The 72,089-nt window shown below is 34.2% G+C and overlaps 5 protein-coding genes across 12 annotated transcripts; 2 read left to right on the forward strand and 3 right to left on the reverse strand.

Annotated features, from left to right (window-relative positions):
- The first annotated feature begins 12,162 nt into the window (after nucleotides 1-12,162).
- On the forward strand, nucleotides 12,163-15,441 carry LOC131023912 (zinc finger protein GAI-ASSOCIATED FACTOR 1-like). The gene is made up of 4 exons (XM_057953556.1): nucleotides 12,163-12,894; nucleotides 12,993-13,389; nucleotides 13,468-13,718; nucleotides 14,096-15,441. Exons 1-4 carry the CDS (start codon nucleotides 12,795-12,797, stop codon nucleotides 14,857-14,859), a joined length of 1,512 nt encoding a protein of 503 aa, XP_057809539.1. The 5' UTR covers nucleotides 12,163-12,794; the 3' UTR covers nucleotides 14,860-15,441.
- Nucleotides 15,442-17,166: 1,725 nt separating this feature from the next.
- LOC131023913 (vicilin-like seed storage protein At4g36700) lies at nucleotides 17,167-20,704 on the reverse strand. Its single transcript, XM_057953558.1, has 5 exons — nucleotides 20,243-20,704; nucleotides 18,733-18,896; nucleotides 18,575-18,655; nucleotides 18,168-18,497; nucleotides 17,167-18,086 (listed from the first exon to the last, which is right to left on the reverse strand). The coding sequence occupies exons 1-5, from the start codon at nucleotides 20,643-20,645 to the stop codon at nucleotides 17,292-17,294; spliced, it is 1,773 nt and encodes a 590-aa protein (XP_057809541.1). The 5' UTR covers nucleotides 20,646-20,704; the 3' UTR covers nucleotides 17,167-17,291.
- Nucleotides 20,705-40,878: 20,174 nt separating this feature from the next.
- On the forward strand, nucleotides 40,879-42,848 carry LOC131023914 (scarecrow-like protein 15). Its single transcript, XM_057953559.1, has one exon. It carries the CDS (start codon nucleotides 41,257-41,259, stop codon nucleotides 42,598-42,600), a length of 1,344 nt encoding a protein of 447 aa, XP_057809542.1. The 5' UTR covers nucleotides 40,879-41,256; the 3' UTR covers nucleotides 42,601-42,848.
- Nucleotides 42,849-43,966: 1,118 nt separating this feature from the next.
- On the reverse strand, nucleotides 43,967-51,571 carry LOC131023915 (G-box-binding factor 1). Of its 8 annotated transcripts, none has more exons than XM_057953567.1 (13): nucleotides 51,048-51,527; nucleotides 48,885-49,017; nucleotides 48,647-48,770; nucleotides 48,170-48,226; nucleotides 47,966-48,052; nucleotides 47,767-47,856; nucleotides 47,446-47,618; nucleotides 47,288-47,339; nucleotides 47,100-47,148; nucleotides 46,812-47,026; nucleotides 45,758-45,835; nucleotides 44,544-44,669; nucleotides 43,967-44,352 (listed from the first exon to the last, which is right to left on the reverse strand). In XM_057953567.1, the coding sequence occupies exons 3-13, from the start codon at nucleotides 48,704-48,706 to the stop codon at nucleotides 44,254-44,256; spliced, it is 1,086 nt and encodes a 361-aa protein (XP_057809550.1). In that variant the 5' UTR covers nucleotides 48,707-48,770; nucleotides 48,885-49,017; nucleotides 51,048-51,527; the 3' UTR covers nucleotides 43,967-44,253. The 8 variants fall into 8 exon arrangements, with proteins under 8 accessions (XP_057809550.1, XP_057809549.1, XP_057809544.1 ...); XM_057953566.1 differs by lacking the exon at nucleotides 48,885-49,017 and adding an exon at nucleotides 50,562-50,682; XM_057953561.1 differs by having other exon boundaries at nucleotides 45,758-45,838; nucleotides 48,968-49,017; nucleotides 51,048-51,525.
- A 9,601-nt stretch (nucleotides 51,572-61,172) lies between these two features.
- On the reverse strand, nucleotides 61,173-62,221 carry LOC131023917 (homeobox-leucine zipper protein ATHB-40-like). The gene is made up of 3 exons (XM_057953568.1): nucleotides 62,050-62,221; nucleotides 61,649-61,968; nucleotides 61,173-61,459 (listed from the first exon to the last, which is right to left on the reverse strand). Exons 1-3 carry the CDS (start codon nucleotides 62,123-62,125, stop codon nucleotides 61,244-61,246), a joined length of 612 nt encoding a protein of 203 aa, XP_057809551.1. The 5' UTR covers nucleotides 62,126-62,221; the 3' UTR covers nucleotides 61,173-61,243.
- Nucleotides 62,222-72,089: the final 9,868 nt, after the last annotated feature.

The raw sequence follows: 72,089 nt of genomic DNA on the forward strand, positions 1-72,089 counted from the left end.
GATCTTGGAGCGCCACCTGAGGACGTCGAGGCCGCCGTAGTAGGGCGTGTAGAAGAGGTTGGCCTGCAGCTACCGCCGCACTCGGCACCTGTGATTTTGCGAAGCGAGAGTGGAGAACGGGATCCAACGCAAATTTGTGGGTGTTGTGCCACCCTCGGCCCAGCTTCTTCACCGCCTCCCCCAGACCCCTGATGTGTGTATTTTAGTTGTTCATATTTTTGGATTATTTGTGCTTTAATAGAATTTAATATACACAATTAGGTGATTTTTGGTGCAGGAATTAAAGAGATTGATGTTGATGGAGTTGAATCAAGAGAAGTAGAAAAGAAGCAATTTTGATGGATTATTTATGAAGAACCGAAAAGATGCTAGGAATTTATTATCATAATATTTCTACTTTATTTGTTTATAATTAACTTTGTAAGCCCATTAGAGTTGGTGGGCCATTAGGAATTCTAAAATTCCTTTTCGTAATCTCTCGTGTGGGACTTTGGAATGGGTATATATACCTTTGACCTTGGCTTGGGAAAAATTAAGAAGTCAGGCGGCTTGGAATAGGACTGATTAGTGATAAAACTACCGTGTGTTCGTAGTAGAAATAAATTGATGGATTAAATAGTACTAGCATATCTAGGATAATTGGTATAAACTGGATTCCTTCATCTTAATGCTATTAGAATATTAAATCTAGGTCTGACGTCTCCAGCTAGGTTATATTTTAATAAGAGAATAGGCAGGTCTGACGTCTGCAGCTGTTTATCGACACAGTAAGTAGGAATTGGGGTATGTCAGTGCGTATCACAATATCCTATAACTGGTTGGTTGATAAGGATTAATTCATCTTTACGTCGATGATTAGAGAATTGAATTAGTGTGGATTTATTCGAGCCGAGTTACCTTTTATTGATAATTTTCTAGAGTATTTTATTTGATTTAATTTGCTTTTTAGTTGATAATTATTTTCTCAAATTTAAGGCGTGGTGGCTACACCAAATTAGGTCTTTAGGGAATTGGACGATTTTACCTGCTCTCTGTGGTTCGACCCTGCTTATCATTATACTCACTTAATTCTTGATAGTATTGCAGGAATTATTTGGTGGAATACGACGTCCACCAACCCTCGTTGCTCAAGAACTTGCAGAAATTAGCCCACCCGAACCTGGTCATGCTCTCGCACTTGCCTACCAGTTCCTTTTTGAACCTTAGTGGCAGCTTGTACACATAAATCTCCCTTCCTTCACAGTTTGAACTTGATAGTGATGACATCCATGATCTCTGTAGCTTTACCAGCTTCTCGATTTCCTTGTAAGCGGGATTCTTCCAACTCTCCTCCTTCGAGTGGGGCGCTCGTCGGAGGAGAAGTGGCGCCGACAAGATTTCCCCTTTCGACAGATGAATGTTGTCGGAAAATTGAGGGAATTCAGCCGGAGAAGATAACCAGAAAATTAAAAAAAAATCGTTTAACGGTGTTAAACCGCCTTTTGGTTCGTGAGTTTAGTTGCACCTTTTTCTCGGGAATTCAGGGAGGTCAACGCGCCTTGACCGAGTATGGGGAGCTCTAGGGGGGGTCGAGTTCAGGGACCAATCTGCACCTTTACCCTTTTATTAATAAGTATAAAGATTTTTAATTATAAATACATTGCCATGAATTCATCGTGATTGATTCTCGATAGACCATATCTTAACATGTATTTAGAAACATTAATAAATACAAATATTCGAACTTACTTTAATACCTATAAAATATTATAAGTGTACGGACAACAAAAAACATACATTAATAGAAAATAAAAGAGTTATATTTAGAAATCAACAATAATTTTAAACAAATTCAATTATGCATAATTTCCTTATAACTTTTTATTCAATAAAATTTGAATTATTTAATACTCCTATTAAATTGAATTTTCATTCGTTTAATGATTAAATAAATATTGAAAATTAAAATTAAGAATATAGAAATATCTAGTAATATATTTCTAATTTTTTTATGTAAATAATTTACATGTAACCTTTTTTGTTTTACTTTAAACTTAGCTGATTTTCAACTTATTTTGAAAAACTAACTTCTATATAATTAATCATTATCAATTTTTTTTTGTTGACTTATTAACTTATAATTCTTTTAATATTTATTGATTTAAACAAATAATTATTTAATTGATAAGATTCACTTTTCTATGGTTTTTAATGTTATTAAGATATCAAATTTATAGAAAATTGAATGTTTGATAGTTGTTTTGTGGTTAAATTGCTTTATTTTCTGAAATGTGATACTTGCTCACACTTTGATGAAATCTACATAAATATGAAAGCTGAATTATGAAGAATGATCTTAATGAAAATTGTAGATCATCTCGATACGAGTTCTTGTATGCAAACAAATCGTAAATCGAAATAAGAAAGTCGCACGCAATAATAAGTAGTGGTCGCGGAGCACAAGGAGGATTTTACACTGCACCTCGGCAATTTGTGGAGGTGGTCGCCGAGAAGTCCGTTTTTTTGCTTGTTTTTTTTTTATCTGTATTTTGAGTTTTATCCTGTGTTTTTCCCCTCCGTCTATATATATGTTCTTTTGGTGGCCTACTAGATAGCCTTTTCATATAGGAATATGATACTTGTTTTAGTTTTAAAATAAAATAAAAAAAATATTCTTTCCGTCCCAACTTTTAGTATCCATTCGAGAGTGACACGAGTTTTAATAAAGTAGTTAGTAGAATAAAGGCCCCACCTTTAAGGTGAGAGTTAAAGTAATTAAAGTGGAGGAAGAGTCTCACCTACTTTTATTAAAATAGAAATATATATCAAAAAGTGGGACGGACTACAATGGAAATATGAATACTAAAAATTTGGACCAAAGGAATAACATTTTTACATATTAATTCATTTATCGATTTTAACCGATTAATCGAATTTCAACCTAATCACTGATAACCGAATTGAATAAAAAATTACAATTATCGACTTATCAGTTAATCGAAATTTCGGTTCAATTACATTTACATTTGATAAAATGGGTTTCAATTTTGAAGTACATCTACATCTACACTTGGTAAACCAAGTTCGATTTTGAAGTACATCAACCGAATCCGTTTTAGAAACGTCAAGAACCTGTTGTATATCTTAGATATACTCTTCGAAAGAAGAGACGTTTATAAAAAATCAAATGTCAAAAAGCCATAATCATAAAATTCTAGTACTATTAATTTTTAGGATCCTAAATATTTTCTTATATACGTGTATACAAAAATAATTCTAGCATTGATTTCATGCGGACTCGCGGTTGCCAACACGACTATGATGTGTACTGAAAAGTGAATATTGATATTGTTTGAAAACGAAATCAACTTATCGGGTTTGGGGGATTATTATGTATCAGAAGTGTGGTGTATTTTTAAAAAGGGTTAATTGCCGAAAAAGTCATATACTTTCTCGATTTTTGGTTTTTTCCATGATAAAAAAAATCTGAACAGAAATTCATGAATTGGAAAATTAATTGTAATTTTCTTCTGCGTCCATTTTCCGGCGATCTCTGATGGAACTCCGATCCAACGTGGCCGCCACATAACCCCTAATTTTCCACCTCACCTAAACCCCTAATTTTCCACCTCACCTCAGCCCAAAACCCTCATAGAAGCCTTAACCCACGGAAAAAAAAACCTCGCTTACCAAATCAGCTCTGGCTGCCCAAGGTAGCCAAAGCTTACCAAAGCAGCCAGAGCTGCCTTGGTCAGCTCTGGCTACTTTAGTCAGCTCTGGCTACCATTTTTTGAGCATTCCATTTCTAGATTTTTGAGAAGGCATGGTCAAGTTAAGAACTAGATTTTTGCTCTGCATTAAGAACTACATTTCAAGCAGATTTTTGATTGCATTCCATTTCCAGATTTTGAAGGCATGGTCACGAAGGACGGCTGGTATTCCACATCCACATTGTGCAGGCGATTGCAAAGCTCCTGAATTCGAGCTTCCAGTTAGGTTTTGGGACATTTTGCTCGACGAACCCTATGCTTAGACAAACCCTAAATCGACGAACCCTAAGCTTCCACGAACCCTAAACTTCAGATTTTGTAATTCAATTGTCAAAAAATCATAAAACGGCGTCGTTTGATTAAAATTAAAACGGCGTCGTCTCGTTCATTTCCCGGCGATGACACGCTGGAAATCCGATTGCTACCTCGGATTCAATTTCGGGAAAAAATGGACGCGGGGGAAAATTGCAATTAATTTTTCAATTCATGAATTTCTGTTCAGATTTTTTTTGTCATGGGAAAAAACCAAAAATCGAAAAAGTATATGGTTTTTTCGGCAATTAACCCTTTTAAAAAACAAACAAATCTTCATTAAAATTTAACATTAACATAACAAAATGAGTACTAACTTCCCGGAATAACATAGTACTCCCTCCATCCCGCCGAGCTTGAGGCATTTCTTTTGAGCACGAGAATTAAGAAATTATAGATTAGTGTTTTAAGTGTGTAGTATAAAAGTGATAAAGTAGGAGGGTGAATGTAATAAGGGGTGCAACTAGTTTTGTAAATTAGTGCTTTAAATTGCCTAATTTTTGCAAAAAAAGAAAATGACTCAAGCTCGGCGGGACAACCCAAAAAGAAATACGACTCAAGCTTGGTGGGACGGACGGAGTATAAAAGATTGTTCTAAAAAATTATTTATTTATTTATCAGTATTTTATTTTGTAGCAGCCATGAAAATACGTACAAATTTTGGCTAAATAATTTTGAGACACGATTGACCGTCAAAGCTGTGAGGTTTGGTTTAAAATAAAGTACTTATCTTGTACAACTTGGCCTAATAATGGGTTGAGATTTGTGAGGCGGCCGATGCCAAAATTTTACATCTATTATGAGATCATCATATTTTTAATTTAATGGAATACGACCCTTGTATAACTCACATATTACCTAACAGTAATTTAATGGAATACGATGCCAAAATTTTACATCTATTATGAGATCATCTATTATGCAGGTTACGATGACACTTGGTGTTGGAGTGCAATCAAGGATGGAGTCTTTTCAACGAAGTCAGCCTACCGCATTCTTAACCAACCAAGAAGCACCGAGCCACATTCAAGTCCAAATAAAGAAACTTTCCAGGAAGTGTGGGATACCCCGGCTCCTCAGAAGGCAAGAGTTACAAATTGGAGAATTCTTTGGAATAGGCTGCCAACTTGTGAAAACTTGACGAGACGGAATATCTCTATCGGAGATGTGGAGAAGTGGTGTAATGGTTGTTGCAACCAACAGGAAACGACAAAGCATGTACTAATCAGCTGCCCAAAAGTCGAAGAGGTCTGGAACGGAGTACAAAGCTGGCTGGGCGTTCAAGCTCCAAGACCACAAGGTATTATAGAACATTTCAAAGCTTTTTCTAATCTGAGAAACAAGAAAAGTTCGAAGTTTATGAAGGCCTTATGGATGTGCACAACTTGGATCTTATGGAAGAACCGTAACGAGAGTAGATTTGATGGGAAGACCTGGGAGCCACTTTGTGTGATTAGGGAGATCAAAGCAAGGATGTGGAGTTGGAATACAATTTTTAAATATTTGCCCGAGGTGAATTGTTTTTCATCTTGGATGTGTGAGTCTCTTTCTTCGGTTGTTGTGTAATCCTTATGGTACTTCTGGTACCATGCTTTTCTAATAATAATCTTTTTTTGATAAAAAAAACAGTAAATTTGCAAATCCTTTCACCTAAAAAGGCAAAAAGAAGAACCTTGAAAGCTCGTGAGTTGAGTTGTTAAATATTTCGGGGCATTCTCATTTATAGTATAGCATATAAACCCTTCAATAAGATTATAACATTGCAAAGACGTAACATGTGCAAGTAGAAGTTTCATTCTATCTCTAAAAGTGTACCCTAAAATCTACTAAATTACTAAATATATAATAAATACTGTAATTATTTTGGAAGATTTGTTTTAATAATATATAAACCTTCCGACAACGCCTGTATTATTTATAGAGAAAGGCAAATATAATTGGGTTAATTGCCGAAAAATCTATATACTTTTCCATTTTTTAATTTTTTCTCATGACTTTAAAATTCTACCTGACAATCCATAAATTGAATAATCAACTAGAATTTACCCCCGGCGACATTTTCCAATCAATTAATTTTTTCCGCGGATTCTAAGTGTACCTATTTTATCCAGGTGTCACTCTGTAAGATATTACATGTAAATTTAGTTACATTTTTAAATTAATATCTTATGAATATATTTGTAATTAAATTAGAAACCTTAATTTCTATTTTTACGGCCCTAATTGTGCGAATGCTCTGTAGCTCTCTCCCTCGATTTGGCGACTCTCACTATTCTACGACGATTGGAAACAATAAATAAAAGTATCCTTACAATTCTATGATGACAACAATAGAATCTCCTCTTCGGATTTATCTCGGTGTGGGACATGAGAATAAGGGTTGGAATCCCATGTTTACAAACTTTATTTAGTTCTTGTGCTCCTAAATTCGAGCTTGAGCTCCAAGAACAATCCATATTCGATTGGAATTGAAGCCAAAACTCTAGTTCTTCAGTTTCGTCTCCAAAGAGCAGCCTTTGAATTTAAGGAAGAAGAAATCGGGGTTATACCCCAATTAAATCTAATTTTCTTCTATTTCAATTGTAATTCAGAAATGACGGTATTTTATTTAAATAAAAATGACGTTGTTTGTGTTACCGAACGACATAGCCACGCTGGCTTCCCGACTCACCGGCTAGGACTTAATTTGTGGCAGAAAATATCGATGGGGAAAATTCCAATTGATTATTCAATTCATGGATTAGCAGGTAGAATTTTAAAGTCGTGGGAAAAAAAAATCAAAAAGTGGAATGTATATGGATTTTCCGGCAAGTAATCCAATATAATTAATGAGGGTGATGATTAGTGTCAACTTTAAATTTATTATAATATTACTCCCTCCGTCCCGGCTTTTGGTATCCAGTTGAGAACGGCACGAGTTTTAATAAAGTGATTGATGTGTTATGAGTGGAATAAGGGTCTCACATTTTATGTGAGAGTTAAAATAATTAAACTGGAGTAAGGGCCCCACCTACTTTTACCAAAAATAGAAATGGATACTAAAATGTGGAACGACCAAAAAAAGAAAATTGGATACTAAAAACTGGGACGGAGGGAGTATGTAGTATTTTCTATGTAATTTATGAATTAAAAAATAAATTTTCTACACAAAATAATATTTTGCTACTTGAGATTCAAATCCTAAAGCAAAGTCCTGAATTTATCATAAATCTTTATAATTTAAGAGTTAAAAATAATTTGTTTGGGGTGAGAATCATTGTTAGGGACCACAAGGCAGCGACGAAGCCTACATGGCCATTGACAAATGTTATGATGGCAAAGATCCTGGTTATTGTTAGGGGTGGTAAAACGGGTCCGATTAATCGGTTATAACTGTAACCGAACTAAATTTTCGATTAATTGGTTAACAAATAATCGATCTTCACCGGTTCAGTTCGATTTGTGGTTATCGAATTCTCTAAAATTCGGTTAATCTATTTAACCAGTAAACGATCAGTTAAAATCAATTAACCAAATTAATAATTAAAATATTATATTTTATTTTAAAAATTAAAATTATATATAAAAAATTATACTCTCTCCGTCCCACTTCAAATGTCCCACTTTTCATAATGGGGTGTCCCACTCCAAATGTCTCATACCTTTATAGGTGTTTGATATTTTATAGGTGTTTGATAAATAAGATATAAATACTAAGATAACTAATATTATTGTTTGATACAAAAGATACAACTATAGATAAAAGAGTAAATTACAATTTTAACCTTATATTTAAATAAATAAACTAAACAAATAAAAAATATAAAAATAATTATCCCAACCCCAACACCAGTACCCCCAACCCACGCCCCTTTCTTCTTATCTAGGTAGAGAGATAAGTTATCCCACCACTTTGGTGTAATTAGTAATCTCATAGTAACAGTGAAAAACATGCGGGTCTGACCTTTATTGCGGGCTTGGACTACTATATAAAATGCCTATCAAACGGAAGGAAAAGGTAAAAAATACAATTTATCTAATCTAATAGCCCCTATCAAATCAAAATAATACCCCTAACTACTTAAAGAATATCTCACATGTCATTAGGATTAGGAAAAAACAAACGACCCTCCTTCGAAGAAGCCATCGTCCTCGCCGCCAACAAGGAGTCCATAAAAATCTCGATAGGTGTTAAGTCCCCGCTCAATACAAACAATAAGGAGTCCATTTTAATTAAAATTTGGGTAAATATCATATTAAACCTTGAACTATTTCCATGTTATCAAAAATACCCTGAAAGTTTTAAAATGCTCTCTAAACCCTCAAAGTATTAAAGTTTTATCAAATATATCTCGCATTTATTTTCCGGTCACCAGAAATATGACGTGGCTTGCCGGATGACACCGTGTAATTTAAATTTTATCCCTAACTACTTCAAGAATATTACACACGTCATTAAAAAAAAAAACGACCCTCCTCCGAAGAAGCCATTATCCTCGCCACCAATAAGGAGTCCATAAAAATCTTGATAAGTGTTAAGTCCCGCTCAATACAAACAACAAGGAGACCATAACAAGGAGCCCTAGTTATTGAGATTTTTATGGTCTCCTTGTTGTTTGTATTGAGCGCGACTTATTTTTATGGACTCCTTATTGGTGGCGAGGATAATGGCTTCTTCGGAGGAGGGTCGTTTTTTTTTTTAATGACGTGTGTAATATTCTTGAAGTAGTTAGGGATAAAATTTAAATTACACGGTGTCATCCGGCAAGCCACGTCATATTTCTGGTGACCGGAAAATAAATGCGAGATATATTTGATAAAACTTTAATACTTTGAGGGTTTAGAGAGCATTTTAAAACTTTCAGGGTATTTTTGATAACATGGAAATAGTTCAAGGTTTAATATGATATTTACCCAAATTTTAATTAAAATGGACTCCTTATTGTTTGTATTGAGCGGGACTTAACACCTATCGAGATTTTTATGGACTCCTTGTTGGCGGCGAGGACGATGACTTCTTCGAAGGAGGGTCGTTTGTTTTTTCCTAATCCTAATGACATGTGAGATATTTTTTAAGTAGTTAGGGGTATTATTTTGATTTGATAGGGGCTATTAGATTAGATAAATTGTATTTTTTACCTTTTCCTTCCGTTTGATAGGCATTTTATATAGTAGTCCAAGCCCGCAATAAAGGTCAGACCCGCATGTTTTTCACTGTTACTATGAGATTACTAATTACACCAAAGTGGTGGGATAACTTATCTCTCTACCTAGATAAGAAGAAAGGGGCGTGGGTTGGGGGTACTGGTGTTGGGGTTGGGATAATTATTTTTATATTTTTTATTTGTTTAGTTTATTTATTTAAATATAAGGTTAAAATTGTAATTTACTCTTTTATCTATAGTTGTATCTTTTGTATCAAACAATAATATTAGTTATCTTAGTATTTATATCTTATTTATCAAACACCTATAAAATATCAAACACCTATAAAGGTATGAGACATTTGGAGTGGGACACCCCATTATGAAAAGTGGGACATTTGAAGTGGGACGGAGAGAGTATAATTTTTTATATATAATTTTAATTTTTAAAATAAAATATAATATTTTAATTATTAATTCGGTTAATTGATTTTAACTTATCGTTTACTGGTTAAATAGATTAACCGAATTTTAGAGAATTCGATAACCACAAATCGAACTGAACCGGTGAAGATCGATTATTTGTTAACCAATTAATCAAAATTTTAGTTCGGTTACAGTTATAACCGATTAATCGGACCCGTTTTACCACCCCTAACAATAACCAGGATCTTTGCCATCATAACATTTGTCAATGGCCATGTAGGCTTCGTCGCTGCCTTGTGGTCCCTAACAATGATTCTCACCCCAAACAAATTATTTTTAACTCTTAAATTATAAAGATTTATGATAAATTCAGGACTTTGCTTTAGGATTTGAATCTCAAGTAGCAAAATATTATTTTGTGTAGAAAATTTATTTTTTAATTCATAAATTACATAGAAAATACTACATACTCCCTCCGTCCCAGTTTTTAGTATCCAATTTTCTTTTTTTGGTCGTTCCACATTTTAGTATCCATTTCTATTTTTGGTAAAAGTAGGTGGGGCCCTTACTCCAGTTTAATTATTTTAACTCTCACATAAAATGTGAGACCCTTATTCCACTCATAACACATCAATCACTTTATTAAAACTCGTGCCGTTCTCAACTGGATACCAAAAGCCGGGACGGAGGGAGTAATATTATAATAAATTTAAAGTTGACACTAATCATCACCCTCATTAATTATATTGGATTACTTGCCGGAAAATCCATATACATTCCACTTTTTGATTTTTTTTTCCCACGACTTTAAAATTCTACCTGCTAATCCATGAATTGAATAATCAATTGGAATTTTCCCCATCGATATTTTCTGCCACAAATTAAGTCCTAGCCGGTGAGTCGGGAAGCCAGCGTGACTATGTCGTTCGGTAACACAAACAACGTCATTTTTATTTAAATAAAATACCGTCATTTCTGAATTACAATTGAAATAGAAGAAAATTAGATTTAATTGGGGTATAACCCCGATTTCTTCTTCCTTAAATTCAAAGGCTGCTCTTTGGAGACGAAACTGAAGAACTAGAGTTTTGGCTTCAATTCCAATCGAATATGGATTGTTCTTGGAGCTCAAGCTCGAATTTAGGAGCACAAGAACTAAATAAAGTTTGTAAACATGGGATTCCAACCCTTATTCTCATGTCCCACACCATATATTTAGCATTTCTGAATAAAGTTTCTCTAAATATTTAGCATTCTCTGTTGAACCTCTCTCTCTCTCCATATATATATATATATATATATATATATATATATATATATATATAACTTCAAAAAAGAAAAGAGTTAAAAACAATTTATATATTTATATAGTAATAAATATTTAAATTCATTTGAAATATACTCTAATGGGTGGCCAAAAATAAAAACACCTCTTAAAATATAAAATAGAAACTATTTTCAGTCTTTAGATTATCAAGATTTATGGTTAATTTATCACCTTGTTGGATGAATTAATGATCAAGAGTTAAAATGTTATAAATAGCAAAAAAAATTATTTTTTGTAATTCATATATTTATACACTAAATTTATACGTATTTTACATAAAATTAATACTCCCACCGTCCATGAAAGAACTTCCTACAAGAGAGTGACACAAGTTTTAAGAAAAAATATTGTTTAGTGTATTGAGAGTGAAAAAAATGTAGTTGAGTGTATTGAGAGTGGAGAAAATGTGTTATAATTAATATTGAGAGTTGTGAAAAGTAAAAAGTAAGAGTAATTATAAGTGGTGGGGTATAGTTCAAAAATAGATAGGAAGTTTTTTTGTGAACGTCCCAAAAAGAAAATATAGGAAGTTCTTTCGTGGACGAAGAGAGTATAATTTAGCTAATTCTTAGTATTTAATAAGCTAAAATATGTTTATACCCTAGTCCTCGCTTTCTTCATAACTAGAACTAGTATGACCATTCGTGCGATGCACGACAAACATCGAAATCAACCACATGTTTTAAATAAAAAATACAAATATTAGATAAATTATAATTAAATACAAAATATATTTTAAAAATAAATTAAAGATAAACCTCATCAATTACAAATTTTAACTTTGTATAATGTGTAATGATAATCATAGTTATTAAATAATTTCAAAATCTTTTATAATAAAAATTAACATTACACATTATTATTATAGAGTATTACACGACATATTAAATGAATAAATATTCTCATGGCCTAACATCAATAAAATTTTAGCGAAGAGAGAGAAAATAAAATATCTTAAAATTTTCATAACTTATTCGTTTTAAATTCATTTTTGATATATTTTTTTTATCATATTAAAAAACTTGTCACAAAATTAAATTTAAGATGCATATTGAATATTTTTTTTCATAAATAAAATTTTGTGATGTTTAGAAAGTAATTAAAATTATAAAAAAAGAGAAAATATTGAAAAAATTGGTGGAATAAGTGAGAGAAAAAATAGAAGGAAAAAAATGGAGGACAAAACTCCTCTTTTATAGATTATATAGATTATATATGTATATTTGATTACATTTATAAATTTCAGAAATAATGAAGCATCACATGGTACCGACGAAATTCCTAAATGCAAGTAATAACTTTGGTGAAGACCCCAAAAAAGCAGAGAAGGAAGACTTTCGCCCACTGACTCACTCTGCCGCTCTCTCTCTCTCTCTCAACCGCCGACTCAAAAAAGACACCGTCCAACTCGCCGGTAGCTCTGAACCGCTGAGTTTATCAGAAAACGCTCTACAAATCAAACTGTTTGTACAACCTTCCCCCATCCACTGCTTTATTTGAACACAGTAACCGCCAATCTATGTAATTTATCAATTCCAGCCTCAATAATTTTGGTCAAATCTCAATACCCAATTGATTTTCTCCGTTTTTATCCACAATCCGTTTCGGCTAACTCATAGATTTTACTACTTTAGCACTCTTCTTCATCTTCTGCTCGTTGCAGATGATTTCTCGGCCGCCATTTATCCGAGTTTGCAAGATTATCGCCGCCGGCTTTGTTAGGGCACATAATTTTCTGGGTTTCTGAAATCTATTCAGTTGGACCTAATATGCATGACTTGACCCAATAGATACACAAATTGAGAGCTCAAAAATCTCCAGAAAATTAGCAATCCAGAAAAAAAAGAAGATAAAAGAATGAATGACTCCACAGCGTCCGGTGATGATTCTTCAGGTAATCAAGCTGCCACGCCAAAAGCGATACCGAAAAAGAAGCGGAATCTGCCCGGCATGCCCGGTAAGGATTTCAACAATTGATATGTTTTTCATTACTGTATAGCTGAATTATGCAATTCAATCATGTGACTTTGATTTGGATGTGTTTGATTGGATTAGATCCTGATGCTGAGGTGATCGCTTTATCGCCGAAGACGTTAATGGCAACAAACAGATTTGTTTGTGAAATATGCAAAAAGGGATTTCAGCGGGACCAGAATCTGCAGCTGCATCGAAGGGGTCACAATCTGCCGTGGAAGCTGAGGCAGAGATCGAGCAAGGATGTGAAGAAACGCGTCTACGTTTGCCCCGAGCCGAGCTGCGTCCACCATGAGCCGTCGCGGGCGCTGGGGGATCTCACCGGAATCAAGAAGCATTTCTGCAGGAAGCACGGCGAGAAGAAGTGGAAATGCGACAAATGCTCCAAGAAATACGCGGTGCAGTCGGATTGGAAGGCTCATTCCAAGATTTGTGGAACCAAGGAGTACAAATGCGATTGTGGAACTTTGTTCAACAGGTTTGGAAATCGATTGAATCTTTATTGTGGCAGTTTCGAAAGCCTTGCTTACAATTTTGTGGTGTGAATCATATGCAGGAAAGATAGTTTTATCACGCACAGGGCATTTTGTGATGCCTTAGCAGAGGAAACTTCGAAGCCGCAGCCGGCAACAGCACCTCCTAGTGCTGATGATGGTCCAAGAATTGCAGCTGTTGTTTCACCGCCATCTCCACCTACCTCCGCCTCATCACCGCTACCACTGGCGCCATTACCATCGGAAGCTCCAACACCTGAGGATTCTTCTGCAACTGATGTGGTATCTTTGGTCTTACCAGATAACAATCCTGGTACTTTGCAAAAAACTAACTTGTCCTTTTCTGTCGGACACAAACAAAAAATATTTGTTCTTTTGCTGCCTTTTAATCTTGGATTCTCTTTTGTCTGTTGCTGGTTTTTGTTTCTCTCTGCATATGGTTTTGGATCAGCCATTTTTATATTACAAGGACAAGAAATTAATGGACAGATCAGTTGGGAGACTAGGACTTAAAAAATTAAGATACTTAAAAAAGCAATCTTTATGTAAAGCAACAGCATTAAGATCCAAGAAGGGGAAATATTATTAGTCCTCTTTTTGCTTTATGTATAGAACTATTAATAGTTATAGATTCTCCTGCTGCTTCAGTTATTTTTGTTGATTTTCGATTTTCTTGTTAATTTGTTTTAGTTACGGAAATGCTGGAAAGCACGAAACCTGATTCGACCAGTGCCCAAATGTTGGAGGAGGCTCCTGTGATGACAAACTTGACAGCTAGCTGCAGCAGCAGCAGTGGCTCCAGCAGTAATGGAAGCTCTAGCAGCAATGTCTTTGCCAGTCTGTTTGCATCATCCACATCTTCTGGAAGCTTTCAATCTCAAACAGCTGGCTTCTCCAATCTATTCCGGAGTATTGCTTGTCCCGACCCTACGCCTGCTATTGCCCCGTCTGCATCTTCCGAACCAATAGCTCTCTGCCTCGCAGTGAATCAAGGGTCGTCAATTTTTGGAACGGCAGGCCAAGAGCGTAGGCAGTATCCACCAGCACCACAGCCAGTTCTCTCAGCAACGGCGTTGCTACAGAAGGCTGCTCAGATGGGTGCTGCAGCATCAAATGCATCGTTACTGAGGGGTCTTGGGATTGTCTCTTCCTCCTCGTCTCCTAGTGTTTCTCGCGAATGGAGTCAACAGCACATTGAGTCAGACGGGTCATCATTAGCTGCTGGCCTTGGTCTCGGTCTAGCCTGTGATAGCGGATCTGGTCTGAAGGAATTGATGTTGGGAACTCCTTCCATTTTTGGCCCTAAGCATACTACCCTCGACCTTCTTGGCTTGGGGATGGCCGCCAGTGGTGGCTCCACTGGCGGACTATCAGTTCTGATGAACGGTGGTCTTGATGTTGCTGCAGCTACGCCCTTTGATGGTAGAGAATTTGGTGGCCAAGATATAAGATGAAACTCAACAATGCTGTTGAATTGTAGTGAAAAATACTCGAGTTTAAGTTTTAGATGGGATAAGCCATTTTGCATTTCATGGGCCTTAAGGCCTTTATGAAAGAATTATTTATGTTTTTCTTTTTTCCAGAAACGGAGAGCTCCGTTACTGCTGCCTGCAGCCGTGTAGTGGAGGCAACCACCAGACCCGTCCCATCCGGTGATCATAAGGTACGAGCTCGTATACCCACCTAAGGAATTCCATGGGAATGTTCAATTCAATATATGAAGCAAATTGTGTATAGGTTTGTTGTATTAAAATCATATGCTACATACAAAGCTTTGTGTACATGGTCCCATTTGGATTACTTTGAGGAGACTAGTCACCATGGTTTAGATAAACATATATGTCATTATAGTGCTTGTGTCTGTGGGTTCCTTTTTTATCAAAAGTTGTTTAGCTTTAAAAAAATTCTTGTTTATTAAGCATCGGAAAGTTGAATTTAGGTAGATGTACGGTACTGATGTTAAATGTGATGGGGTGGTTGTCTGGCAATGCCACCCAATAAATTAGCTCTTATCCAAAAAATGAATTATTGAATTGTTTATCCTTGTCTTGTAAGTGCGTAGCAACAAAGTTTAGAAGATGAAACAATCTGAGCGTTGACATCTTGCTCAGTAACAAGTGAATAATAGTGACTAGTTGACTCCTAGGGCACACTCTTCCTTAGCTAAGGAGAGAGGTTTATGATTCAATTCTCATCGACTTCTTTTTCCCAATTCAAGAAAACGACTTATTAATTTCTTTAGTTTTGTGCTATGTACAATTGGATGATTTCTAGCGATGACTTAAAATAATCTTAATAAAGTGATAAGCCTAAGAGAGAAGAAAATTAGGATTATAATCGTGTGACATAACGAAAATGACATCAATTGAAAATCATAAGACTGAGCAGTGTATTAGTAATGGTCAAGTGTGAGGCCGGCCAGCTGCCGACCATAAAATACGAATTTGCAGTCTATTAGATGCATGTCTAAATTGTGGACAAAAGATCTCATTCGTGACTAATAGTGTGTTTACTTTGATGAAAAAGGAGAGAGAAAATATATTTAACTCATTTTTAATTATTTTCACATGTTTACTATGGTGGAAAATTTACTTCAGACAGGGTGCAATATTTTCTTGGGCTTCACTCATTTTCTCACCAATGTTGGATAATATTATCCTAGGGCAGGAGTGAAAATATTTTCCTAACATTTTTTCATCTTTTCACATATAGTAAACATATGATAACAAAATGAGGAAAAAGATACTATTTTTTAATCTTTTCTTATTCATTTTTTTTCAATGAAAATTTTACCACCAAAGTAAACACACCCTAAAGCGGCTAAAAGTTTACCAGTAAAGAAAAGAATAGTGAAACATAGCTTTAGAATGAACCCGTTATTTTAATTCAGTTTTTCAAAACTTGTAGGTATCTTAATTTATATCAATTTTTTGGTGTTTTTTTTAGAATATGCTAATCAGGAGATGTTCAAGAGCCACTAAATAAAATAAGAATGAAAAATTATTTTCAGCATTTTGATCATTAAGCACATTTACGCAAAAGTTATAGTTCTAGTTAGAATCATACCCTATCCTAACCTATATTGAATTACAAGTCGATATAATCAATTTTTCAACATTTTCACAATCATGCCACAAGTAGATATTTATGACACATGAAATCTCACCCGACACCCATTATAGTTTTGGGTTCATGTGAAATATAATATCAAATTATGTATTTAAGAGCATGTTTTTTGACGTCAGAATCCTGCACGTTAAGTGATACTAGTGCCCAAAATTTATCTTGGTACATGATTATGAAAATATAAGGTGGTTAGTTATCAATTTATAATTTACTGAACACTTGGACATTTGGTTTCGGCACGATTATTAAGGAGAGTATTATTAGTGTTAAGTGTGTAGATAAAATAGAAGAGAGAAGGTGATAAAGTATGATAGAGAAAGTGATAAAGGGATAAAGTAGGAGGGTTATTTATAGAAATGAGACAAGATCAATGGGACAAATAAAAAAGGAATACGGGACAAGATCAATGGATCAATGGGACGGAGAGAGTATTTGCCAATCTAATAGCATATCCTAAAGAAGTTCGAGCATTCAATATACAAAATAAGTAAACAATGAGCCCGGGAAAAAGAAAGCGAAAGATGTTTAGTTGTGATATGCTATCAATTTTTGTTGTATCGGATCAGATTAGATAAGTAAGCAGTTTAAGCATACACAATCGATACGACCCAAAAGAAAAGAAAAAACCACTCCACTTTTTAATGTTTAAAGCAAGATGTGATTGATTTATTTGAGCACAAAATACAAGGATAAAACACACTAATACTAGTCTTCTAGATACGGAAATGAGATGCTCAAAGACAGATCACACGAAACTCTTTTAGTTGCTCTTGAGAATTCTTCTTACTCCTTGCACGTAGTGATGATGATTCTGCCGTAGTTGCTCTCCTCCACGTCGCCACTCGCTTTCTTCCTCTTCTTCTTCTTCTTCTTCCCCCCAATGGTGTCGCCGCCCCGTCTCTTCCTCGTCTCCTCCATGGTGCCTTCTGGCCTCTCCCCTTTCACGTTGCCATTCGGTTTCTTCCTCCTCTTCTTCTTCTTCTTCTTCTCCCCTGTGGTGTCTCCACCCGGCCTCTTCCTCGTCTCCTCCATGGCGCCTTCTGCCTTCTTCTCTTTCACGTTGTCTACCAGCCTCTTCCTCGTGTCCTCCTCCATGATGCGTGCCAGCCTCTTCCTCTCCCTTGTCTCCTCCTCCTTCCTCCATAATTTGCATCTCCTCCTCAGCGCAAGATATGCAGGAGGAGATGACGGAGTCTTCTCGCGGAGCCAGAAGCTCATCTAACGTCGTCCTTTTCACGTTGAATGATACTTGTAATACTTCTTTGCTAAGGAGTTGAAGCACGGAGGTTTCCCCCGCTATGAAGCGAGCGTTATTAGTCTTTGTCATCCTAGTGAACCCCATGAAAACAAAACTCCCATTGTTGAAAGCCATTTGAACCGTGGGGTGGAAGCTCGGCACAATGAACACATCCCCTTGTTCCACCTCCAACCTCATCTCTCTCCCTCCTCTTTCCTTCGAAATACTCGGACTCGACACTCTCACCATTCCTCGCCCTTCTAGCACTACTAGAACCTCTGTATCCATCGTGTTCCAGTGCGGCTCCATCATCGATCCCTGCAATATATCGTCACCTTGTATTGTCATCAAACTCGCTATCAAGATAAAGAAAACAATCAATCTTACTACTACACTTACTGCATTCAAGTTCACCACGAACAAACCAATGTTGGAACCCTCTAATGCTGCCAACTGCTTATTCGTTACTCTTGTGCTCCATCCATTGCAATTCTCCACATCTTTCTTCTCTTCGAAAATATTGAATAATCTTGCATGCTCCTTCTCCTTCTCCTTCTCCTTTTCCTTTTCCTTTTCCTTTTCCTTTTCCTTCTCCTCCTTATCCTTCTTTTTCTTCTTATTCAGCTCAAATACATTGCAATCTAAGTCTCCTCCACAAATATTATCTACTTGTGTGATGAGTGGTGGTTTCGTCCCACCCAACAGCTCATCTATTACCAACTCCGATACCTTGGTCAAACAGCTCATAAATTAGGACCGGATATTACTAATAAAGTGAAGAACTCTCCAAAAATGAAGATTAGTACCTTGAAAGTTGCCTGCAGAATTGTCTTGTCAAAGCCAAGAACCAGGTCCTGAATGCTAGAGTAAGGTTGTGTTGCTGGCTCCTACATGATCATCAGTCAAACATTATTCAATTTTGTTATGATACGACGGAAAATGAATGAGAGGAGTGTAATCTTACACGCAAGTCGTCGTTAGAATTAGCAAAAATGGCATGGATCTTAAGCCCTTGATCCTCACTTCGCATATACAACACACTTCCCTGCGCCAGCCGGTATACGTCTCCTCGATTTATATTCATGTGCTTTAGCTCATCTTCTTCCGTCCAGCTCACCCTCCCACTCCCTAACACACAATCAAACTATATTCTCTATCGCAATGCATACACAAAATTCTTCATCTACGACTTCAATTAATTGCCTCTTAATTACAACCAAATTAAGTTACCATTTTCTTCAAGCATTGCTAGCCATTAATTAATGAAGGGCTTGTAACATTTTAGGTATGGGTTTTGGATGACACAATTTCCGATGCTACACATAGTCCGGAATTGTAATATCAAAAATGTACTTTAACCCTTTTAAAAAAAAATCTTTGTATACTTAATATTAGGAGTTCGAAATATGTAGGACATATTCCTTTTGTATGTATCGGGTAAGAGATGATGCAAAATTCGCTTAATTTATCTTTTACAAGAGTGAGTCACCTGAATACGAATCAACAATACCCCCACTTCACTCCCCCGATTCAAAAAAAAAAAAAGTTCTTCAAAAATAGATTTGTATATCTAACCATAATATATTTTCGTTTAGCCACCGAAAAAATTAATAATATAATCCAAATTGATTTTTTATAAATTAATTAGGTTGACATGATGGACCGACAATATTGCATTTAATATGGAATTTAATTGAAAGTTACTTTTTAGGGTGCTCTTGGAAGATAAATTCTTTCTTTGTCTTCTTCTGAATTTCGGCACAATGTGCGTGTGTGTGTGTGCGCGCGCATATTTTTTTTGGTAATCTATATAATATATAAAAGAGGAGTTTTCTCACTCCATTTTTTTCTTTCATTTTTTCTCTATATCTTCTCCCATCAATTTTTTTTATTATTTTTTTCTCTTTTCTTTTTATAATTTTAATTCTTTTCTAAACATTGTCAAATTTAATTTATAAAAAAAATTATAATTTTAATTCTTTTCTAAACATTGTCAAATTTAATTTATAAAAAAAATATTCAATGTGTATCTTAAGTTTAAGTTCGTCAGAAGATCTTTAATATGGTATAAAAATTATCAAAAATTAATCTAAAACGAATAAGTTATTAAAATTTTAAAATATTTTCATTATCAAATAATTTAATAACTATAATTATCATTACACTTTATACATAATTGAAAATTACGTTTTTAAATTCAAAATTTTATTGAGTAATTAGTATTTTATTTTTAAACCATATTTTGCATTTATTATATTTTGTTTCTGTTTATTATTTATATTTATTTATTTAAACATATCATTTAATTTCGATTTCGCCGTGCATCGCACGGATGGTCGTACTAGTTATTAGTATTTGGGAGATTGAATAAATCCATTTTCATGGCAAAGTCATTATTAGAATTATGCAGTTTATGGCAAAAGCTCGAAGCATATATATAATGGAAATTAAAAGAAAAAAGAGAATTAAATTACCTGCGTGCACATAGAAAAGCATGTGAGCATTCAAAAGGAGCGGGAGCAAGAGAGAATTGGGCTCCAAGGTGAAGAAGTGAAGTAGATAGGAGCCGTTGATGGCGTCGCTAATCCGGACGGCGGAGATCTCTCCGTACTCGTTGGAGATCACGGGCCACCTCTCTTCTTTCTTCACAAGAGGGCCCGAAGCCCGCACACCTTCTGCATGCACTCTCACACAAAAACAAATTGTTAACAAAATTAGATAACATTGCACAACTACGCCTTTTCTCTTCCACATTTTTCCTAATTTACAATTACTCAATTCAAACACACAATGCCTCCCTTCAAAGAAAGGGCCACTAAATAGGCAGAGGGGAGGGGGAGAGCTACGTGGCTTTTGCATGGACACGTGGAACCTCATTTTTTTCTAATTACATTCTGGATATTTTGTATTCCAAAAATATAATAGTACATCATTAACATATCAAAATTAATTTAAGTCTATTTATCGCCAATTCATATACACGATCGATACTTATTATATTTATATACTTTTTTCCACATACATCTACTTATTAATGCTTACGTATAATATATATCTGATCACTATTAGATTCAATTCAAATGTAGACGAAATCGAGTATTACTATAATACTTAATATTATATTTATTTGTAACATTCTTCATTTCCCTGCAACATCTTCAAACTGCCCCTTGGAGTGTAGGAGACGATGTTTCTCAGAAATTTCATGTCGTGGACTTACTGTAGGAACGTTTTCATCTTTCATCAAGGATATACGATATACATGACACAATTTCCTTTATTTTATATTTTCTGAAATTTCATTTGTCCTTATCATAAGTGCCTCATCCACATCTAGTGACGTATCACAATACCAAGTATCGTCTACCGATATAATTAAATTTTTGTTTTCTTAATTTACCTGCAACTTTCCAGGTGAAGTTATCAGTACAAAATGTTTGTCCTACTCATTAAGAACAAACGTGTTACGTCTTTACCAATTTCGTTGTAGAAAAAGTTTCTACTTTTTTTTTTTACTTTAGAAAATATTTCTATTGAATAACACTCTACTGATATATTTTAATAAATACTCCCTTCGTGCCATTAGTCTTGGGCACGGGGATTGAGAAATGAGTAGAAAGTAAATAAAGTGGATTAATGAAAATTATTTAAATATTAGATATAGAAAGAGAATATATTGCCAAAAAAAATAAGACATTTGTAATGTGACATCTCATTATAAAAAATGAGATATTTGTAATGGGACAGAAAGAGTATTAATTATTCTTTCTGAAAAAAGAAAAAAAAAAGAATTTTGCGAACTAATTTTATTGACATATTCTTTAGAGGCAGCACCCTAATGTAGCCAAAATCTTTTAGTCATAGAAAATTTTAGCCATACAAATAAAAATATGAAAATAATAGCATTTCTGACTAAAATACCCTTTTAATGTGTAACGGTGTAAAATTGCACACATTTTAGAAGCGAAAAAGTTTTACACTATTACATACTTCTTTGTAATCACACATTTTTACGTTATTACACACTTTTCTGAAAAAGTGTGTAACAATGTAAAATACATTATTACACGATTTTTGAAAAAGTGTGTGAATGTATTTTACATTGTTACAAATTTTTTCGCAATTACACATTTTTATATTATTATACATTTTTACGAAAAAAGTATGTAACTGTATTAAGGATATAATTGTACATTTATATTAAAAAAGGCTAATTTTTCCATATTTTTATTTGGATTGACACTTTTTCCTTTTCTTAGACAAGAAGAGCTAATTGAGCCCATTAACTCTGTTGTTTATCTAAGAGGGTGTTTGGCTGAGCTTATAAGCTCCTCAAAACAACTTATAAGCTGTTCAGGAGCTTATAAGCTCCTTCAAAGTGTTTGGAAAAATAAGCTCTTAAACAGCTTATAAGCTCCAAATTTAAGCTCCAAGAGCTTATAAGCTCCCAAAAAAATAAGTTCCTCTACCCCAACTTATTTTTTTATAATCTCATATGTAATAATTATTTTATAAATATTTTTCAACTATAATTTATTATTTTCATCATATATCATTTAAGTTCATTTCTCTTCGATTTTCTCTCTCTAAAAAAAAATTCTCTCTCTCTAGAAAAAAAATTCTCTCTCTAACTTATAAGCTCAATTATCCAAACACTTTGACAACTTATAAGCTCTTAGAAAATTACATCTTATAAGCTCTTGAAACATCTTATAAGCTCCAAGAGCTTATAAGCTCTTTAAAATAAGCTTAGCCAAACACCCTCTAAATCTGTTACAATGCTTACATATGTTCTTTGCGCTAGCTGATAGAATTCCTAAGGCTTAGATGTCGCAAAAGCCCATATAGAAATATTTCTGATAGCATTTAAAAGCTGGTGGCCCAAATAAAAGCAAAGTAGCAAATCGAAAACAACCAAACATTTGTTTTTCTGTTGATGACAATTTTTATAATTATCAACTTTGGTTCGTTTTCAATTTATAGTTCCAGGTTTTTACGATTCATTCCCTTTTCTGTTAGAAATATTCTACTATTCTATATAAGAAGTATAATTATCTCATTTTAATGTGTGGGAATGTTCCATATGGTTTTTTTCAGTTATCTGGTGCGCTAGATACTGGGTCATATGGAGTCGGGTTCCGTTGGTTGTGTCGTGGCAATGCCTTTGCCAGCGACAGGAGTCTTCAGGCAAGACCCTTGGTTTGGTCTTTGTTTCTGCCGTTTCCTTTGTTGATGATGGTGGAGCTGCCTTTCGGTTTGTTTTGCTGCTGCTTTTGTTCTTGTCCTGGCCGATCTGTTTGGCCTTTCGGGTCTCGGTTTTTTGGAGTTTTTTTGTTAGGGAAACGAGCCGGGTCTGCTTCAGGACGATGGTTAGGCCGGAGTTCTGGAAGCGGTCCCTTTTCCGCTCTTTTCCCTTTGCTGGTTCTGTTTTAGACGAGTACTCTTTTTCCCTCTATAAGGTTTTTCCCTTTGGGTTTTCCTTATAGAGGTTTTAACGAGGCTCGGCCATTAGTCTGCTTTCTTGTGCTTTCAAGGGTTTTAGGTTTTTTCTTTTTTCTTTCCTTAATAAAATCGCAATTTAATAATAATTATCTCATTTTAAATAAAAAAGACATCCACAATTTATTATAACTAACATATCAAAAAACTAACGATCATATACATAGCTCTCAAACTGTATACATCAAAATTCTCTTTTATGAAAGGATGAAAAAATTGGACTAACCAAGTTATCAACCCAACTAATATAGTATGTATTTATATACACTTTGTAACACAAAATTAGGTAAGTTACAAAGACACTCATTATGTGATAAATTTAAATATGATAATGTTCAAGGTTTCGTCCAAAGTTTTTGTAATAATATAAAATGCCACAATTAATGTTTTCTTTGGCCTAGCTAGGTAGATTGGAACTGGGTCCACTTGTGAAAATATGAAGGAATCAAGCGTCATATCATCTAGTGGTCACAAAGAAAAAGTTCTTGAATCAAAATATACCACAAAATTAAGGATAGTAGTCTTTATGTAATAATTATAATCGGACCACCATTCATTCGTCTATGGGTGTGTGTGTCCTTTTTACTTCAATCTTATGGATTATATCTTAATCTTACTAATAAAGAGTTGGTAAATATATGAGCGGCGATGGGTTATATATATACTTATATTTCAACTTGATAATATTTTAATTGGGCTTTTCTTATATAAATTAGTTGATTGTGTTACATGCACCACAACATTGATACTCCAATGCGAATATGAAGTGAAGATATGTGAATTAATGTAGGATATTATCCGTTGAGTAAGATGATGTCTCAACTTCAAATATTTATACTTATACGTGTACAAATGATTGTCCACATCTATTGTAAGATACATATTTTGTTAGGGATCCACATACATTTTTTTAGTGTCATGGCTGATTCACCTCCACTGTTTTTCCAATCCCTTTAATTTGTATTCTAAACAAATACGTTTTGCCTTTGCTTTTGAGAGTTGGCTTACAAATCCTTTTTACGAATTGTATTAGTCAGAATCTCAACCCCAATCACCCCTAAACTTTTGTATGCTACAAGTCTCCTCTTCTTCTTATTTATTTATTTATTTCTCGTGTGTGTCCCGTGTATTAACGAAACTTAGCTACTAAGTTCTTCACTTTACTATTACTTTTAGTCTCCTTAATTTAATAATTTAAAGTTATATTGCATGCCAATATCATCATCATATATATATTTATGTGAATAAAATCGCGGGCAAATCAATTTGATTAAGACCTTTAATTTATAATATAATTCATGAGTTAGTCGCCAAATTTATTACACGCGTACGATGAATGGATTAATAATTTAGAGGTGTAAAGTAGGACGTGCAAATCTCCAAGAAATATAAAATATGTGACAAATATATAGCTTTATTCATTTATGTTCCAAAGAATTATATTTACGAAAATAATTTAGGATTAAAAAAGTTTTAGGAGGTGGGAATTGCATTACGTCAGTTGATTAAAAAGCGAGTTGATTTTTGCAAAATATTCGAAAAGAAAGATGCGAAGTGGCACTAAGGCTGAATGAAACATCGCTTTTTGCAAAATTGATTTCGCCATCACAACTTTGGCAATGTCAAAATCATCAGCCCACCATTTTAACTGCACTTTTTCTCTTAATTTGTTTTCACTTTTACCTTTCTTCAGCAGCTCCAACTTTTCCATAATTGTAAAAAAAGTTGTCAATTATGTGAGGAATTGTTATCACCAATATGGACTCATAAATGGGCATATGATGAAACTTTGTAAAAACGATAAAAGTAATACTCATAAAAATACATCGGCAATGCAATCACACTGAAATTTTCGAAACGTGTCGTGGGCATTAATTTGCTCAAAAAGAGGTACTAGATATAGCGAAAACTTTATAAAGTAATTTCAAACTAGTTTTAAATCATTACATCCTTCTTGCAACATGACTAGCTAACTAATAATGTCAAATGCAAGAATAATTAAGAGTTGATGACCCCCCCCCAACCTAGCCATCTCAGTAGTACATTTGATCAGAATCTCGATTGGTAGAAAAATTATATTAGATCAATAGTTTGATAATTAGCTCACTACTTTTTAAAGTTTGTATGTAAAATCATAATTTGATGAAAGTTCAATAATTATCATGTTATCATTTAAATGTGGCACCAATCATCTATCATATCTCAACCCTCAAATTTACATATATTTTTTTCTTTATTTTTTCTAAAGTCTTTAATCCCACATCAACTTTTTATAAAACTTCATCAAATACAAACTTATATAAAAAGGTATTTCTATTATTCCAACCAAAAATTAACATTTAATTGGTGAAAATGATTGAAATTAATATTATTTCAAATATTGTAGCACTAATATAATTTAGTCAAATGAAATTAATTAAAGAAATACTTTATACTCCATTCGTCCACAAAAAATAGTCTCTTTTAGCTATTTTGGGATGTCCACAAAAATTAGTTCCTTTTTATTTTTAGAAACTATCTATCACATGGTGGGCCATATTCTCAACTCACAATACAATTAATTATCATTATTAACACTACTTTTTAAGAGGGGGCCTTTCTCTACTCATAATACAATAACTATTTTTATTAAAATCTGTGTCGTTCACCTTTATGACTATTTTTGGTGGATGAAGGGAGTATAAAGATTGTTTCATATACTACGATAGTAAAAACAAGGTAAAAATAAGTATAAATAATAACGTTAAATGATTCCCTTCAAAATTAATAAAAATAATCTAAACTAATTATAAATAATGATATAAAACGTTTTTGTGGAATTTCGACGGATTACACAATAATAATTTTATAAATGAAGGAGAGCTTTGATTTTCGGATAGATACAATATTTCGAGATTTGCGGGCTCGGAAGGAAGCCAATTTTTAAGGGAATTTGTTTGTAAGAAACCCAAATTAAGTTTTTGAAACCATGAAAGAAAAATTAAGTGTTAAAACATATAGTTGTATTCGCGAATAGACGTTTGATAAAATTAAATGCATTTAGGAGCTTAATTTATTTGAGGTGATCATTAGGGGTGATGAATGGATCCGGTACGGGATAACCGTACTCAAAATTTGAGAACCTGTACATGAAATAGATCATTTATGTTACCCGTACCTGAATCCGGATGGTGTTCGGTTACTAGTTAAATGGGATGATTATACGGATCTGTTAAACGAGTAATCAATATATCATTTAATTTTTTTAGCTATGTTAGAGGGAAGGCTGGGCACACTACAAAAAAACGCGAAAATAGCGGCCAAAATTAGCGACGGCGAAGCCGCCGCCGGCAATTACCGACGGCACGGCGGCGGCAAAAACGGCGACCCGCCTTTTGCCTATTACCGGTGCATTACCGACGGCAAAACAACCGCCGCTAATTAGCGGCGGTTGTGCCGTCGGTAATTTAAATATATGTTAATTTAAATACAAATTATTTATTACCGACGGCGTTGCCGTCGCTATTTACCGGCGGCAAGAGGCCGCCGCTAATCACCACCGCCGGTGACATCCGGCGATAGCACAACCGCCGTCCGGCCAAAATTACCGACGGCTTTTTTCCGCCTCTAATTACCGACGGCAAACGCCGTCGGTAATTTTTTTATTTTTTATTTATTTTTTTTTTAATTTTTTTTTTCATTTATCATCTAATAAATTGGTCAAATATAATAATACAAAAATATTAAAATTAAATATATATTGAAATACAAGTGAAAATTTAAACATTGATTATTACTAAGAATTCAAGATTCCTAGTAAGAAACTTATAATTATAACGTAAGAATGTTAATTTGATTAGTGATCCACTTGATTAGTGATCCACTCATCAATCATCACTAATCTATTATTATTACTAAGCATTCAAGATTATTAGTAAGAAACTTATAATTATAACTTAATAATGTTAATTTGATTAGTGATTCACACATCACTCATCACTAATGTAAGATATTACTTAAGAATTCAAGATTCTTAGTAAGAATCTTATAATTATAACTTAAGAGTGTTAATTTGATTAGTGATTCACTCATCAATCATCACTACTCTAATATTATTGTTAAGCATTCAAAATTGTTAGTGAGAAACTTATAATTATAACTTAATAATGTTAATTTGATTAGTGATTTACTCATCACTCATCACTAATCTAAGATTATTACTAAGAATCTAAGAAACTTATAATTACAACTTAATAATGTTAATTTCATTAGTGATTTACTCATCAATCAACACTAATCTAATATTATTACTAAGAATTCAAGATTCTTGGTAAAAATCTTATAATTATAACTTAAGAATGTTAATTTGATCAGTGATTCACTCATCAATCATCACTAATCTAATATTATTACTAAGAATTCAAGATTCTTAGTAAGAAACTTATAATTATAACTTAAGAATGTTAATTTGATTAGTGATTCACTCATCAATAATCACTAATCTAATATTATTACTAAGAATTCAAGATTGTTAGGAAGAATCTTATAATTATAACTTAATAATGTTAATTTCATTAGTGATTACTCATCACTCATCACTAATCTAATATTATTACTAAGAATTCAAGATTGTTAGGAAGAATCTTATAATTATAACTTAAGAATGTTAATTTGATTAGTGATTCACTCATCAATCATCACTCATCACTCATCACTAATCTAAGATTATTACTAAGAATTGAAGATTCTTAGTAAGAAACTTATAATTATAACTTAAGAATGTTAATTTGATTAGTGATTCACTCATCAATCATCACTAATCTAATATTATTACTAAGAATTCAAGATTGTTAGGAAGAATCTTATAATTATAACTTAAGAATGTTAATTTGATTAGTGATTCACTCATCAATCATCACTCATCACTCATCACTAATCTAAGATTATTACTAAGAATTCAAGATTCTTAGTAAGAAACTTATAATTATAACTTAAGAATGTTAATTTGATTAGTGATTCACTCATCAATCATCACTAATCTAATATTATTACTAAGAATTCAAGGTTCTTAGTAAAAATCTTGTAATTATAACTTAAGAATGTTAATTTGATTAGTGATTCACTCATCAATCATCACTAATCTAATATTATTACTAAGAATTCAAGATTCTTAGTAAAAATCTTGTAATTATAACTTAAGAATGTTAATTTGATTAGTGATTCACTCATCAATCATCACTAATCTAATATTATTACTAAGAATTCAAGATTCTTAGTAAGAAACTTATAATTATAACTTAAGAATGTTAATTTGATTAGTGATTCACTCATCAATAATCACTAATCTAATATTATTACTAAGCAATATTAAGGATTATTAGTAAGAAACTTATAATTATAACTTAATAATGTTAATTTGATTAGTGATTCACTCATCAATCATCACTAATCTAATATTATTACTAAGAATTCAAGATTGTTTGGAAGAATCTTATAATTATAACTTAAGAATGTTAATTTGATTAGTGATTCACTCATCAATCATCACTCATCACTCATCACTAATCTAAGATTATTACTAAGAATTCAAGATTTTTAGTAAGAAACTTATAATTATAACTTAAGAATGTTAATTTGATTAGTGATTCACTCATCAATCATCACTAATCTAATATTATTACTAAGAATTCAAGATTCTTATTAAAAATCTTGTAATTATAACTTAAGAATGTTAATTTGATTAGTGATTCACTCATCAATCATCACTAATCTCATATTATTACTAAGAATTGAAGATTCTTAGTAAAAATCTTGTAATTATAACTTAAGAATGTTAATTTGATTAGTGATTCACTCATCAATCATCACTAATCTAATATTATTACTAAGAATTCAAGATTCTTAGTAAGAAACTTATAATTATAACTTAAGAATGTTAATTTGATTAGTGATTCACTCATCAATAATCACTAATCTAATATTATTACTAAGCAATATTCAAGATTATTAGTAAGAAACTTATAATTATAACTTAATAATGTTAATTTGATTAGTGATTCACTCATCAATCATCACTAATCTAATATTATTACTAAGAATTCAAGATCCTTAGTAAGTAACTTATAATTATAACTTAAGAATGTTAATTTGATTAGTGATTCACTCATCAATCAACACTAAGGTTATGAATGGTGTATAAACTAGATTGATAAAAAAAAAAAATTGAAAATTAATAATAAATTAATTAATAAATATTTTTCCGACATAAAAATAAGAACGGAAACGAGCCCAATCCGTAATTAACAACATTTTTTGTATATCATCTCGACATATTCTAAGGTTATGAATATATATGATATTGTATATTGAAGTAGACTTTAAATGAATTAATAGATACTATATATATCAATAATACGAGTGTTCTGTACTGGTGACCATTCGAAAAGAACTTCAAGGTTAAGCGTGCTTGACTTAGAGCACAACTAAGATGGGTGACCGACTGGGAAGTTCGTCTAAATTATGCAATACTGTATAAATACCGAAATAAATTGTGGATATACAATAAAATAAATAAATAAATAAAATAAAATAAAAAAAATAAATTAAAAAATATTACCGAGGGCAAATGCCGTCGGTAATGCCGTCGGTAATTACCGACGGCATTTTGCCCTCGGTAATACCTTGAACAACTCCGGCGTGTGCGCCACCACCGTCCGGTGGAAATTACCGACGGTGATCTCGCCGCCGCTAATTACCGACGGCAAATGCCGTCGGTAATTTTCCGGCAACTCTCCGCCGTTCAACGGCGGTATTTAACGGCGGAAATGCCGGCGGCTTCGCCGCCGTTAATTGCCGTCGGCGGCCGATCGCCGTCGGTAATGGCGTTACCGACGAGCCGGTTAGCGACGGCGAGTTGCCGCCGGTAACCTTTATCACCGGCGGCCGTGCCTTATTACCGATGGCATTTTGCCGCAGGTAATCTCCGGTTTTTTTATAGTGGCAGCCATTAAGTAGAGCTTATTTAATCAATTCACCTTCACGATTCCTCGTGTAATCATGCCGTGAACAAATTTCTCTTGGTGCCCCTAGCTTGGAAAATATGATTTTATTTATTAATGAAATTAATCAAAACTTCATTATCTCATCTACCAATTTAAAGAATATGATCATAATCGACAACCACCACACTTTTAGTATTAAAATAAAGGCAGTGAATTTGGGCTCATATCAAGTAAATTTTTTTAATCATAATCGACAATCATCGCCCTTATATTAATTTTCAAATTGATAGCTTTCTTTTCACGTAAAGTTTCTATAGTTATATATTAAAGATATATATTTATATTAATGAAAATATATTTTATAATTTTTAAACTAATTAAATCGATTAATCAAGTATATCTGATCAGTTAATTATCGGATATACCTGATAAAAAAAATCTCAATATTCATGGTCATAATTGTACCCTTTAGCCAAATATCGAGTATTAATTACCTGATAATCGGTGGATTCAATTCAATTTGGATATAATCGGCATCCGATATCCAAGTAAGCAGGCCCAGTGATCCTACTGCTAGCTCCTTTGTAATTAGTTGTTGATGTAGCTGATTGCATTCAATCATATCAATAATAAAATCACTATTTGTCGTGTAAAAGGTTCAAGAAATCTTATATATAGAGAAACGTCAGATTCCACTTTATTACACACATAGATTTGATGTCAATGATACATATGTACGGTTTTGTTCTTAATGAAATTAATTAATACTCATGATGACATAGTAAAATCAATTATCACCCTAAAGATCCTTGTTCGACAAGATTTCAAACTCATTACCAATGTGGAACACAAAAGTAAGTTCACCACAATCAGCTCAACTTGTTAAATTAATTTGTATTTAGTAAAAAGAAAGTTGGCGGAATTCTTACAAAAATAATAATCCTAGACTTATCTTTTGGACTCTTACTAAAAAACAAATATAGCCACATATATGCGAAAGGAAAACGTTCACGATATATAATTTTGATTAAGACATTAGTGCATGTATATATGATTAAGACATGAGTGCTAACTTAATTAAGAATATGGTATGAACACATAATTAAATATGTGTTTTCGTAATATAATTTGGAGGAAAAAAGTGGCCAAAAACACCTTTTAAAAGGTGAATGCTTTTCCAACTAAAGTTGAACGTGGAAAACAAATTAAAGGTAGGGGTGGGGGAGAGGAAGACCCAATTTCCTGAGTGTATTTCCTTTTGGTATTATAATTGCAGCAGCATATATTCTTCTACTTCAGTTGCTTTCATCAGGCCTATGGCATTTCCTCACCCAATTATACACACACACACACAATATTATGGAATAATTGTAACTAGAAGTTTTATTTTGTGAATTTAGGCGGAATTAACAATAATGGAAGTTTATCTTCCACGAAGTTCTCAGGAAAGAGATACTTTAAAAATGATCGATCAAAACTAAAGTAGGAATATCTCTTCATGGCTAAGTTGGTGTGATTCACTCACCAAATAGTTCGATATGATGTACTAATATTTTGTAATTCTACATTAAATATCAGTGTAAGGTTTCATTTGGATATTGATATATATTCAACTACGTTAATAATATACTATTAATTATTGGCTCAAAAGAAAAAATAGTATTAATTAATTTGAGAAGTAAATTGAGTATTAATAGTCTAGAGTAACTTCATCGATTATACTATCCTACAATCGGTCATGAAAATGGCTGTCGACCATGATTTGTATATTCAGGAAACCTTTAGTTTTTTTTTCATCAAAGACAAACTGCCATTCAATCATTTTATAAAAAACAATATTTTGTATACAAATAATCAATCATGTGAAATTTGACTAAAAATGCTATCTTTCGTAAGAAATAAGAATACTGCATAAATCAGTATATAGTGTTGCATAAGCTGCAGTATAATACTGCACAAATTTTTACCTAGGTTCGGATCCTGGAGGAACGAAAATTTTATCTAATTAATTGAATTCAGTTATGCAATCATTACAACCAACCTATGCAAAATATATATTTGCTTATGCATTCATTCTCATTTCTCACCATATTTGTCCATTTTCATTTAATATTCTCCATATATATATATATATATATATATATATATATATATATATTTTCCTTTTGAGTCTTGTAAGAAATTTTTATAGTCGACTTCAACATGATAAAAGTTACCAGCAAAAGTAACAACTTTACGAGCTCTATGGGGAGAAGAACTTTTGGACCATTATGGACGGTGTATAATTGAGTGGCAGAAATTTTTTTCTAATAAAGTTGATCGTAAATCTTTACATAGAATTTTTCGTGAAAGCCATTTCATATATATTGTGATATATATGATATATCTTCATACTTAAAGTGGTCCTAGTGAAAGTGATAAAACCATGCATGGCACCCACCTCCTCCACTCATATATATCACTTTGTTTTAATAGTTGACCTAGCTAAATTCACTCTTTAAATCTTTCAAACATTTTTGAAAAAGAAATTCCAAATTTCATAAGAAATAATGTTATAGCCCTTTTTGTTTTCTCAATCAATTTGTGGTCCTCATCATGCATGTTAGTTAACCAAGCTTTATATATGGATATTCAAAAATAAATAACGTTGCGTCGATCGATGAGATTATACATTGATTTTTAATTTGTAGTAATTAGTAATAACTACATATGTTGAGTTATTTGAAAAATTATTTTATGCGTAATGCATGTTAGATATTAAGATTACTTCCAAGAATTAATAGGCAATCTATCCATATTCACACTTAGTAAACGGAAATAGTACACATGAAGATAAGAAAAAATTTAAATACTAGTCTTTTTTTTCTTCTTCAGGTAAATGTACCAATATATCTTTAATAATTAAAAAAAAAATCGCAATTGTTACACACTTTTATTAAAATAGTGTAATAGTATTAATACACTATTACACTATTTTTACAAAAGTGCGTAACAGTATAAAAAGTGTGTATTTCCAAAAAAGTGTATAATTGTGGCGACTATTACACGATTCTGAAAATTGTGTAAATTGAAAAAAGTGTGTAACAATGTATTTTACACTATTACACGATACACGGATATTTTGATTACAAAGGCTACCATTTTCATATTTTTATTCATATGGATAAAATTTCCTTTTACTATGGACATGTTTTCTTTAGTTGTAAATTATCATGAAAAAATGAGAGGTAAAAAAATAATCTCCCTTTAAATTCTTCCTTTATTTTCCATAATTTTTTACAAAAGAGAATTTCACCATTTTGCATTCATGATTTTCACTCAAATGAGGCATAATATTATCCCTTCATCTTTTGTGTGATAATATTACCCATATTTGGAATGAAAAGAAGGAATGAGGAATGGTGAAATTCTATTTCATAAAAAATGAGGGAAAAGAAAATGAGGAATTTAAAGGGGAGATTTTTTTTATCCCTTATTTTCTCATGATAAATTTATAACAAAAGAGAACATACACTATGTGGTTTGGACTAGAATAGAGTGTTGTCTCTGCTTTTTTAATATATGAACTGAGAAGTATTTGATACGATTAGTATAAATTTGTTTATCTTTTTTTGAAAAAACAACATTTCCTTTTTCCAAATGTAGCACAAAAAAAATCAGTAAAAAATTTGTAGCAGCACTGAACTTAGCAGGTTCGAATATTAGCTCCCTAGTTATGAGTGAGTGAGTGAGTATACACACACTTTTATGGTGCTAAACACTAAGAAATTTAGAAGATAAAATTGCTACATAATTTACTATCAACGTCATTTCGTAAACTATAATGGAAATTATTTATATATAAACAGTCGGATTTACTAATGAGTACGAGATAAATTAACATTATATATGTAGGGAAGAGCTACCGTGAGAGCATCTCTTAAAATAAGAAATACGAACTAGGAAAAATGTATGAATTTTATATAGAACACGTATGAATTCGCTGTATAAAAGTATGAATTGCGAAAAATAATTTTTTGCTACCTTTGGGATTCGAACTCAAGACCATGCATTCATCCAATAGGATGATGAATCAACCGTAAATCTTGATGATCTAAGGGCTGAAAATGATTTTTATTTTACATCTTAAGAAATGTACTTATTTTAGCCCCCTATAGGAAGAGGTTCAAATAAGAACTACTAAATTAAATAAGAACATAGAACTATTTACAGTCATTCGATCATGAATTTTTTGTGGTGGATGCATCCAGGGACGGAGTCAAGAATTAAGTTTGGGGGGGAGCTGAACATGTATGGGGGCCCCGAGAAAAAAAATTTGGGCATTCCGTATATATATTTAAGGCATATTTTACTAAAATACAAGGATAATAATAATAATAATAATAATAATAATAATAATAATAATAATAATAATAATAATAATAATAATAATAATAATAATAATAATAACGAACAATATTTTCATAGATTATATAGTTTCAATATATTACAAATTAGTTTCAACACATTACAATTTTTTTTGAACATTTCGCATATTTTAGGCCTTTTTAATTAAAAGACAAGCATAATCTAAATAACAATTACAATTTTTTTTTGGGCATTTCATATACTCCATTTTCTATTAAAAGACAAGTATAATAATAATAGTAATAGTAATAATGAACAATATTTTCATAGATTATATAGTTTTAAATAACACGATTATCCTTAAGTTAAGTTTATATAAGTGAATATAATAAGCAAATCAAGTTTTGTATAACAAAGTTCTTTTATAATAAGTATAGACATATATCTATATATATCTTCGAAAGAAGGAATTGAATAAGGGACTACCGATCTACTCTACTTGTTTCTTTCTTGTTGTTTGAGCGCTTAAACGCTCGTTTAAGGGCTCGCTTGAGTGAAGCCCTGTAAGGGCTTTCAAACTCTTGAAAAGAGCTCAATCCGGAGTACTCCTAGTCCAAATATTTAAATAAATAAATAAATAAATAAATAAAATTCTCAAAATTTGGGAGGGGGCTCCCCCCGCTTCGTCCTTGGATGCATCATCTTGGTGGATGAATGCATTACCTGGATTCAAGGCGATTTTTTTTTTCAAATACAGTAAATTTAACGGTGGGTGCATTAATTTCTACAATAAATGCAATAATTTTAATAATTCTTATGTCCTCACAAAATATGTAGTTCTCACTAGAATCACACCTTATGTATAGCTACATAAATCTTTATGTAGCTATATACAGGGACGGAGCCAGGGGGCTAGGGGGGCTAGAGCCCCCTCCCAAATTTTGAGTTTTTTTTTTGTTTTAAAATATATATAGATATATGTTTATACATATTATAAAATAATTTTGTTTTATAAAAGAGTATTTGGTTATTATATTCTCTCATATATACTTAATTTAAGGATAATTTTGTTATTTAAAACTATATAATCTATGAAATATTGTTTGTTATTATTACTATTATACTTGTCTTTTAATAAAAAATGCCTAATATGTATGAAATGCTAAAAAAAATTATAATATATTGAAACTAATTTGTGATATATAGAAAATATATAATCTATGAACATGTTTGTTATTATTATTATTATGCTTGCTTTTTAATAAAAAATGTCTTAAATATATGGAATGTCCAAAAAAAGTTTTGTGATATATTGAAACTATATAATCTATGAAAATATTGTTCGTTATTATTAGTATTATGCTCGTATTTTAATAAAAAAATACCTTAAATATACATAATGCCCAAAAAAAAAAATTCTCGGGGGCTACCGCCCCCAAACCTCCGTGCAAGTTCAGCCCCCCCGAACTTAATTCCTGGCTCCGTCCCTGGCTATGTATATATATATATATAGGGTAGAGTTCAACAAGAACGTAAATATTTGCAAAGTCTAGAGTCATAATCTCGTTCGTTAGATCGATTTTAATCAAGGGCTGAGATTAAAAGCAAATATTAGTATCCCTTAAATTACTCACATCCCTCTCTCCTCTCTCCTCTCTCATCTCTCTCTTTCCCGTCCCTTTTTCCCTCTCTCTCGTCTCTCACACAGAACACACACACACACACAGAACACACACAAAAGGTGGCGCTGCCTCCTTCCTCGGCGCCGCCCAAGTTCAGCCATCAAGTTGTGTTGAACTTGTGTTGAATGGTATTGAACTTCTGAACTTCTGAACTTCTGAACTTGTGTTGAACTTGTGTTGAACTTGTGGTATTGAACTTCTGAACTTGTGTTGAACTTGTCTTGGATCGGCGGTGGTGGCTGAACTTCTAAACTTCTGAACTTCTGAACTTCTGAACGCTGAACTTCAGAACTTCTGAACGCTGAACTTTTGTGTGTGTGTGTGTGTGTGTTCTGTGTGAGAGACGAGAGAGAGGGAAAAAGGGACGGGTGAGAGAGAGATGAGAGATGAGAGAGGAGAGAGGAGAGAGGGAAAAAGTGACGGAAGAAAGAGAGAGGAGAGAGGAGAGAGGGATGTGAGTAATTTAAGGGATACTAATATTTGCTTTTAATCTCAGCCCTTGATTAAAATCGATCTAACGAACGATATTATGACTCTAGACTTTGCAAATATTTATGTTCTTGCTGAACTCTTTCCTATATATATATATATATATATATATATATATATATATATATATATATATATAGATTTATATATATATATATAGGGGAGGGCTACAGTAAAAACACTTCTTAAAATATAAATATAAACGTTTTTTAATGTACGAATTTTATCCAACAGGGTTACGAATTCATCCAACATGGTTACGAATTGTGAAAAATAAATTTTTGCTACCTTTGGGATTCGAACCCAGGACCACGAATTCATCCAAAAGGGTTACGAATCAACCGTAGATCTTGATGATCTAAGGGCTGAAAAACATTTATATTTTATACACTTAAGAGTGTTTTTATTCTAGCCCTCCCCTATATATATATATATATATATATATATATATATATATATATATATATATATATAGGGGAAGGCTAAAATAAGAACGCTTCTTAAAATATAAATTAGGAACCATTTTCAGCCCTTAGATCATCAAGATCTACGGTTGATTCATCACCTTGTTGGATAAATTCATGGTCCTGAGTTCGAATCCCAAAGGTAGCAAAAAATTATTTTTCGCAATTCATACCTTTATACAGTTTATTCATGCGTGTTATACATAAAATTCATGCATTTTTGCTGGTTCGTAATTCTTCATGCATATTGGAATTTATGGATGGAGACTTTTCCTTCAACCTATTGTCCTAATTATTTTGATTCTGATGAGGAAGCATTTCTACCTTTTCTCTAGTACTATGTAATCAAGATCTTAGAGACAATGCTTACGAGTAACATGCAAAAAGATCCTCTTTATATTCGCTCATCATGTCGTTAATTTCCGAAAACTAAATGAGTCTTTAATTTATGAAATTAATGTTGATTATTAATCGATACCGGTTGAAATAAAGTTAATGATATGTTTTCATCTTAAGAAGTTTATTTGGCAAATGATTTACTACATCAGAAAATTGATGAATAATTATTAATTAATATTCATTTTGACGTCATTTCATAGTTGGACCAAGAATAAAAGTGAACTTTTCTTTTTTTTATATTTCGAAAACAATCCCCTAAGCATCAAAATGCGAAAAATACTGGTATATACTGCTGTGCACGAGCTGAAGTATGTGTTTGACCTTAGGCAAAAGAATTTTCTGACTATATTATTCTTCATATTCTATATTCTTTTAGCTATGACGTGAAGAAACCAGCGTATGTTAATTTTTTTAGTTGACCCAATTTCATTTTGAGTAGAGCTTGGAAAAAATTCATGCAAATATATAAAATCTGTCAAATAAATTATTAAAACGAATGAAAAGAAGAATGTATTAGTTATAATTAATACCAACCTGCAACAATTGAGTCATCATTCTAGTTTCTATATTAAGATTCTAATGGGATTATCAACTACCAAGGTGGATATCGACGTTTCTGTTCACCAAGAAGGTTGTGCGATGGGTGTTGGTTTTATCTTCAGAGATCACAGGGAGAGATATTGGCTGTTGTTGCTCGATACATTAGATTCGCGGAGACGGTTCTTAGAGCATCCACAGTAGGCGCGGACGCCGGCGCGCAATGCCGCACCACCACCTTCCCCGTGCCCAGCCCCCCTCTCCACACCCAGTGCACAGCGGTTTGTGATTGGGCGTGTGTTATACACGGCCCAATCAAATTTTTTCATGCCATTAACAAAGAAAATAAAAAACTGGCCCCCGGCCTTTTCAGCGTTTTGGCAGGGAGCGGTTTGCAAACGGCTCTTTTGCAAAAATAAAATAAAATTATCTAGTACTATATTGCTTCAATAAATTACTTCATTTTCCTATTCAATTTCACACATGATTCTCATTCTTCTTCTTCGTCATCTTTCTTTCTTTCTTATATATATATTTCTTTGTGCTAAAAGAATGGATGATAGTTGGGGAAAATATTGGAGCAATTACCCCCAAAATCCCTTTCCCGAATCCCGACAATGCAAATTCACCCGCCAAGCTTTCTCGTCATTCACTCAAGATTCAAACGCCTTTCAATCAATCTAGTGTTAAATTCTAATTTCAATGAAATTTATGTTATTAAATATAATATTAAATTAATTGAAAACAAACGTTAAAAATAAAGACAAAATAAAATACAAATTTTAAGAGTTGGAGTGTTGGCTCTCCAATGTAGAGGGTGGGCTCTTAAATAGTAGGGACCACTTTTAAGAGCTCATCTTGACTCTCCTATGTGGATACCCTTATAGGGGAGTTACACGCACTTTTGTTTGGTGATTGGGTTTTGCTTCGACCATGACCTTGGTCCTGTCCAAGTGTATACAAATTTCATTAGGCAATTCCTATGGCGTTCTAAGTCTCTCAATAACAATGTTTTTGAAGCTTTCTCTTGTGTTAAGAAATATAGAGTTATCGAGTTTAATGACATTTGTATGGAATTCAATTTTGTGGCTCATAGTCTTGCAATTTTACTATTATTTATTTTAAGAAGTAATGATTTGAAAGTTGAATTTTCATCCTGGCTCCTGGATGGCTAGAAATATTATTGTTGTGTCTTTTGCCTATAGAAAATACTATAAGCAATTTGATGACGAATAACTTACTTTGAAAAATTAATTTAAATTGAATTCGAAAATAAGAAGACAGAGAGACAATCACATATCCAATGAATGATTGGAACAAAAAAGTCTATGATTTTTTTTAGATACATAAAGAGTTGGTCTTTTGTGAGACTGAGTATATGGGTGAGATCGATTCTGACCCCGATCCGACTGATCAACAATAATTACTTTGAATTATCCAGCCCAGATCTGCTCAGATCCACGCCCCAACCTCGATACGACCCGTCTTACCCATACACTTAGTCTCCCAGGAGAATTTAAATTAAATATGAATATTTTCTCTATATAAAAATTTAAATTATTAAATCGATGTGTTGAAAATTCATGAATTGAATAATTATCGTAATATAGATTGACATGATAGTTACCGGGTTTTTTTGTTCAATATATCACCTAGGCAATTCATGCCAGTGATAAACATATCTATATACTAATATGTAATTAGAGAGTTTTTTTATCTATGCCGGTGATAAACAAATCAAATGCACGGTTATGAACTTTTACAAGAAATTCGAAAATCATGGGAAAAATAAGAACTCGTTCAAATTTGGTAAATTTTGACGCTATTTATCCTTTATTAAAATATATTTTGTATTTATTTATATTTTGATTCTATTTAATATTTATATTTATTTATTTAAATATGTCGTTTAATTTCGATGTTCACCATAAATTGCACACAATGACTAAATAATGTTGCAAAAGGTACGTGCTAATATTTGACTAAATAATCCCTCCCCTTTGCAACAATACTTTACATAATAATTAACATCTTATTTATGTAATCGGGTATATATATTGAATAATTACTTCTCTTAATTAGCAGTTCCAAGATCAGACGTGGTTCACCACAAAAACACAACAAAAAGCAAAGTTGGTAGATTCTATCATATACTATTTCTCTAATTTTTTTACATTCTGTCTCATTCATGTATTCACGCACGCATATATAGTCATAACCATTATTTAGGAAATGATCATGCAGATGGAAGAATTTCCTAAGAAACGACCAATTTTTTATGATATAGTACGATCAAGAAAAAGAATTTGAATATTGAAACACCTGAAAAAATTAATAAAAAGAAAAAAGAAAGAATTTGAACATCCTTAATTATATACCAGTTCGATGGATTCAATGTGAGAACATGGAGTTAAGGAAGAAAATTCGCATCAATGTGCATCTACGTACCTACCTCTATACTAATCAACACAAAGATATGAGAAAGCAACTTTCCGTGATTCTTGCAGGCCGTCCAGGCCAACAATATATGTGTTAACTTCTCCTCCGACGTTTCATGAGAAAATTAAAACTGCAACAATTAATTAAAATTAAAGAAGAGGCGTCAAAAACGTGAAATTAAAAACAAGTGAAAAGTCGCTGGAGAAAAGCCACAATAATTAGTGAAGATCGAAAGCCGAGAATCAAACAAAGTAAGGACAGCACAATAAAGCGTTACTTGTTGTGAGTCTTGATCAACAAGCTTCCGACAAATACATCAATCAATCCTCTAATTTTAATCTTCTCACTTACTCCAACCCGACCCCACCTACATGTATTGTCTGCGTCTTAATATAGCATGATCATCATACACTAACATCTTATTAATTAATTTATAAAAAAATTCGATTTTTCAAACGGGGCCCCACCCCACCACCACCGCAATGCCATCCCCATGCACGCAAAGTTAAAAAGGCAACAACGATGATCCACAAAAAGCTAGCCCAACAATTCCTCTTCCATTTCTCATCCCCCAAAACCTAGAGGAATTGAAGATTATTGAGAAAGAGTGTATATTTGCAAGAAAAGATAAAGGCCGTTGTGGTTTGAAGAAATGAAAGTGCCCTTCCCTGCAAAGAGAGCAGCAGCAGAAGCATCCCGCCCCTACGAGCCCAAATCCGTCCTCGAGCTCCGAGGAAGCCCGAGCCCGGTGGGCGAGCAGAAGATCATCAGCGAACTGGAGGATCATGTGCTGATCAGCCCACAATTGGACGAGTGGGATTCCTTGATGAGAGATTTGGGGCTGCACGACGACCCCAACCCCGATTTCGGCCTCCTCTCCGATATCCCGCCTCAAAACCCTATCGCCGATCTCGTCGGCTCCGACTACGTGGACGACCTCATCCGCCTGGCCGAGTGCTTCGAGACCAACTCGCTCCAGCTGGCCCACCTCATACTTGCGCGCCTCAATCAACGCCTCCGATCCGCCTCCGGGAAACCCTTGCAGCGAGCCGCCTTCTACTTGAAGGAAGCCCTGCAGTCGCTCCTCACGGGCTCCACCCCTCCCATGCACCAGCCGCAGGAGATCATCCACACCATCAAGGCTCACAAGACCTTCTCCAGCATATCTCCCATCCCCATGTTCTCCAGCTTCACCGCCAACCAGGCCCTGCTCGACGCCCTCCACGGCTCCATGCTCCTCCACGTCATCGACTTCGACATCGCCCTCGGCGGCCACTGGGCCTCCTTCCTCCGGGACCTCTCCGACAACCCCGACGCCCGCAACCCCGCCCTCCGGATATCGGCGCTCGTGCCGGAGGACTACGCCGCCGAGTCCACCCTCATCAGGGACAACCTCACCCACTTCGCCAGGGAACTCAACATCAGCTTCGAGATCGATTTCGTCTTGATCCGCACCTTTGAGTACCTGTCCTTCAAGTCCATCAAGTTCGTCCAAGGGGAGAAGCTGGCCGTGCTTCTCTCGCCGGCGATATTCCGCCACGTGGGGACGGCCTTCCTCAACGACCTGCGCCGGCTCTCGCCGCACGTGGTGGTGCACGTGGACGCCGAGGGCCAGATGGGCTTCGGCACGACGTCGTACCGCCAGGCCGTGATCGACGGCCTCGAGTTCTACTCCACGCTCTTGGAGTCCTTGGAGGCCGCCAACTTCAACGGCGCCGGCGCCGGGGATTGGATGCGGAAGATCGAGACGTTCGTGCTCTACCCCAAGATCCTCGAGGGGGTGGAGGCGGCGGGGCGGCGGGGCACGGCCTGGAGGGAGGCGCTGGTGGCGGCGGGGATGCGGCAGGTGGGGCTGAGTCAGTTCGCCGAGTTTCAGGCGGAGTGTTTGCTGCGGAGAGTGCAAGTCAGAGGATTCCACGTCGTCAAGAGACAGGCGGAGATGATGCTTTGCTGGCACGATAGGCCGCTTGTCGCCACCTCAGCTTGGAGGTTTTGATTAACCTTTAATCCCAAAATTAGCAAGTTAATCAACTTCGCTTATCCTGTTTATGCTTAACCTCATGTGATCCATATGTTCACGTTCAATTAGCTGGATCACTCTTCAATACTATTTTACTCTTCCACTTTTCATTCTACACTGCTTTTTTCCAAATCCATACTTCCATTAAATTTGAGGACAAGGATGTTCCCATACAATTTGCTTGTCAATAAATACTAATACTTTTTCCATTTTCGGTGACCAAATTAATATTCAGAATCTTGTGAAATTAGTTACGTAAGTATTGTACGAATTATTGAACGCGCGACTTGTACACCTGTTGGCCTTTGTTAGAGAGACTACTACGTAGGTTAGTGTTCAAGAAAATAATACTCCCTCCGATCCATTTTAAATGAAACAAAATTATAAGATTGTCCTATAATTTTGGGCCATTCAAAGTAGGACGGAGGGAGTAATTAAAATATAACAAAAAAAATTATAAAATTGTTCTTGATATCTATATATACACTTAAGATGGTACATTCATCGTAAATTTTCACGATCGAAGAGTTGAAAATTATTCTCCGTTCTTATTTTGTTTAAAAGAGTTTTCATTCAAACATCTCCATATACATAGCATATGTATGATGAGATCCCCGGGCCGTTTGAGTTTTATACTAGCTTCACTTTCTAATACTCTTTCATCAATACATGAAACCCACATAGAATGATGATCACCCGTTCAAATTCCAACGAAATTTTCTGTGTTAGAACTTGTGTGTTTTCTTTTTTGTTTTTAAGGGATAAAATAATTCCATTAACATAAAGTAGCATCAGACTAATTAAGCAACCTCAATCAAAGATGCCAACAAATCCCATGCTACAAATAAGCACTCACCGTATCTTATTATATGTAAATAATAAACAACAAAAGAAACAGTTATATATTTTCTGTACGATCATTTCACAAATCACTAAAAAAAATACAGTACGCACAATCAAACAATGTTTTAGGCTTTAATTCTACACAAGTTTCTCAAACCAAGGCTATCAAGAAAAGTTTTGAGTGTGTTTATCTAAGTATCAAACAAGTATCCTCCCAAAAAAAATAAAAGTATCAAACATGTATGAGGCGCAGATTTATAAGGATGAGTTTGTTAATAATCTATCTTCACACCTTGGGCCTTATCGAAGGACAATTATGCCCAACACAATTGGGCCTTGTCAGGGTGGCCCACTAGATGTCACAGTGGGATCAAACCTAATAATACGTTTTATTCTTTTTGTTCAAAATTGCCATTTCTTAAGTTGATGATGAAACCAGTGCTCAGAAGAGGTTTGATGAGAAATGTCGATAGTATAAAACTTATAATGACAGTTAGACTTGTATAAATGTTATATATCCATCTCCAACAAGAAGAGAAAAAAGAATTACATCTTGGATGCTCGAGGAAAAGAAATAGCAATACATTTGGTTAGAAGCAAGAGAAGCCACAAAGATACTCCATCACTAACTTTAGAAACAGAATGGGATCCTTAAACCTGGTATAACTAAAGTGAATTAAGTATTACAACACTAGTAGAAGAATTAGGTATAGTAAGACGATTAGTAAGCACAACATTATGACTTTCAACTAAAAAGAAAATTCTACGCAGCTTGTCAATTTCTCCCTAACAGTTACCTTCATCTCCGCCACACTCATGAGTATCAGACTTGCCATTCTCTAATTTACTTACGGCGTCAGCCCCCAACATCTTAGTTAACTCTTCCTGTATCACCACCAAAATAATACACTCATTTCTCTTCTTTTATTGTTTTTACTCATTCAAATGGAACGAAGAAAAACACGAGTTTTATCATCATATCACTCAAATATTACACCTACAGGGATATATCATTGCAACACGAAACACATTACATGACTGGGGGGAATACAGAAAAAGGGAAAAAGAGAATGTACCTTTATAGAATTATTCTCTGATGTAAGTTTCTCGCATTCCTCAGAAAGCCTTTGCAACTCGTCTCTGAGGCTACGGTTCTCACTATTTAATGTTTCCACCCTGTGTTGTAGCTCTTCACACTCAGCCTACCAAGAACATACAAGAGGATATCTTTTAATATTTAGTGGATTGAACAATAACAAGATCATGAATGCTCATATTGTTAATTCACCAGAACGAGTACTCAATATTTTGATTGACAAAAATTTGATAGGTTGTGTCACACAAGCACTTAGTAAAACTCCCCGATATGCAGAAGGCCAGACAACTCCTTCAAATAAACGAATACAGATGACAGCCAAAAAGAATAATTTTGTTTCATTTTCTTTTATAATCCAATAACAGAGGCACCAGAAAATAACTAGAGGGAATATATTTTTTATCAAAAAGAACCTAACAATTGAGATTCTGTAATACTTATGTGTACCTCTCTAGGATGGCAATCCCTCACCAAATCCAACCCAAACCATTAAGATAAACCCTCAGACATGATTTCATTCATATTTGGATGAAGTTAATTAAAGGGTGTTCCCGATATTTCACATCTACAATAGAAGTTGTCTTCCACTTCCCCCAAAGAAATATCTAATACTCGGAAAATGGAAAATCCAACAACTTCTCTAAATATAAATTTGAAATTCAGAGGGGAAGATCTCTTCCTATTCTAAAACAACACTAATTTTCACTGTTACACAATTCTCCAGATTCCAGAAGTTCCAGTCCTTCAAAATTCTCAAATAAAATTCACATATTCTTTTTATATATTTTGGACATAATCCAAAATCGACCCTCAACTAAACCCAACTCACACTCACTTGAATAGCTACCCGACCAAAAATAAAATCTGCAAAGCAAATGCACTAATGCTACATGTTTAGCAATCAAAAGTTAAAACCTAAACAAAAGTGAAGCAGTGTTCGAATATAATTGTGAGAAAACTAGTTTATTGGAAATGCTGAATGCAAGTAATCAACTATTGAACATTGTGTTGTCAGATGATGGAAGCCAAGTCCGTCATTGTACTTGGAATTGGAAAATCATGTGAGAAAGGTAGAGTCAATTAGATAACTATAGCATCGCTAATATCTGATGTTTACCCTGAATCTACTTTCAGAACTACAATAGGTTAGTGATGCAATAGCAATAGACACATTGAACAAAAGAATGGACATACCTGCTTCCGTAATCTTGATCTCCGAGCAGACTCACGATTAGATTGCTTTCTTTTCTGCCTTTTTAATTCGCGTTCGTCCTGCTGGATAAGAGGTCAAATTTCTTTTTTCAGTATTCAGGCACTCTCTCATTGATACTTTTGTTTAAAGGAGGAGGTGGAAAACCAGTTTGTAACCAACGAAAAACAAAATTAAAATCGTTACTGCTAAGGAATACTAGAGACGAAGAAAAGCATATAAAACTCAAGAAAGGATGGCCAGCACAAGGGTTTCAGTCATGAGTTCTGGTAACCGAATACACACACCACAAGACATTCATAATATTAATCCTTTTATAATAAGCACATAGCCATGCTACCCTCAACCCCCCCCCCCCCCCCCTCTCTCCCCTCCCCCCACCCACCCAAAAAGGAAAACTAAATTTATAGATCCTCTCCCCTGCAATCCAGCATAAATTCAAAGCTACCTTTATCTTTACAGATAACGGTTACTATTAAGAAGAAAAGAAGTAAATAACTAAAGCTACCATTGTATCATATAGTCCTTGTTATTACAAATTCTGAGATGAGATCCATCTCAAAGACAGGAATATACGATAACCAGTGATTATTCAACTAGAATTTCTTCAAAAGAGTTGTTAAAAGAAAACATAATTTTTATTTACTTTGTCTGGGGGTAAAGATCCATTAGGGTTAGAGGCTAGAGCTGCGCCATTCTAAAGGCACTTTGAAGTCTGCTAAAACTTCAAGGTAATAAGTAAACTGGCATGAACTCAGAAAACTAGTCAACCCATTGACTATGTCAGCATATAGGGCAATGTAGGATCCAAATCCATTCTCCCACCAAGAACGCATTAAGTCAATTACATCAATAAAAGTTTTAAGGAGCTAATCATCGAAAAAAGCAAGTAGACGATGTTCCCCAATGGTGTTTTAAGGAGCTAATCACAACCGACCTATACACAATGTTAACAGAGTCGCCAGAACAATATGGAAGCTGAAATGAAAAAAAAAAAAAAAAAAAGGCTAGTAGTAATTCAAAGGAAAGTATGTATACCTGAATCCACTGATCATTCATCATGCCAGATGGAGCAACAGTCTGAGCGACACCAACTGAATTTGGCCGGAGTTTCATGGGTCCAGAACCAGTAGGTGTAGTATTCCACAAATCCATGCCAATATTCAAGTTAGTTGCAGGTACAGAAACTACAGGATTGCCAGGTACTGAATTTGGGAAATTAGTAGGGACACCATTGTTCTGTGCGTTAGCACCTGATATAAAATCACAATCTCATTAATCCAAGGAAATTGCAGGTAAACATTGATGGCATTTAAGAACCCTAACCCTCAGCAAGCATCTGGTCAAAGCTTCCTTTCTTGGATGTAGAGAAGTCCTAGAAAATGTGTAAAAGCGTATGTTTCAATAAAAAGACATTCTGCTACATATGCCAAAGAAATTTTAACGTAGCTATTGAACTCTAGAACATATACATAGAATAGAAATCTAAAATCTGTACAGGCTGAAAAAATGACCTGGTTGTTTTCATCACTTCCATCTGATGAACCTTCACTACCGCTTTCAGCACTACTCATGAGAAAATTTTAACAATCAGAAACTGAGCATCAAATGGTAAATGATAGTAGAAAATAAGCATAATAAAATTTGCAGCATAAAATATGTGTCTGCTCACCTGTGGGTACCATCATTTCCAGAGCCAGAGGCTGTTTTTCCACCCTCTCCAGTCTTTCCACCAATCATGCCATGATTTGCTGAAGCCCCCTTGGACTTTTTGCTTGACGGACGATCTTTCCCATCAGTTACTTTCCCATCTGATTCTGCAGTTCCATGTACAAAACCTGGAGGCTGTAAGGGCAACAAGGAAGAAAGAGGTAATGTGAAGCTTTTGAAACTCCTGAGATATTATATTGCCAACCACTATGGTAAAAAAAACATAAGAAAAGAGGTGTTCACTCAAATCAATTAGACACTAAAGGCTGAGATTTTTTATTACCGCAGCCATATTAGGGTGAGCATAGATTCCCCCAGGAGGATATAAAGCTGGATATGGAACAGGGGTCCCATAAGGTGGCATCATAGGATGCTGAAAAAGCAAGTAAGATAAATAAAATGAAAAGCCATGAGGATGACCAATCTGCAACGTAATTTTTCATAAATCATGGGTATGAAGCTAGACATTCCAGAATTCTCACCTGGCCTCCCCACATGTAAGGATGGGGAGTGGGAGAAGCCACAGTTGAAGCAAAGAAAGGTGGAGCTGCTCCAGCACCATAAAAAGCCTGGAAAGAAGAAAACCCCAAATGCGCTTTAAAAGAGGCACGTATCTTTTTCAAACATACGAAAGAAAAAACTTGCAAACTTCGTAAGAAATGAAAGCCAACACAAATGTATTAGACCTGCATTGAACTTGACCAATCAGGATACACAGGCGTAGTAGGTGTAACGGGTGCTTCCTGGAATTCAATCACCAAGATGTGGATATTATGATTTAGGCCAGATGCAATGTTTAGCTCTCATTTAGAATTACCAAAAAATTTAAAACAGAGAGAGAGGTTACTTGCCGCAAATACACACGATTTACCCGAATTTTCAACTTTTACACAATTTTAAAGAAGTTGCAATTACAACACCACCTTTTGATTTTTGCAATTGCAATATCCTCAATTATTCAACAGTTGGAGTACACGAAGGACAAAGACTTCGTCAAAAAGAATTAGGGATGTTGTAATTGCAAAAGATCAAAAGTGATGCAGCAATTGCAGCGCTTTAAAAATCATGTAAAACCGTGAAGTTGTGTTATTTGCAGCAATTAACCAAAAAAGAAATGCATACCTACAAAATCATATGTTGAAAGGTGGGAAGTAAATTAGTACCTGCGCTGAGGATGCAGGTTTGGATGATTTTGATGGAGTGCTTTCTTCCCCAGCCCCCATTAGAGCAGCAGCAGATTGTGCCCAAATTTTCTAAACCCTGTTCTGGTGATTCTTTTACAGGATCCTGGTATTTCCAATCAAAAAATAGAACCTGGTGAAATTGAATTAAGGAAAAAAAAAATCAAAAGCACATTTCGACGTTGGGTGACATTATGAAGGCAATGAATGGAAGATCAACCCCAACATTCTTGATAGTAGCTTTCAAGAAATAGAACAGATATAAGATATCGCAATGGACATCTAGCAAAGCTGCCTGAGCACCTAGTACTAAATTCATATAACAGCATGGAGCACTGTCAAGATCTTCTGACCTACATTTGGAAGATGTATATGATGTCAGCTTTTACTGGTAATTGTTCAGAATTTATTCTCAGAGTTGAGTACCTTGCAGGTACTTCATTTAATGAAACTTGGGGGAAACTTAATAAACAGCATAACAATATTTAATTCATCTAGTTGTCAATTATCATACAAAACCATAAACATCAATGAATTTAGAATTTATTTAAGATCAATAGACAGAATCTGTTATCAACAACATATCAATATACGGCCACATAATTCAACCATTTGAAATTGAGAATTGCTACTAACAGCTATAGGGGAAAAAGAAAAGCATATAAGAAACAGTGGAGATAAAACCAGAAAACATCTAGATAATTATATCCAAGTGAAAAGAATTTGTATGTCAACAAATAGAATTATTTGCAAGCGACATGACAGTATTTCTGTATGGCATCTGCAGCTTATTTGTGGTGTTCTACTTTGAACTCAAGCTCGCATTTTTTGTTCTAAGACAAGAAAAGAGAACAAAAAAGGATATGTAAAAGTGCTCTTACATTTTGTAGTTCATCACTCACTGAGCCAATAATTAAACTGAAAAATAAATACTATAATACAAGAGAACAGCCTACAATTGCATGTTAAAGCTAGGGAACAGATGCATGCAGCATCCTACTTGAAGTTCAAAAGACAATAATTAAAGCGGTAAAAATCGAGTGAGAGCTGTACAATAGGACTAGAGCCAATAGATAGGTCTTAGACAAGCTTGTGCCAGATATAGTTCTAGTCCCGCTGTGCTCTCACCAATTGATGCATGTTAGATCCCAAAAGTCATTCACATGAATCAGTCTACACTCTACAGAAGTAATCATTCCATACATATTCTAAGTTTGCACAAGTCTCTCTTTCATTTAGCAGAGGAAGGGTAGTTTAGCAAGTTGGTCCGCACAAATGCACAAAAGACTTCAATACTTTCTAACACAGGCAGCTTCTTTATAGCAACACAATGTGCTACATCCCCTATGATATTATGAGTATGCAATCATTCTTACTACCAACACAAATCAATGTAGACAAACTACCAACATTCAGCCCCTATACACTTATAGCCTATAGCAAATATTGTTGTAGCTCAGTGAAAATTTTGAAATTACGGAGAATGCTCTAGAATTAATCTGATCAAAGCAAATAAGAAATCATTTTCAAGTTTCAATATTTATATATCAAAAGTCTCCACCAAAATGTCAAAGAAGTTAGTAACCATAATTAAAAGTATCTGCCGGATCCATAGTGAAACCAGGTCATGAGACACGTGAAGTAAGAGTGTCAACAAATTAGTTCACAATTAAGGCCATGAGAAGAACACAGTACAGTAGCCTATAAATCTCCAAATTAATAATGGACAGTCCTCACTATGCAACATAAAGAACTGAACGGTCAAACATATTGCAAACTCCACATTTATTAATCAGTCACTCTGAAAGATTGATCTCAAGTCAGGTACTTCAAAGTTCAAACTAAACTTCATCATGATAATAAAAATTGAACCTTTAGCTGCTGAGGATACACCTACCTGATTATTTCTAACCTTTGGCATATTAATGTACATACGTAAATCAGATAATAATGACAAGAAAATGCATCTCCATAGAAGCACGCCAAACGTAATAAAATCCCCCCATTACCAAGACTACCTGCGATTCCAGACCAAAAAGCATCCAATTATGTCTAACAACCACTTGACTTGAATCGGTATCCATTAATTTATTGAAGGGATTCAGTATCCAACCATAGCTTAAAAGTTAAAACCAATTCAAGGACTCAATTAATAAGCTAAAAGCTCACAAGTTGCCAAAGAATCTAAAATTAAGGTATCAAATTCTAACTCGTATCCAATTTCTGACCGGCAAATCCCCTTATCTCAGTAAGCAAAAAGAAAAAGAAAAAGACAAAAACTGTAAGACCTATAACTGAATTCCACGGCGAACATCGAGTTGAGTCTTGTCTAGTATGAATCCATTGAAGAAACAACAAGAGAGAGATAGCAAAGGCGACAGACCTGGTATGAGGTGGAAGGAAAAGGAGTCCAAGTCGGACGGGCGAAAACTCAATTTCGGTTGTTGGTTGCTGTTACTACGAGTCTATAGAAAAACGCCAACAACCACACCAGAAACAGACAGCCGTGAATCTCCCGAAGATCCAACGGTAGCAAAATTAAGATTTCATTCCCTAAATTCGTAAACCCCCAAAAAAAAGAGAAAAGGAGAAAAACGAAACCCAAAAATCCGCCGAACAACTCTCCGGCTACGCACTAATCTTCACGAAGTAGTAAAAAAATCAAGTGTCCCGGAAAAATCTAAAAGGAATGACTACAAGTAATTAAGTTAACTAACTGTGGTGGTGGTGGTGGTGGTGGTGGAGCACGGTTGCGGAATGGGGTGGTAGGGTTTTGGAGGGTGACACGTGAGGGGGAAGAGGAATCCAACTGGCGGAAACTGAGTGGATAGACATGACGCGGCAACCAAGTGTTTGCGATGACTCATGCCTGTCTTTTATATTTTTTCTTTTTATTTTCTCCTTCTTTTGTTTTTCCTTTTTTATGGATAACTTTATTTAATTGAGTCACACTCGCCGCACAGCTGTGACAGAAAATTTTTAGGCAAATTTTGATGTTAAGACAGATGTATGGTGCGGCCCAATTCAATTCGTATCCACGCTACCCCGTCCTCATTTCGGCTTATTCTACAATCATTTTTTTATAATTAAAAGTAGGGTTAAGGTGCAGATAGGCCCCTTAAGTAGAGGCCCTTATAGCGTTTCACTCCTCTTACTCACTGTGTGTGTAATTTAGCCCCTAAAGTACCAAAAATCGAACATTTAACCCCCTCCGCCCTAACTCCGTCAGTCCACCGTTAGTCAATTTTTTTTATTCGAAAATGGGGCCCACCTCGTCCTTATCGGGAATTCGTCGCTGTCGGAGGCGCTGGAGAATATTCTAAGCACGCTCGCAAGCTGCAACGGTGCTCGGAGTCCTCCTACAATGGGAAGCTCCTCATGTAGAGTGATCTCGACATGCTGTCGGCGAAGCTCGACGCCCAAATCACCAGCTTCCGCGAAATCTACGCCGCCGACCTGCTGGAGCAGAGTCACGCCCTTGTCGTGTCCAGGCCCGCCGCCTCCGCCTCCAAGGACGATGTGCATTTCTACCTCAACGACTTTGTTTACAGGCTCAAAATCGGGAGCAAGGCAATGAAGAGGGAAGCCCTCATTACCTTGAACCAAGTCATTCGAGAAGATGATAGATATGTCAAGATTGGCGCCGAGATTTAAGGTTTCTTAAACATTCTTGTCAATTTACTCGATTTTCAAGAGACGGAGGTGCAGGAGGAGGCCGTGAGAGCCGTCTGCTTGATCACCGGCTTTCCGCCTTGCAAAGCTGAGCTGATCGCCGTCGGCGCGATTGCGCCGCTGATCAGAGTGGCGGCGTAGGAGATAAAGAGATTCATGGTGGAAGACAGCAGCATTGCAGGGGTGGTAGAGTTGGCCGGGAGCAGGGACGAGGTGGCGCAGATGAGCGCTCTTGATCTGCTGCAGACCATGGCGTATAGAGGCGAATCCATAAGAGAAACGATCATTTTCGAATAATTTTTTTTTTGACTAACGGTGGACTGACGGAGTTAGGGCGGAAGGGGTTAAATGTTCGATTTTTGGTACTTTAGGGGTTAAATTGCACACATAATGAGTAAGAGGAGTAAAACGCTATAAGGGCCTCTACTTAAGGGGCCTATCTGCACCTTAACCCTTAAAAGTATTAGTATTATAAATGTATTCCCTCAATCTAAAAATTTAATAACTTATACTTCCTCCATCTACAAAATGAATACTCACATTTCTTTCTTTGTCAGTTCACCAAATAAGTACCCATTTTCTTTTTCAGTAATTATACTTCACACAACTCACTCACAATAAAAATAAGCACATTAATCAATTTCTTAAAACATGTGCCACCCTAAACGTATACTCATTTCGTGTGCGGAGGGAGTAATGTTTTTTTTATTTGGACATCATATTTTTATAAATTATTTTTTGAAATAAAAAGTCAATACATAAAAAAAATATCTCACATAATCATTATTTACACCATATGATTGTGGCCCACGGTATTTATCTTTTCATTTAAAAAATAATATCTTTATTTATCTATCTTACTTTTTAAATAAATATATCCTAAAAAAATTAATTTCTCTCTTATGTTTTATTATAAACTATTTGTTTCTTAGAATCTATGTCTACCCCCTATGGCCTATTAAATTAAGATATAGGAAGTATCATTTATTTTTATATAAAATATTATTTACAAAAGATCATTTACATATATTATTAAGAAAAATATCATTTACATCACAAATAAAGGTGTCCATGTTGAAGTGGAACTGTGATCAATGAACCGAAACCGTTTATTTTTTTAAACTATATTTTGAAGTGTTGGCTTGAAATTTATGAAAAATACGCAGTATAGAACCATTTATTTAGGTTGTAAATGGTTGAAATTTATTATGAACTAGATATGAAAATGATGATTAACTCTTTTATTTATGTTGCAAATGGTTGAAGTTTAGTATAAATTCGATGTGAAAATCTATGTGCATTGAGAATCCACAATATCATGTCCACTTCTTATATCATTCATCTCTATCTATCTCAAATTCTCATTCTCAAATCAAATTTAGTTATACTAAACTTCAATAATGTACAACCTAAATAAAAGGGTCAATCATCATTCTCACATTTACTTCCTACTAAATCTCAACCATTTAAAACCTAAATATATGGTTCAACAGTGTGTACATTTCATAAAGTTCAAATAAACACTTCAAAATATAATATGAACAAAAAAGAAAAAAAAAATGTTTCACGGAACCAGGAACTGGCAGTTCGAAACCAGCCTGGAACCGCCAATTCATGGTTCGAACCGTAACCATATAACTTTCTTCGTGATTCGATTTTTTTTTTTCATTTTTCGGAACCGCAAAATCAATGATTCCGATCTGATTTGAACCGGAACCGTGAACACCTCTAATCACAAATACTTGCAGCGACTGCTCTCATATATGATACCAATCGCATGAACATAGTATATATTAAAGCTTTTCATAAAATATACCAAAATTGTCATGGTGCAATGGAAATAGCCCTCTATTGCCCTTTAGAGCTGTAGGTTTGAATTTCTTTGGGCTCATTCTGCATTTTTCGCCTTTTATCTTACTTTTCGACCTTATTTTTTAATAATTTATCTTCTCATTTTTTAAATAAAGTTTATAATAACAATTAATAAAAGCTTTATGTTCCAATGGATAAGATGTTGGTTTTTAAATATAGTCTAGGTGTTATTATTTATATTTTTATTATTTTAGTTTTTCATAAAAACTTGTGATACTTTTCACAAAATTTTAAAAGCAAATAAAAAATTTTATTCGTAAGTAAGACTTTTATTTAGAGCAAATAAAACTATGAGACATGTTATTCGTAAATGAGATTTTGCTTAAACGTTAATAAGACTTTTCATAAAATCAAATAAGATTTGACTTTTTATTCGTAGATGAGACTTATTTTAATGTAAATCAAACAAGATTTTTTATTCGTAAATGATACTTTTGCTATTAAATGCAAATAAGACTTTTCTTAAAAGTAAAATAAGACTTTAGGATTTTTTATTCATAAATAAGACTTTAAGATTTTTTATTCATAAATAAGACTTTTGTTTGAATATAAATAATACTTTTCATAAAATCAAATGAGACTTTTCTTAAGAACAAATAACACTTTTCTTAATAGCAAATAAAATTTTAAGACTTTTTATTTGTAAATGAAACTTTTGTTTGAATGTACGTAAATAATTCATAAAATCAAATAAGATTTTTATAAAAACAAATAAGACTTTTCTTAAGAGCATACAAGCCTTTCCTTAAGAGAAAATAGGACTTTTTATTCGTAAATAAAACTTCTGTTTAAATGTAACTTTTCATAATATCAAATAAGATTTTTCATAAAAGCAAATAAGACTTTTTTAAGAAAAAAAATTCTCTTAATGACAAATAAAATTTTATGTGAAAATTAAACTTATGCTTGAATGTAGATACTCCGTCCATCCCATTATTATTGTCCACTTATCATTTTTGGGTTATCTCATTTCCATAAAAGGTACTCCCTCCGTCTTACTATAAGTGGCTCAAAACTTTTCGATACGAAAATTAAGGAGAATGTGTAAATTGAGTACTTAAAAGTGATAGGGTCTACACTTTTTAAGGGTTAAAATTTTCCATTGCGGAAACATGCCACTTATAATAGGATGTCCCAAAATAGAATACATGTCATGTATAGTGGGACAGATTAAGCATTAATTAACTCTTCAAAAGGTATGGGTCCTATCACTTTTTACCAATTTACATTTTCTTCATAATTATAGTGCTCAAAAGTTTTGGTACAACAATAGTGGAATGGAGGAAATAATATTTTTCATAAAATCAAATAAGACTTTTTATACAATCAGATATGAATTGTTTCAAAAGCAAATTATACTCCATCCGTCCACGATTTAATGCCCCACTTTGGTGTGGGCACGGAGACTAAGAAAGCTGAAAAAGGTGATGTGGATGAAATATAAGGATAGTTGACTAAAATTACAAAGGTGTTGTGAGTGGGTCCACTAGTGATAAAGTGTAGTAAATATAGTATATAAAAATGACAAAAGTGTTTTAAGGTGGGTCCATTAGTGGCAAAGGATAGTAAATATAGAAAAAGAAGAATAGTAAAAAAGTACAAAAAGCATAATAAAACTTTAATTTGTGTACAAAAATTTAATAGCGAGTAGGGCTTTAAACTGTGGACGGAGGGAGTATATTTATTCAAATATTGAGTTGTTTGTTTGAATATAAATAAGACTTTTCGTAAAATCAACACTTTTTTAAGAGTAAATAAAAATATTTTCTTAAGAATATATAAGACTTTTTTTAATAACGAAAAAATATTTTATTTGAAAATAAAACTTTTTCTACAATTAAATAAGACTTGATAAATACATAATAAAGTTAAAAGGGTTAATTGCCGCAAAAATCATATACTTTTTCGATTTTTGGTTTTTTCCCATGACAAAAAAAGTCTGAACAAAAATTTATGAATTGGAAAATTAATTACAATTTTCCCCCACGTCCATTTTCCGGCGATCTCCGATGGAGCTCCAATCCAACGTGGCTTAATTGATTCCAAGTGTTAAAATAAAATCATGACATGGCAACCACATGTCAGCTCTGGTGGCCTTGGTCAGCTCTGGCTACCATTTTTTGAGCATTCCATTTCCAGATTTTTGAGAAGGCATGGTCAAGTTAAGAACTAGATTTTTACTCTGCATTAAGAACTACATTTTGAGCAGATTTTTGGTGTCATTCCATTTCCAGATTTCGAGCAATTAAGATCTACAAAGGAATCGCCGAAACGGATTTTTCTCGGTGTGAGATACATGAAGGACGGCTGGTATTCCACATCCACATTGTGCAAGCGGTTGCAAAGCTCCTGAATTCGAGCTTCCAATTAGGTTTTGGGACATTTTGCTCGACGAACCCTAAGCTTCATATTTTGTAATTCAATTGTCAAAAAATCATAAAACGGCGTCGTCTCGTTCAATTCCTGGCGATGACACGCTGGAAATCCGATTGCCACCTCGGATTCAATTTGGGAAAAAAATGGACGCGGGGGAAAATTGCAATTAATTTTCCAATTCATGAATTTATGTTCATATTTTTTTGTCATGGGAAAAAACCAAAAATCGAAAAAGTATATGGTTTTTGCGGCAATTAACCCAAGTTAAAAAGGCTATCTGGTGCAATGGGTAAGATACTATTATACTCCCCTCGTTACAAGTAACTTGATCAATATTCCTTTTTGGACCATCTCAACTAATTTGATTATATTCCTTATATGGAATAAATATAACCAAAGAAACATCTAATCTTTTATTCACTTTATTACCAAACACATTCAGAACACTAGTTTCTTAAATTTTGGGGTGTTACTTTAATTTACTTTTTCTATAAATGCCCAGCCTACCGCGGTAGGTCGAGGCGGGCGTAGCCGCGCAGGTTAACCAGCTCCACATGGTACAGTCGGCCTCATAACAGATCTAATAGACACTTGTGAGCGTCCTGAACATAAATTTAAATATGTAATAGATTGTATATGGTTGATGATCTCTTAGGATCACTCATTGCATGTATTTAATGCCCTTTTCTAATATAAATCTTTCTTCTAACAAAACAACTTGATGACAATTGCTCTTTGTCCAGGTTCTGACTTCGCTTTCCACATTCTTTTGATTGTCGTAACCTTTGCTTATTTTTTTATTAGGTTAGACTTTGTGTTTTAGCTTCAGAATTCAGATAAAATATGTTGATAGGTTTTGGAATCATCAAAATGGAGATATGTTTTGAAAAATTTTATGTTTTGATTAATATCATACCCCATAACATGACGATTCAACATTTCTAATTAATTTTCATCTTCTCTGCTAGAAAGTTGAATATTCTTTTTATAGATGCTAAGTCAAGGTGGAACTTAAGACGAAGTATTAGCTAAAGAGTATGAAGAAGGAAAACGACTAATCAAACTCAAACTGAAGAAAACACACTTAATTGAATCTAGTGTACCAATCAGCAAGAAGTCATCTTAGTTGACCACGAGACATCTGACGAATCAACGGAAGTACTCAGTTACTAAGCCATTTAAGTACTCAAGTTTGTCTGACACAAAATCTTCAAAACTCTGCATATTCAGAGATTGTGTACTATGTTGCAAATCTGACAGATGCATTCCACCAACCTTCAATGGGATCAAAGTTTTTCAATGAAAAAATAAAGAAGGATTATTTGAACAGGCTTCTACAAGAATTCAACTCATAGACAACATAATATAGACAACAAGCTTCGTAAACCGTTGTCTAATATAATAATAGACAACGGTTTTAGAAAATTCGTTGTCTATTTTGGGCGGTTATAGACAATGTTTGAAAAAACGTTGTCTATTAAAGAATATACAACTGTTTTAGAAAATACGTTGTCTATTCTGGGCGGTCATAGACAACGTCGCTGAAACCCGTTGTCTATTAGAGATTAGACAACGTATGACCGCCACTAGATAGACAACGCTTTCCCTAAAACCATTGTCTATTTGTTTTGTAATGTTTTTTTTTTAAATTGTAAAATATTGCCCTAAATTCACCCCTCTCTCTAATATTTTCGCACCCAGCCACCATCGTCCAACAGAGAACCCACGACGTCCACTCACTGCCGTCCTCATCGTCACCACACGCCAACCACCGCCGTCCTCTCGTCACCCACCGCCATCCTTCTCGACACACAGACAGGTCAAAAGGGGGAAGCCCTAGGCCTTCTTTCTCACAGATCGGGGCCGCCGCTAAAGGACCGGCGAGGCTGGTGCTCTTTTGTCGATGTCGGCGCCACTCCGTCTCCGACCTGACGTTGTTTCTAGAAACGCCGCGCCACACCGCCTCCGATTGGAAAACGCTGAACCACCATCGCATATTGACTTTCTCTCTATTTGGGCATAACTCCATTGTTAAACCCTTAATCTTCAGTTCACAACTCTTTAGCCCTTTTTTCTTGTCGATTTCAGAAGAGATCGAAGGTAGTTTTCTGTATCTTAAATTTTCTTGTTCTGCCTCATGTTTTGAAAAATTATTCCATCTATAATTCTCTCTATAATGAAGGAAACATTGTGTAATATGTTTTCCTTAGCTACTTGTTGCTGAATTTCTTTTGTAGGTGTAGGTAGCAAAATAGAGTTTTAGGTGAAAATCTATTAACTCTTAAGTTCTTTTCAAAATTAACCGCATGCCAAACGTTTGATGAAATGCTTCTATGCTTTAAACTATAAATCTTTTGTGTGTGGTGTGTTCATGTTTGTGATTTTCAGAATGTGTAAGTGTGAAAATTTATGTGTCCGTGTTTTGTTTTCTTCTTGGTGAAAATTTGTTGGTATATATTTAAAGGTGTCAATTAGCTCTAGGCTTGTTATTCGGGTGTTTTACTTTGTGAAACTTGGTTTTGTTGTAAACATTCTGTTGAAATATACGTATTTGATTTTGGTAAACAACTCTATTGGCGATATATTGGGTAAGAATTAACATCACGCCTAACATTTGATGAAATGCTTCTATGTTTACTCTTAAGAAAATAACGACCTTCCCAAATGCACGTCACAATTATTCTATTGAAACCTTAAACTGCATATGATGCTCTGCTACAGGTTTTGGCTTGTGAAATCTTATTGGGTTTTGAAATCTTGGTTTCTGATGGTTAGTGGCTGTAGTAAATAACAAGCGATGGCTTTGGAATAGTTCTAAGTTAACATATATACGTAATCTACCAATAGAAAGCTCTCAAAAATCAAAAGAAAATGTTGATGATTCTAAGTCTTAACGGTGTTTTTTTAAGTTAACATATATACCTAATCTACCAATAGATGCTACACACATCTTAAGAATTTAAACTAATTATTAGTTTTTAATGAGAAAGGCTATTTTGTTGCTATGTTGTTTGCTGTTAAGTTATTGTGGCATTTAATGATAGTTATTTCTATGCATAGTGTTAAATTACTGGAACTGGACTTGATGAATAATCTATGCAATTTTTGGATAGAAAGTATATGTAATTTCATTTCCTGTCATTTTGGCATATTCAGTTATTTTTCAGGCATTCACATTCCTCGTTGTAGCTTGTGAATTACATTTGATTTTTTTAAAATAAGAATGTTTGTTTGTTACTGGAGCTTCAGTAGAAACTTATATATGTTTGTATAATTCGACCTGGTTTCTGTCGTGCACTTTTTTAATTTCTTGGGCAGCCAACCGCAGGCTTGATGAATGGGTAGACCTTGATCAACTTGATCTCAGCTCTGTAGAAACTAATGTGGATGAGAAGGTTGAGGACAAGGTAATGTACTGCTCATACCTTGGAAAGCTAAGATAATTATATCTATATTCTAGATGAATAACTCAAGCTTAAGCTCAAATTCAGATTCTAGAGCTGAAGAGACTATGAAGGTTGTGAACAATTGCCTCAAGATTGCAGATGACATTAGAGAAACTGCTACTGAAACTTTGGTTAATTTGCATCAGCAGGGAGAACAAATTGCAAGAACTCACATGGTTGCAGCTGACATGGACCATGTTTGGATTCTAATGTAATGTATGATGATCATGTTTGGATTCTAATGTAATGTAGGATGATGATGTAAAATACTAATGTATGATGATGTTTGATATCTAATTTATGAATTTTTATTATTAATTTATGTATTTTTGGCTTTTCATATTATGTTTTTAGATTTACTGAAATATATATAGAAAAAGCACAAAATTTTAAATATAAATAAAAAATAAAAACTGCAATATAGACAATGGTTGTCTGTAAGAGAATAGACAACGGACGCCCAGCCGTTGTCTATTCTCTGATAGACAATGGTTTCATTTACAACTAGTAGATTTCTTAATAGACAATATTTTTTTGTAGTGGGCTCTCAACCGCTTTTTCTCAAACATCCTCCAATATATACCTCATCGGTTCACCACAATCACCATCGAAACTTTGCACGATCAAATCCTACAAGTCTTCTAAAGCTCTCAAACTCAAGAATACTCTTTCAGTAGAACTCGAAAGAAGGAAATTATATTTTTCATAGATGAAGGGAGTATGATAGTCCAATAATAATAATAAACACCATTCTTTTCACCCTTTTTCGTATAGTACGTAGTACTATGGTCCAATTAATATTTTTATATTTTGGCTAAAGATAGAGTATTAATGTCTAAGGGTAAATGACTCAGTTTTTAATTCGCTGTCATATGCTACTATGGTCTAATTTCCGCGCAACATTATCATCTTTGAATTATATCAAATTGAGTTGAGTTTTCGATACGTAAATTAAAAAAAAATGCCATGTTACAACTATTTTTTTGAGACTTGGATTTAGGTCCTTGGAAAGGGAGTAATTAAAACTGGCCTAGTTTAAGCTAATCACTAATCAACCTACATAATACGTAGACTAGTGATAGTCATGCAGGAAGTAGAGGATTGGATTTAATGAAATAGAGAGGAAACACAAGGCAGGTAGATAGATGAATTTACGACATTAATTGATAGAATGGTGATGGAATATGTACATTGGGAGGCAATTAAGGAGTAGCTACATGTAATAAAGATGATCGTCCCATTGAAAAGCGTGAGCGTAGTTGGTGTCGGGCACGCAAAACACGTTGTCGATTCCAAATTGAGCACCAAGAAAGTGTTGAGTGGTGTCGATGGACACAGATCTAGATGAAGTTGGGCTGTGGCTCCTCACCCGCGACAGTCTTTGTATCTCCCTTTCCGCTTCACTCAGTTGTTCCTTCATCTTCACAACCTGCATTAATTATTTATATTAATAAATTAACAACTGCATGTGTACCCATTTTGTCATCTATTTCACAAACATGGCTCCTTTTCACCCTACAATGCATCTCTTCTTTCTATACCTTCACTTTTTTCTTCTTTTCAATTTTCTTCTTTTAAAATCTTATGGAGATGAAGAGAGAGAGAGAGAGGTGTTGACCTCAGTCTGAAGGTGGCATTTCTCAACAAGGGTGGACTCATGGTGGGACCTGAGCTTGGAGAACTCCTCCTCGAGCATCTTAGTCTTCCAGCGAGCACGGCGGTTCTGGAACCACACGGCCACCTGGCGAGGGTCCAAGCCCAGCTCCGCCGCCAGCCGCTCCTTCCTCTCCGTCTCCAACTTATGCTCGCTGCCGAAGCACCGCTCCAGCATACTCAACTGCTCTTCGCTCAGCTTCCTCTTCCTCATCATCCCACCACCATCCTCGCCACCTTTGCCCTTCCTCCGCCTCCGCCGCGTTTTTAGCTTCTCCGCCTCCCCTAATTAATAAACCATTTGCAAATTCAAAGTCATCATCAACATTAACATAAACATTTTTTGGGGGGCTTACAACTAAGTACCTTGTTCTGGCACAAACTGGCAGCTGATCATTCCGGCAGGATAGTACTCAGACATGTCATTAAATTCATGGTTCATGATGAATTTATGAGTGAGCAGTAGCAGGACTCCACTTCTAAGTTAATTTGTTGTTGGCTTAGGTTTAGCAGGACTAAGGATATTGCTGCACTCTTAAACTTCATTTATACTGCTCCATTTTTCTAATTCGACATGCTCTTTACTACAATTTTCGACAATGCCCCTGCCTCCTCCTATTTTAAACTAATCACTCCAACTTCTTTTTCTTTTTTTTATTATTACTCCTCTATTTAAATAAGTGCCATTTATTTATTTTTTTACTTTCAATTTTGTTTCTATGGCCTCGTAGATGCTACAAGCTAGGTGTCTATATTCTATTGATTCATCACTTAAATGTGCATTGGTTAATATATATATATATATATATATATATATATATATATAATTATGTATGTGACTAAATGGATAGTATCTAAAACACTTTAATAGATTACACCAAATGTAAGATGATATAGGTGTGCACAAATTCCACTGGGCGTAGGGGAGAAGTTGCACTTACTTTAAATGGAAAAATCCTAATATTAGAATATTATATATTGAAGCTAAGTAAAAGATAAGTATACACATATATACAATAAAAACTGGAGTAGTTTTGTGCGAGAACTCCCACATGTGATTGGTAAAACGTTGTTCATGTATTTTATATTTTGTTTGATTGGATAATAATAAAATAACTACTTACGCATTTGTTGAAGAACCCGATTGGAGTACGATTTGTCATATTGGGAAATCACATTGAATGGGGGCAAGATAATGGGATTGGTCATCATGTGAAGAAAAAGTGATAATCCACTCAAACCCAAACTTTCTTCAGTAATCCACATATTCAGGAAATGTCTGGATACATTTGTTGAAATATTTTCGTGTATTAATTAATGATCACTTCCTCCTCCTTTAAATTAAATTAAATCCTGTTTTAATTTGGGGAGTGATATTTATTTTGAATTATTAAAATAAAAACAACACACTCCTATGATATTTTGTATGACGCTTTTTGATTAAATATGTAATTTTTCTTTATTACCTCTCACCCACAAACATGACCCAACGAGGATACGGCAGAATTAGGCCAAATGGATGACAACGAACAATTTAGTACGATTCATTTATTTTATCTTGTTAGCATGTGATGACCCCATATATATTACCTTGTATTTCTCTGACTCGACATGATTTGTCATTTGATGCCCAACATCTCTGGATAAAGTTGTGATTCTAACTAACCTTAAGTACTTAATAAAACTAATTACTATCATTTATGAGAATCATTGAATTCTACTTTTTGATTATTAACTGTTTATTAATCTAGTATTTATTTCCTGCTTTTAAGTAGGGCTTTCGATCCAAAAATCTAGAGACAATATACATCATAGATTCACATAGCTTAGTTTAATTGAATAATCATAAATACTACACATTTTATAGTGACTTGGCGCGTTAGCCCGTTAAGTCTAGGGTGGGCCAAATCAAGTCAAATATTAATGGGCTCGAGCTCGACTTGTTTAAATATTTGAATGTTCGAATTTGATTCGAGCTTTTATCTAGTTGATCGAGCTTGATTCGTCATCCACTTACCAAGTTCGAGCTCGGTCCGAGTTCGACTTGGGTGATGCTCGATAATATCGAATTCGAGCTTGAGCTTGAGCTCGAACTCTGCTCATTAGATATTCATATATAAAATTTAGGGAAAATTTATTAATTAATATGTATCGAGCTCGACTCGTTTAAGGCTCGTGCACTAATTCTATTGAAGACTCGACTGAAGGTTTGTGAACAACCCTCCCAAACATGTTTGCTAACAATCGAATCTGAATATGTTCACGAATTCAACGAGCATGTGCTGTCAGGCTCGAGCTGAACTCGATAAAATTATCGAGTTTGAAATCAGTCTCGAGCGTGGCTCGTTTACTATTGAATCGATCTCCGAACAAGCATTTTTCGAGTCGAACCTTGAATAGCTTGCAAATAGCTATGTTCATACAACCCTGAATACTCATATATATATGTGTATATATATATATATATATATATATTTATTTATTTATTTATTTATTTACATAGGGAGATGTTCAAGAAAGAACCACTAACTAAAAAAAAGAATGGAGAATCATTTTCAGCCATTCGATCATCAAGATCTACGGTGGATGCATCATCTTGTTGGATGAATACAGAACCTGGGTTCGAATCCAGAAGGGAGCAATTTTTTTTAGTGCATTAATTTTAACAGCGAATGCATTACAGTGAATGCATTAGAATTGATGGTTCTCACGTTCTCACAAATAACGTAGTTCTCTCTAGAACCACATCATATATATATATATATATATATATATATATATATATATATATATATATATATATATATTATGAATAATCAATTTTGATCAATTAAATATTTAAATTCTAAAAACTTATACAAATCTATTGCTATTAGATAGTAATTTTTTTGATACTTGAAAAATAAAGATGCACTAAATCGCAGACGATTTTAATAGGCGCAAAACATATACGGAGTATTATGCATATACAGTATACATGGATTCCCTTCCATTAGCTTGTAATTAATTAACTAATCATATCTGTGTTACTGCGTACGTGGCCTTTTTCCTTCCAAAAATATTTAGTGCGCCTCCACTCCACATGCGTACGTGGCTCGAGATGGGTGAACAGAAGTTTGTCAATGAGAATAGAATATATATTGTGTTTGTCTTATTTATTTTCCAAAAATTATGCAAATATTTTCATTTATTGGTAAAATTATTTAGTTATTGCTTTAAGGTCTATTATATATGTGATGAAACTCATTATTTCCATCTAAAAAAATATTAGTATAACATAACTAGAGTTAATTGCATGTAATATTACGAATTTTGCCCAAAATTCACTTTTCTCACGATCTTTAAAAAAATCCATTTTTTTTCAAAAAAAAATTAATTATTCAAGTCTATATTATGCATTTAAATTCTAATTATGGATCACTAAACTAATTATAAATTTTAATTGCCCTCAAATTATATACTCATTATTTAATCATTATTTAATAATCGCGCACTTAATTTTTTTTTCTCGAACAGATCTTAGCAACTAGACATACTTAATTTGAACTAGAACATTCGCTCGTGCGATGCACGGAGAACATAATTTTGCATCAAAATTAAACGATGTAGTGTGTGTATCGGTTAAGCGATTAGGGGTTAATGTCTAAACCGAAGGTCTTGGGTTTGAGCCCCTGTGGCGCGGCCTTTAAATTTCTTTATTTAATCATGTTAATTTGTATATAAAAAATAAATAAATTAAATTATGTATCAAATAAATAAAAAAATAAATATTAAATATAGTTAGAATATAAGTAAATGTAAATTATTTTTTCTTAAAAAATTAAATAATTTACATCAATTACTCAGTAAAGATCCTTAATTTTATTTTATAATTTTGAAATGTATCATTTTTAATTTTCCATCTATTTGATGAAAAACTTTATTTTCTTCATTAAAATTATAGAATAAACACATCATTCAAATTAAAAGAAACGAAGGAACAATAAAAAAAAGAGTTTTCACATCACAATATATAATTTTAAAACATAAGCTAATCATGCATAAAATTATTTTTTTCTAAGTTAGCTCATTACCTATGTCATCTTATTAGAAAAGCTTCAATTGATAAGTAGGAAAATAAATTATATTATTAGAATTTATTAGAATACTAATAAAAGAGTTGAATAATTATTTGATACCAAATCAAAGATCTTGTATTCATCTTTAATTTAAGATATATATAGAATATTTTTTATAAATAAAATTTGATTTTTTTAAAAAAATCATCAAAATATGAAAAAGAGAATATGAGAGAAAGAGATAGATCAAAATATGAAAAAGAGAATATGACGAAAGAGAGGAGAGAGAAAATATATGAATTTGTTGAGTTTTATAAATACCATTTAATTGATTCATTAATTACAATTTTACCATAAACTGTGTTTTCATATAATAAATAGATTTGTAAGGCGCACTGAATAAAATAAGAACGAAATCGCATTTTCTCCCCAACTTCTAGTTGACAAGGATATCTCCAGTTCGATAATGATCTAGTCTCACTCATGTCTATTTTGAAAGTCGGAAAGCCTTTATTACCCTTACCTTTTCAAATCACATCAAATATTAAAAATATATTTCCCCCTGCAAAATATCTACTCTCATGTTCCATTAAAAGTGGCTTGTATTTCATTTTAGGTCGTCCCATTATAAATGACCTATTTTTATAAATGGAAAATTTTAATCCTTAAAAAAACGTAGACCCTACCATTTTTAACAAATTTAAACATTCTCTTTAATTTATGTGCCGAAAAGTTTTGAGTCACATATAGTGGGACGGAGGAAGTAATTCACTACTCCCTCCATCCCATTACAAATGTTCCATTACTTTTGGACACAAAGATTAACAAATGTATAATTAGTAGATAAAGTGAGTTGGTGGAAATTATATAAATATTAAATATAGAGAGAATATGTTGCCAAAAAATGAATGTAACATTTGTAACGAGACATTCCATTATGAAAAGTGGGACATTTATAATGGGATTGAGGGAGTATTTCTTTTTCTAGGAATACTTGTGGATACATCCGACTGATTACGAGAGAAAATAGTACTCCCTTCCTCAATTTGCATACTATACGTTCTCCAAATTTGTGCTTACTTTATTTTTAAAGGGTTAATTGCATTAAAATACCTGACCTTATTCCAAAATTTGGTTTTTTGATAAACTTTTTAATTGTAACAAAAATTTAAACGAGCTTTCAATTGATAGCAATGTCCGTCCGAAGTAATTTACGGCCAAATTAAATCTGAGTTGCCAGCTGCAATGCCAACTCAAATTTAAAAATGTCAAATCACACCCCCCTTCCACGTCACCCTTTATCTCCCTCTCTCTTCCCACATCCCTCTTCCTCCCCCTTCTCCCCCCCATCCCCCTCTCCATGTCAACTTTCTCTCTCTTTCCTCAGAAAACATCGGTCATCTTCCCCCTGCGCAGAACCCTCCCCCTCCTCCACGCCGGCGCCGCCGTGTCTTCTCTGGCCGGCGAACCCTCCTGCAACGCGGGCGGTTGTCGCGGACTTCCTGGGACTGCCGCGACGGGGTTGAAGGGTATTTGGGGCGTGGCTGCCCCTCTACAAACCCTAACCAAGCGCCGCTATCTATTTCGGCTCCTTTGAGCGGCGGTAGCATTCTTCCACGCCACCCTTCCGCTGCCATGATGTATTTGAGCGGCGGGGAAGGCGGCAACGGGAAAAACTCTACTCGTCGTGAACCACCCCTGAAACCTCGATTTTCCTTGAAATCCTCGTTGGAAAAAAGGTCGATGTTGATAATATCTCTGAAACCACCCCTGAAATCCCCGATTTTCCTTGATTTAGGAGCATTTTTTTGATGTTTTTTTCTAGAATTGGAAGTTTTTCTTCATTCTTCAATTTCTGATTTGGGAGCGGCGGGTTGTTGAACATCTCGGCGGTGAAGAAGTCCGATGAGTTGTTGGGAATTTAGGGGCGGCGGCCGTTGCTGTGGAGGGTTCGCCGGCTGGAGAAGACGCAGCGACGCCGAGTTGGAGGGGATGGGGGATGGGAGATGGGGGAAGAGAGAGAGAGAGAGAGAGAGAGAGAGAGAGAGAGAGAGAGAGGTGACGTGGGAGGGGGAGTGGGTGTGATTTGGCATTTCTGATGCCACATTGGAATTCCGACTGCCAACTCAGATTTAGTTTGGCCGGAAAATTACTCCGGACGGACATTGCTATCAATTGAAAGCTCGTTTAAATTTTTGCTACAATTAAAAAGTTTGTCAAAAAACCAAATTATGGAACAAGGTCAGGTATTTTGATACAATTAACCCATTTTTAAATATTATTCTATACATAATTTTTATAATTTCACTCTTATAACCTATAATATTTATCCACAATTTACTTAATAATACCCTTAATATGATACATTTTCTCCACTATCAATATTTCATACAACTTTTTTATTAAAATTCGTGTTATAGTCAACTATACATATTTATAAGGGACAAATGGAGTAGTATAATCTATTGGTTTCTTGACCCTTCCCAATTTTCGGTATTTTCTCATTTTGTTGGGAGTCTAGTTACATATTGGACTCAATGTTAAAAATTATTAGTATTATTATTATATGGAAGAGATTAATAGAGAATGCTAAATGTATAGAGAGAAAAAAAAGACGGTCTAAACAAGTTAATAATTTTACTGAATACGCCCACAATTTTACTAAATAGACATTCCGCTTGGGATTCAAATCCTGAAGGTGGCGTGTTTTATGGATATATGTCTATTCATACAGTCCTTAATTTATTCGGTAAAGTTATTGATTTATTCTGAACGAATAATAGAGAATTCTCCATTGATCCTAACTCTATTATGATATAAATATATATATGTTACAATCAAATCAAAATTTATTTTAGGCCCAAGAGTATTGTAGTAGTTTTACGAATGAAATAAAACAAATTTACATGTATTTACACTTTTGTTAAAATATTATAATTCTATATCCTACCGTTAATAACATAGACCCATAAATTATCAATATTGCTATTTGGACAAAATATATTCGGACAAAATATGGTTAAATATTTTAAAAGATAATTATATTTGAAAGTTTTGGTTCAAAATAAAAAGAATTTAGTTAATTTTATTATTTTCTCTACATTGTATTTTTTTGTAAATTTTAATAAGTTTTCTAATTTTTATTATTTTCAAAGTACAAAAACTACAAAAATAATAATAATAATAATAATAATAATAATAATAATAATAATAATAATAATAATAATAATAATAATGTTAAAAATTACAAGAAAATTACAATGTGGAGAAAACAATAAATTAACTAAAACTTTTTTAAATTTGAACCAAGTGTTATAACTATTGAAATCATTGAGGGACACGAGTTTTAAGACGAAAATTACCAAGTGTTATAAAATTTTCTAGGATGGAGGGACATGAATTTTAAGACGAAAAATGGTGAAACAGTGTTATAAATATTGAAAGTGGTGAAAAAAATGTTATAATTAGTATTGAAAGTGGTAAAAGGTGAAAAGTAAGAGGAAATGAGGTATTATTATTTATTAGTGGTGGGATATTGTCCTAAAATAGAAAGAAAAATTATTTTAAGGGACGACCCAAAAAATAAAGTTATTAGGGAGTTATTGTCCTAAAAGTATTAGAAGTATATTTCAAAAACTTCAACATAAACTTAATATATAAATTAATATAGGAAATGAAATGCTTGTGACATGTTTATAGACATATTTGCAATTTATTTTAAGGTGTTTAATCTGATTTCATTATAATATATATATATATATATATAATATTTAATGAAAATATTAATTACCTATAAATTAATATATATATTTAATGAAAATATTAATTGCCTATAAATTATTAAATTTTCATCAAATTTTGATTTTACATACAAACTTAAAAAAGTAGCGTGGTAATTATTAAACTACTGATTTAATCTAATTTTGCTGTTAATTAGGATTCTGAACAAATTTAGTGCTGACACTAGTCAAATAATTGACGTTGTTTCATAAGAAATTACATCGTTTCTATCAATTTATTGTCCCACGAGAACGATTATGACACGTTAATTATTCAGTTAGTTATTTCAACAGTAAGTTTGGTTGAAATCTTGATTAGCAGCAAGATCATATTAAATTAATAATTTAATAATTATTAAATGACAATTTTATATAAAAAAAGAAAAGAAAAAACCTAAAAAAAAACCCTTGAAAGCACAGAAAGAGCAGACTAAGGGCCGAGTCTCATTAAAACCTTTTCACGGAAAACCCAGTGGTAAAAACCGTGAATAGGAAAAAGAGTACTCGTCTAGACACAAGACGAAAGTAGGGAATAGCTAAAGGAGATACAACTCCGAGATTCAGAATAACAACGAAAAAACAACCACCCATCAGTCTCAATTACCGTTTCTTACGCAGATGGCTATGCGAAGCCATGTCAAGGCGAACCGCAACCCTAATCTCGTCAATCTCGTGCGGCCACCACCCTTCTGAACGTTGTTGGTTAGCCATAATATCTGCCGCCTTGTTTCCTTCTCTAAAGATGTGAGAAACCTGCAGCGAGAAAGCATCTAACATCTTTAAAATCCTATTCCACGCCGCCTTAAAACGCCAAGGCACATTCAAAGAACGGGTATTAAGAATTGATATCACGTAGGTGAAATCGGCTTCAATCCAAAGCTTGTGCCAACCACGATTGTGAGCAATTTGAATCGCCGAGATAACAGCCAGGAGTTCCGCTTCAAAGGCAAAACCCGAGCCACCTTTGAAGTGAAAACAACCACGCACTACATTCCAGTTATCTCTAAACACCCCACCTGCAGCAATAGTTCCCGGAGCTCCCGTCGCTGAGCCATCAGTATTTACTTTGATCCACGGCGCCACCGGTGGCCACCAATGCACCTCAACAAACTCCGGAGGAGGAGCACTCCTAGTAGTAACACCCACTGCCCGGAGAATCAGATAATCTGACCAAGAATTCGACATGTAACCTAATTTAGGAAAGTTATCATCAATCTCTTTGAAAGCAACTTTCACAGTGTGGATGACACGACTTGCTTCGAACTTTTGATTATCAAAGATACAATTGTTTCTCTGCATCCAGATGGCCCAGATGACCGTGATGATACCAGCTTTCCAGAAATTACCGGTGAGGGGACTAAGTTTATACTGCCAAGCTGCCACCAAAAAACTATGAATATCATTCTCTTGCAACCCTTGCGTGAAATTGAACCACCCAAGAAACGTAGCCCAAATATTCTGCACACGCTCACAATTCCAGAAAAGGTGATCCTGAGACTCACTTCCTTTTAAGCAAAGCAAACAGACGTTTGGCGTGATCATACCGTAGCGGATAAGGCGATCATAAGTCGGTACTCTATTATGAAGAAGACGCCAACAGATCAAAGAACGTCGAATCGGAATAAAAGATTCCCAAAGCCAAGGGCCCCAAGACGCCTTCGGAAAATGATGACAATGCTTGTTGAATGCCAGCGCAGTAGTGACATTCCCGTGCAACGAGGGTTTCCAGAAACGCACATCTCCCTCAGTACCAAGAGGAGTGAGTAAAATATCACACACTATCTCAGGAAAAGCATTAACAAAGGCTTGCGTGAAATGCCAGAGCCCATCGTAGAAATAATCAGCCACCGATTGAGTAAGAAACGGAAGCATGAAATGCGGAATACCGCATTTATTCATAAGATTATACCCAAGCCAGTCGTCATACCAGAATGAAGTAGAAGCGCCGTCATAAATATACGAGTACGAATCCGCCACCAAACCATCAATTTCCTCACGTAAGCTCATCCAGACAGAAGAAGCAGCCACCAGAGATTTACAACGCCCAAAGCGATCGAGATATCTATCTCTAATCAAATCATATCCGAACTCACGCCCACTAACCACCTTCCACGCCATTTTCATTAGATAGCTCTTATTCATGAGCTCGAACGACCTAACCCCGAGACCTCCCTCCTCCTTAATCGAGCAGACCCTCTTCCAACTCACGGAACAAGATGGCGTCTGCTTGATGTTGCCAGTCCAAAGGAAATTACGGCAGCACGCATCGAGCTCCTTAATAAGAGCAGTCGGCCATCTATAAACCATCATGGAGTGCGTCAGGGAGCTTTGGATAACCGACCTGATCAGGCAAATCCTCCCAGCCATCGACAAGTGTAATCCCTTCCATCTCGCGAACTTGTTGATCACACGATCATGTATCGGTCGAAGATAGGAGGCATGCACACGACCCTTAAAGATAGGAACCCCAAGGTAAGTAATCGGGAAGTTGCCCTGAGTAAATCTCAATATGCTCCGAATAGCCCTGCAGGTCTGAGAAGGAACTTTGCTAGTAAAAAAAATTTGCGAC

This window comes from Salvia miltiorrhiza, chromosome 4 (genome assembly GCF_028751815.1).
Source record: "Salvia miltiorrhiza cultivar Shanhuang (shh) chromosome 4, IMPLAD_Smil_shh, whole genome shotgun sequence".
NCBI lineage: Eukaryota > Viridiplantae > Streptophyta > Magnoliopsida > Lamiales > Lamiaceae > Salvia > Salvia miltiorrhiza.

Bases quoted from the DNA above. Each gene is read 5' to 3' on its own strand.
- LOC131023912 (XM_057953556.1), top strand. From the start codon at position 12,795: ATGAATGACTCCACAGCGTCCGGTGATGATTCTTCAGGTAATCAAGCT. The intron at 12,895-12,992 runs GTAAGGATTTCA...TGATTGGATTAG, and splicing joins GAATCTGCCCGGCATGCCCG to ATCCTGATGCTGAGGTGATC. The intron at 13,390-13,467 runs GTTTGGAAATCG...AATCATATGCAG, and splicing joins TGTGGAACTTTGTTCAACAG to GAAAGATAGTTTTATCACGC.
- LOC131023913 (XM_057953558.1), bottom strand. From the start codon at position 20,645: ATGAGGTTCCACGTGTCCATGCAAAAGCCACGTAGCTCTCCCCCTCCC. The intron at 18,498-18,574 runs GTACTAATCTTC...TGTTTGACCAAG, and splicing joins TTCTGCAGGCAACTTTCAAG to GTATCGGAGTTGGTAATAGA. The intron at 18,087-18,167 runs GTAAGTGTAGTA...GATATATTGCAG, and splicing joins TCGTGGTGAACTTGAATGCA to GGATCGATGATGGAGCCGCA.
- LOC131023914 (XM_057953559.1), top strand. From the start codon at position 41,257: ATGAAAGTGCCCTTCCCTGCAAAGAGAGCAGCAGCAGAAGCATCCCGC.
- LOC131023915 (XM_057953560.1), bottom strand. From the start codon at position 48,706: ATGGGGGCTGGGGAAGAAAGCACTCCATCAAAATCATCCAAACCTGCA. The intron at 47,149-47,287 runs GTCATTTTTTCA...CACATTTTCTAG, and splicing joins GAAGTGATGAAAACAACCAG to GACTTCTCTACATCCAAGAA. The intron at 44,353-44,543 runs GTACATTCTCTT...GTGGTGATACAG, and splicing joins CAGAGAATAATTCTATAAAG to GAAGAGTTAACTAAGATGTT.
- LOC131023917 (XM_057953568.1), bottom strand. From the start codon at position 62,125: ATGAACCATGAATTTAATGACATGTCTGAGTACTATCCTGCCGGAATG. The intron at 61,969-62,049 runs GTACTTAGTTGT...TTTATTAATTAG, and splicing joins CCAGTTTGTGCCAGAACAAG to GGGAGGCGGAGAAGCTAAAA. The intron at 61,460-61,648 runs GTCAACACCTCT...TAATTAATGCAG, and splicing joins AATGCCACCTTCAGACTGAG to GTTGTGAAGATGAAGGAACA.